The sequence below is a fragment of the Neomonachus schauinslandi genome, chromosome 9, assembly GCF_002201575.2.
Source record: "Neomonachus schauinslandi chromosome 9, ASM220157v2, whole genome shotgun sequence".
Lineage (NCBI taxonomy): Eukaryota > Metazoa > Chordata > Mammalia > Carnivora > Phocidae > Neomonachus > Neomonachus schauinslandi.
The window spans coordinates 86,664,980-86,737,068 of NC_058411.1; the positions used below are offsets into that span (position 1 = coordinate 86,664,980).

Below are 72,089 nucleotides of genomic sequence, written 5' to 3' on the forward strand. Positions count from 1 at the left end.
TTTGTTTTTTTTTTCCTGGAAGTGTTCACAATGTCAGGAATGGAACACGGAAATCATCTTGAGGCTATCTGAGATCAGAACCAGACGACTGACAATGCCCTCCCAGGTTGTTCACGGTAGGCAGCTCTGGATCCCATGCACCTCTAGCTCATGGTCCTGCAGGCCACCACATCCGTTGTTATTTCAGTTACTATTACAGTGATACATTTATGTATAGAGTTTATGGAATAAATAAATCTTTTCAATGAAGGAATGAGTACACATTCCTCCATAATATGCAACCAGCATGGTACCCTTCGTAAAATACTTCTATCTTGGTATTTTTTACCTTCTCATGCAGAAATCATTTATATCTTTATATGATTCTCAATCCACCTCTAATAGCTCTTTTCTCTATTGTCTAATATGAGGTTTTTAATCTGCCATGACTTGGGAAGTCAAACCTCACTGTACTTGTTAAAAGTGTGCAAAAAGTAAGTGTCAGTGAGTTCTGGATAGCAAACTAACTTACTGTCTTATGAATAATGTACTTTCATACATTTGGTACCATTTTTGCTAATTCATTTGTTCTCAAAAACATGTCAGATAACTGAAATTGCCAAATAAGTGTAGTGTTGTCATATTAAAATATTGCAACATTCCTGCACATAAGCAGACTAATTCAACCTGACTAGTTTCATTTTAAATAGAACTAAAGTCCAAAAATATTAAAAGATTCAAAGACTATGTATAACATCCCTCTTTTTTTTAAAGATTTTATTGTTAAGTAATCTCTACACACACCTGGGCCTTGAACTTACAACCCTGAGAGCAAGAGTTTCATGCTTCACCGACTGAGCCAGCCAGGCACCCCTGTACAATATTTATCTTTAAAAAAATGAACATCATAGCCACAAAAAAAAATGAACATCATAGCCACAAAAAAATAAAATCTGTCAACCAGAAATTAAATCCTAACCCCTCTAGTAGTAGAGTGAAAAGAACATGGGTTTAGGAATCAGACAAGTTAGGTTTTTTTTTTTTTTCCTGTTTTTTTTTTTTTATTCTTATGTTAATCCCCATACATTACATCATTAGTTTTAGATGTAGTGTTCCATGATTCATTGTTTGTGCATAACACCCAGTGCTCCATGCAGAATGTGCCCTCCTCAATACCCACCAGGCTAACCCATCCTCCCACCCCCCTCCCCTCTAGAACCCTCAGTTTGTTTTTCAGAGTCCATCATCTGTCACGGTTCGTCTACCCCTCCGATTTCCCCCGCTTCATTCTTCCCCTCCTGCTACCTTCTTCTTCTTCTTCTTTTTTTTTTTTCTTAACATATATTGCATTATTTGTTTCAGAGGTACAGATCTGAGATTCAACAGTCTTGCACAATTCACAGCGCTTACCAGAGCACATACCCTCCCCAGTGTCTATCACCCAGTCACCCCATCCCTCCCACCCCACCCCCCACTCCAGCAACCCTCAGTTTGTTTCCTGAGATTAAGAATTCCTCATATCAGTGAGATCATATGATACATGTCTTTCTCTGTTTGACTTATTTCGCTCAACATAATACCCTCCAGTTCCATCCACGTCATTGTAAATGGCAAGATCTCATTCCTGATGGCTGCATAATATTCCATTGTATATATATACCACATCTTCTTTACCCATTCATCTGTCGATGGACATCTTGGCTCTTTCCACAGTTTGGCTATTGTGGACATTGCTGCTAGAAACATCGGGGTGCACGTACCCTTTCGGATCCCTACTTTTGTATCTTTGGGGTAAATACCCAGTAGTGCAATTGCTGGATCATATGGTAGCTCTGTTTTCAACTTTTTGAGGAACCTCCATACTGTTTTCCAGAGTGGCTGCACCAGCTTGCATTACCTTGATCCCAAAACCAGACAAGGACCCCATCAAAAAGGAGAATTACAGACCAATATCCCTGATGAACATGGATGCAAAAATTCTCACCAAAATACTAGCCAATAGGATTCAACAGTACATTAAAAGGATTATTCACCACGACCAAGTGGGATTTATCCCTGGGCTGCAAGGTTGGTTCAACATCCACAAATCAATCAATGTGATACAATACATTAACAAAAGAAAGAACAAGAATCATATGATCCTCTCAACAGATGAAGAAAAAGCTTTTGACAAAGTACAGCATCCTTTCTTGATCAAAACTCTTCAGAGTATAGGCATAGAGGGTACATACCTCAATATCATAAAAGCCATCTATGAAAAACCTACAGTGAATATCATTCTCAATGGGGAAAAACTGAGAGCTTTCCCCCTAAGGTCAGGAACGCGGCAGGGATGTCCACTATCACCACTGCTATTCAACATAGTATTGGAAGTCCTAGCCACAGCAATCAGACAACAAAAAGAAATAAAAGGCATCCAAATTGGCAAAGAAGAAGTCAAACTCACTCTTTGCAGATGACAGGCAAGTTAGGTTTAATCCGACATAGGTTACAAAGGGGATTATCCTGGGCAGTTACTGAAGGGCTCTGGGTTTCTAAGATCTCACCTGTGAGGTGGGGATGAGAACACCCATCTCCCAGGGCTGGTGGGGTGGATACATTAATTACCTCTTTTACTAACACATAAAAGGTTATCTAGAATATATTAGTTTTCCTCGTTTTCTATGACTATCCCTCAAAGATATTTTGGTTACTTTGAAATTGCTTACAGAAAGCAATTTAAAATATTTTTGAGGGTCATAAAGAAGTTTATGAAAATGAACATACTACCAACAGAGGAAAAGCCATTTAACAGGGTTGAAAGTGAGACGCCTAGACAATGTGAATGCAAATCAAGCCATCAAAAAATCTAAACAAGCTCATAAACTGATGTTAGCTTAGCTATCAAGAGAGCAGTGCACTATTGTGGGGTAAACTTGGATGTGGAGTCAGAAACTTGGATTTGAACCCCAGTCAGACAACAACCCTTTACCAGTTTTGTGACTTTGGACAAGTCACTTGACTTTTTGTGTCTTAGTTTCCTCATCTATGCAATAGAGATATTAGTATCTTGTATCTACTTCGCCAGCATATTGTAAGGGTGGTGAGATAAGTCACAGATTTCATAGACTAAAAAGTGCTAGGAAGATGTGGCAGGTCATTATTATTATTATTATTTTTAAGATTTTATTTATTTATTTGGCAGAGCGAGAGCAGGAACACAAGCAGGGGGAGTGGGAGAGGGAGAAGCAGGCTTCCTGCCGAGCAAGGAGCCCAATGTGGGACTCGATCCCAGGATCCTGGACTCATGACCTGAGCCGAAGGCAGACGCTTAATGACTGAGCCACCCAGGCGCCCTGTGGCAGGTCATTATTAACACAATTACAATCTACCTCAATCGGCCAGTATATTTTCCGCATGCCTAGTCTTTTTTCTTCATTAATTTCATATTATCTTCTACATCGTTGAACTTGTGGACCATATTTAGAGTCTCTGTTTCAATGTTTTATTCAATAATTCCATTGCTGTTACCATTTGGGAGGCTTTTATATTGATTATTTTTTCCTGCTTTTGATCCACATATTCTGCTTTTTTTGCTTGCCTTGTAATTTTTCACTGGATATTCCACATTTTTGCATGTTAGGTGCTAGACTTTGTTGTCGTCCTTTAAATAGTATTGGTGCTCTGGCATACTGCTTGGAATCATTGGTTCATTCCTAGATTTGCCTTTAAGCTCTGTTAGGGTTGTTCAAGTATAATTTTTCTTTCCAGGTTAAGTCCCACTAGTAAAGTGGTGCCTTTAGGAACATTCTTTCCAATGCCCCTGTACCGAGGAGTCTTTTCCTGCTGGCTGGTCATCTGAGAACTTGGCGTATCATTTAGCTAAACAATTGGTGGTTCCTTCCATGGACTTGGGTAATTTCCTCTTGTGAATGTGCACATCTGTACTCGAAGACTCAAAGGGTCATCCCTATAGATCTTCGGGAGCTTACTGCTGTTTGTGTAACTATCTCTTCTCCAGCACCCTTGCCCCTCAATATGGGTATCCTTGGCCTCTCCATACTTGACTCTTCAAGTCAGATACACTGCTAGGCTCTGTTGAGGCCACTTCTTCCCTGCACTGTGGTTTAGAAACTGTCATAGGTAGAAAATTGGCAGTTGTTGGGGTCCTCTCATTGGCTTCCTCTCTCTCAAGGACTACAGTCCTGTGCTGCTTTTGTGCAATGTCTGAAAACCATTGCTTCCTCTATTTTGTCTAACTTTCTGATGGCTTAAATTAAGAAGGTCAATCAATTCCCTGTTACACCATCATATTTAGGAGAAGTTTACGACTCTGCCTTTACTCTTGAATGACTGATTAGCACTTCTGCACATATTTTATGCACTTGTTGCAGTTGAGACATTTGCAGTCAGTGTATTTATCTGCTTCCATGATGTCATCAGTGCTAGAGAGATCTTACCCTTCTCTAATGTCAATAGTTTCATAACATGATCATTATGAATGAGGGGGCTTTGTCTTATTCGTCTTGCCTAGCATTATAGGAATACGGTTTTAATGCTTGTGTCTTCATTTCTCCTTCTGGACTTGCTCTTCATTTGAGGGTTAAGGCACATGCAGCTTGGTGCTCTATGTCCAGATTATAAGGAGCTAGGATTTCCTTCTCATTTGCCAGTATCTTTTTCAGCAGATAAATGCCATATTTTCCTCTTAGTCCATCCCAAAATTTTACTGCAGCTAGAGATTTATACCAGGTGCAAGGTTGGGGGTCTGGAAGGGCTAGAGATGGAGGCCCACTCTGCACCACTACTGCATTCACAGACTTGTAGAGTCAGTATTTATGTGCCCTGGAGAATTAGGTTGGATGATAGCACCTGGAAAACACTTTTGTCTTTCATTTTAGTTTCATTTCCTGGTGTCATGGCAGATGAGTGCATGTTCCCTTTGCTGTTGGCAGGTATCATTAACCACAGTCACCTGTGTTTTCCTTGCAGTTTACTTCTTCTGTTCTTCTTAAAGTAAATGTCACTCATGGTTTCTTGTAGCTCCCATTGGCCTAAAGTGTATAAAATGCAAGCATGAGTTCTGAATTGTTGACTGATCTGAGGTTATTGCAAGCTGAAGATCAAGGGGACCATGACATAGAACTGGGGGCAAAACTTGGGAATAACATTGGACAAGTCCATTAACCTGTTTTGGCCTGAGCTTCTTTATTGGTAAAATGCACATGTTAACCTACATCACCTCTTCATCTGTGACAGTCTAAGATTCTAGCTCTTCTTGATGTTTCTATTAATGGTTAGTTTGTACATTGTTTTCTGAGTTGTTTATAGATTTTCCTTATGTTTATACTTAATTATTGACCTGGGCCACTAATTACCATTTTATGTATCCGTCTATATATTGGATTTAAAAATGTGGATGGGTCATTATAAGCCTATGTAATCCAATTTCACATGGTGTTGCATTAGGAAAACACAGACTGGCTTCCAAAATGAATTTAAAAGTAAACCAAATATTTTCTTGAAGTCCTCAAGACTAAGAGATTCTCCAAACAAATAGTTCACAGAAATATTTCTTAAAATCCCTTGTCTTTTCTTCAGTTCTTTATCTTCATAAAACTCTCTGGAGACTCTCCCTCCCCCAAATGCAGAATACCCTACAATCCCTCCCCTCCTCTTCTTCCTTTCATTTCCTCTTCTTTCCTGTTTTACATAGATTTTTCCTGACTTTCTCAGCCTCCTGGAAAGTATAGTTTATCTTCTGTCCTCAGTATTTTCTTACCCTTTCCTCATACTCTGTCCCTTTTCAGTTCTTAGGCAAAGAGTATAAAAGGCAGGAGGCAGACAGTGAATGTTCATCTTATTGCCACGTTCATCTCTGATGATTTTTTGCAAATAACAATGAAAGGGCAGGAATGATAATTCAAGGAAGTCATAGTAAGAAGTGTGAAAAGAGTGCCTCAGCTCCTCACCTGTAGTCTGAGAGAGACACAGAAGAAATAAAAGAATATACCTCTCAGTAGCAAACCCTTCTCTTCTCCCATATTCAGTTCATCAAAATGCAGGGGGTCACACATCTTTGGAGTATCAAGCTGGGCATACTGCCCATTATTTCTCCTAAAAACTAGAAAACTCTGGGACCTTCATGGGTTAATTCCAAAATAATGGAATATTTAAGTGCCTACTTTAGGCAATAATTGCCTTTAAGAGCCCATTCTAAGACAAGTTATTTATGAACTAGAGAACTCTAGAAAGGTAATATAATCATTCCTTATATTTATTTAAATTCCAGCTTCTTGAAAGCATCTTGAGTTGGTCAGCTTCTGATCAAGTTTATCCTTAGACAGCCTGGGTGTCCACTAATGGGTATATATTATTGAATTATCTGGGCTGTTATTCCAATTGTTTAGCCCTTAAACAGAAGGCATCCTGTATCATTTAGGAACCATTTGGCTACTAACATTAAATAATGAAGGCTGTCTGTACATGCAAAATATCTCTAGGGAGATAGCTGATTGCATTGTTTTGGTGGCTTATTACATCAGAGCTGACAACTCTGTGATTAATCTGGCCATTATAGTGTTAATTTTATGTCTGCATTCAAGCAGAAAGGGAATGGAAAAAAAAAAAGATTATGTCAGGAATTTTGTCCCCTTTAGGGACAACTTTCCCTGAACACTACCCCACCTCCACTTCAGCAGACGTATCACTGAATAGAATTGGATCCCATGGACATCCATAACTGTAATGGAGGCTAGAAAGGAGGAGAAGAGGATTCATCCATAAGCCACTGCCTGAGACTGTGATATTGCTTTTCTGAACTGATTGGATATTTCTCCCAATGAAAATGGGGGAATGGCTCTAGAGGAGACAATCCCTACTGGATCTGCTATACCTCTCAAGGAAGTAGAGAATCATCTTTGAAAGAAAATTATTTAAAAAAAGGGGGGGCTATTACGTTTTTGTAGAGATTTACTAGTAAGTATTGATCAAATAGTCTCTTCAATGTATAGAAGCAGGAAGAGAAAGAGGAAAAGGATAAGAAAGCAAGAGTATCTATGGAGAAGTAATGGAACTGAGATTCTGGTGGGTTCACAGTTCAAATTTATACTTCTCTGTAGAATTCATCATCTATTCTACTTTATATTTCACTTCTGTGGAATTATTCATCCATTCCACCTTGCTGATTCTAAGTATTAAATTTTAATATGAGTCCCTTAGCACTGGCATCACTGAGAGGATTATAGAGTGACTACTGGTATATCCCTTTTTTTCAGTTTTGTAAAAATAAATAAAGGACTGAATGTATAATTCTCTGAGAACTCAGCAAGTACAGTGGTGATGTAGATCAAAATAACATGGCCACCACCTGGATGTGGGAAAGTTTTTCTCTCTTGGGGGAAGTAGAATTTCTGGAATGTTGAAAAACTAGAGGTAGAGATATATTCAGAAATATTTGGACACTGAATATACTTTCACTCCTCAGCTGTAGATATGGCCTCACTGTCTTTGAGCGTGTCTGAAGAATGGCAAGAGCCCAGTGTTTAAGAACATTCAAGTTGCAGTGAATAAATTTAGTGTAATTCCTTCTAGGTGGAGGCGTAAACCTCAAGTATAAAAGACATTGGTGTAGCAAGAACAGTCTCACAACTGGTAAGACCCCACTTTCTGGGGGTAATGCCACTGCAGCGTTGCTTCCCCAGTGGGGACTCTGGAGTGGGAGAAAGCTCTGCTAAAATGTGTTGTTTTTGTTCCAGCCCCATGTGTCACCTCACTTCCATTAAAATATTTCACCTGTGAGGAACTGAATGGTAAAGTAAATCTAACCATAGAAGAAATCTTGTGTGTAGTTCTTTCCCGCTTGCTAGCTCCAGGAATGCAGCTTCCACAAGTGAGACCAATGATATTGTAGACAGCATGGTCCTGTCTTTTCTTCTCAGTGCTAGGTTTTCTGGTCACACTATTACACAGTTGTTTGGGGGAAAGGACCACACTAATAAGGAATAAGGCATACTACTGGAAGGATTCCAGGAAACATCTCATTGACTAAGATAATGGATTATGCCAGTCTCAGCAAGTATGTGAAATGAGTCCAGAGGAAAGAGAAAGAGTGACTTCTGGGATCCTAGGCTACAGTGTGGGTGGGTGATATATGGTGACAATGGTTACTGAATCCCAGCCAAGCAATCCTGTCCTTCCCATGGGTTTCGTACTGCTAATAAAGGAGCAGCCTGTCTCTACATGAAGGGGTTTAGCACCTATTTAGCTGTGAATTTGGAGCAGAAATAACTAGGAAGAATCTAAGAAATGTGGGCTTTAACCAAGGGATGCCAAAAGCCTGTAAGAATAACATAAGATCAGGAGCCTAACCAAGCAGAAAGCAACAATCTTTATTATAAAGCAAAGAGCAACTGAAAATTGAAAGGCATGAGCTATATCAACCAGTTATAGATACAGCAGGAAAGGAAGCCACACAGAAGGATGCCATGTGGAAAATGTTCTGTGAGCTTCTTAAGGAAACACAGAACAGAGAGCATGGTGCAGAACTAACATCCGACAGGCTAATTCTTGCTGTCAGGTTACGATGCCTTGATTTGCAGTGATTTTCAAAGACATGAGAGTCACTGGAGTTCATCCCCACCCCCGCACTTCAAATACATCTATCCTAGTAACTTCACTGACAGCAAATACGGCAGCAATTCCTGCCATGCTCCGAATCCGCTGCACTGGGAGAAGGCTCTGCCACCCAGCCACTGAGCATCTGAAGCTTTGCCATTGAATATGGTGGTTTATCAGACGTCCTTTGCTTCCTCCTTCTTCTGCAACAGCATATGCTTAACCACAAGCAAGCACAGTGTATCTGGGGAAGGACAGGGGCCCTACGGAAAGGTTTAATTACCTCATAATTTTGCACGTGGCCAGTGTTATAGTCCTGGAGTAAGAGGTTATTTGGCTACAGTGAAACATTTTATCTTAGTGACAAGAATAAAACAAAAACTCTATACACATCAGACAAATAGCAGTGTTTTCTTAAAGAAATGGTATCTTTGGGATGCCGGGGTAGCTCAGTTGGTTACGTGTCTGCCTTCAGCTCAGGTCATGATCTCAGGGTCCTGGGATCCAGTCCCGCATTGGGCTCCCTGCTCAGGGGTAGCCTGCTTCTCTCTCTCCCTCTGCCGCTCCCACCCCAGCTTGTTCTCTCTCTCTGACAAATAAATAAATAAAATCTTTAAAAAAAAAAAAGAAAAGGTATCTTTAATGGACTGAAGGTTTATGTTTCCTCTCACCTCCAAATTTATATGTTGAAACCCAATACTCCCCAATGTGATGGTATTAGAAGGTGGGGCCTTTGGGAGGTGATTAGGCTTAGATGAGGTCATGATGGGTAATGTCCTCATGATTAGTGTCCCTACAAGGGTCACCAGAGAATTTGCTCTCTCTTTGTGCTCTCCATATTGTGAGGTTACAGGAGAAGCTGGAAGTCTGCAACCCACAAGAGGGTTCTCACCAAAACCTGACTATGTTAGCAGTCTGATCTCTGGCTTCCTAACACCGGAACTGTGAGAAATAAATTTCTGTTATTTATAAGCCACCCAGTCTGTTGTATTTTTATTATAGTGATCTGAACTGACTAAGATAGTATCTGAAAACAAATAGTCCCAAACATAATCATCTGTTTACGTGTCATTTTGGGCCTTCAAATTGGAAGATGATAAGTCCCATGAAGCCAAAACCAAAAGGCATTCATAGGTAGGCAGTTGGACTGTTTTTACTCACACTTCTGACATCTTTTCCAACACTACTTCTCCAATTCTCTGACACCAGCTAGGTGTTCTACAGTTCAACTCAGTTCTGTCACTAACCACCCAGAGTTAGCTCAGACCCTACCAGTTAAGGGCTCAGGTCCACAAGACTGCCTCCTCTCAGATACCAGTCACAAACAGGGTGCCCAGGCTACCCACACTTCTATCTGGTCTATTGCAAATTCAGGGGTTTCTCCAACCATCCCCCCCAAGCTGCCTCAGGTTCAATAATTTCCTAGAATGACTCACAGAACTCAGGAAAACACGTTACTTACATTCATTGGTTTATTATAAAAGATACAACTCAGGAATAGCCAAATGGAAGAGATACACAGGGCAAGGCATGGGGGAGGGGGCTCAGAGTTCCCATGCTCTCTCTAGGCACATCACCTGCCCAGCACATCAGTGTGTTCACCAACCCAGAAGCTCTCTCCACCTCATTGTTTAGAGGTTTTTATGGAGCTTTCACTATATAAGCAAGATTGATGAAATTATTGGCCACTGGTGATTAACTCAATATGCACTGTGTGACCTGGCTGTGGTCTGACCAAGTCTCAGTAACATGGTGTACCATGTGCCGCATTGCAGGTGGACTGAAGTCTAGGTCTCTTTAGGTGCTGCTCTGTGAAGAAGTGGCTGCTGACTTGATAAAAATTCTCTTTCCAATTGAAATGTTATTAAAAACCCAAATACATAAAACCAATCAAATGTTTTTAAACTTTTTATTTTAAATAATTTTAGATTCACAGGAATTTTCAAAAAATAGTGCAGAGCGGTCGCATGTAACTTTCACCCAACTTCCTTCAAAGGTAGCATCTTACATAACTCTAATATAACCTCAAATATCAAAACCAGGAAATTGGCATCAGTACAATCTGTGGGACTTATTCATTTTTAAGGTTTAGTGAAACCTTGTAAATATTGGCTTGAGTAACAGAAAAAATCTCAAACACTACTGAAAAAAATAAGGTGTGTATCGTGTTCTGGTTTCTTAATTTTATTTATTTATTTTTAAAGATTTTATTTATTTGACAGAGACATAGCGAGAGCAGGAACACAAGCAGGGGGAGTGGGAGAGGGAGAAGCAGGCTTCCCGCGGAGCAGGGAGCCCGATGCGGGGCTCGATCCCAGGACCCTGGGATCATGACCTGAGCTGAAGGCAGACGCTTAACGACTGAGCCACCCAGAAGCCCCTGGTTTCTTAATTTTAAAATGTTTTGATGCCTATCCTGATGCTTCCCTACTATTCCTTAGTTAATAATCAACTAAGGGGAAAATGCTCATGGAACAAGGTTCTTTATTTGTAATAATAGATATAAGTTGTTTCAAAGAATATTATCAGTAAATTTGTGTTTGTAGGCTGACATCTTGTACAATCTGTTTAGATAACAAGCTTTTTTTTTTTTAATTTATGATCTGACAGCTTTCCTAGAATTAGAAAATATCCCAGTCCTCTCCTTCTAGTGTTTTACACAAGTGCATGCATCATTCGTACTACCTTCAACCAGCCAGTGACTTTTACAGAATCCTAGAGGGGAGCTCTAGGGGCTCTGCTGTGTGTGGCACACTATATATACAGGTGCTCAGCCATGGACCAGAACTGTCATGACAAATACTTTCCTCCACATTGTTCAGTTTCCTCTCTTTATAAATACCTGGAGGGGTACTTTTATCTCAGGCTTTTACAAAACATTTAAAAAAGTTGTTAACATGAATTAATCCTTCACATTATGGTGTATATTTAGTGTGCATAATTTTTACATAAAGTCAACTTAAGCATAAATATATTCAGCAAGTTACAGGGACCACGCAGATAGCTAGCTCTATTGTGAAAGTTGGAGCCTTAAAAATGTCATAATAAACACTTCTTAGGTATTTGCTATGTGTCATACATGATCACATTTAGTCTTCCCGGCCTCTCCATGGGTAGGTAATAGAACTTCTTTTATAAATGAGGAAATAGAGGTTTTAAGAGATTAAGTTGTCCTACATCACAGAGTTAATAAATGGAAGATCCAAGATTTGAACTTAAGTTGAATTAAAAAAAAAAAACAATGCATTTAACTGATATATAATCAATTCCCACAGGATATTAGGGAATCCCTTATTCTGGAGGGGCTAGACAGTCTTCCTGAGGCCCAGATTCCTGTTTATCAGGGGACATCTGAGTGCACATACTGATCTGAGTGCACATACTGATCTGAGTGCATGTACTCTCCTGAGTGTGTCTCAAATTCTGAAAGTCTCAAAGTCTCTTCTTGCAAAAGCTATTCAAAAGCCAGACTTTAATTTCAGAGTCTTCTCCCCCAACTATCACTAACTCACCCATATTTCTTACTCTGTTCCTAAATGCTACTTCACATAACAAAGGAAAACAAGGATTTTAGAAAATATGATTTCTTTCATGTTTTTTTTCAAACTGGACTGCCCACTGCAAATATTATTGAGGTATCATAGAAATATATTTGATTTTTGTCGCCAAGTTACTGTCACAGAGCTCCTAAAAATCTTGGGACTTCCTGAGTGATAAGGGAGATAGGAGCATTTTTGGTCTGATGAGGTGATTCTTGGCAGGTATAGATAGCTTCAGGATGGGGGCCGGCCACCAGCAAGACTAAGCCTTGATTAGAAGTTTGGAACGTTCAGCCCTATGTCCCAATATCTGGGGAGGAGAGAGGACTGGGAAAGTTAATCACCAGTGGCCAATGATTTCATCAATCTTGCTTATATAGTGAAAGCTCCATAAAAACCTCTAAACAATGAGGTGGAGAGAGCTTCTGGGTTGGTGAACACATTGATGTTCTGGGCAGGTGATGTGCCTAGAGAGAGCATGGGAACTCAGCCCCCTCCCCCATGCCTTGCCCTGTGTATCTCTTCCATTTGGCTATTCCTGAGTTGTATCTTTTATAATAAACCAATGAATGTAAGTAACGTGTTTTCCTGAGTTCTGTGAGTCATTCTAGGAAATTATTGAACCTGAGGCAGCTTGGGGGGACGGTTGGAGAAACCCCTGAATTTGCAATAGACCAGATAGAAGTGTGGGTAGCCTGGGCACCCTATTTGTGACTGGTATCTGAGAGGAGGCCGTCTTGTGGACCTGAGCCCTTAACTGGTAGGGTCTGAGCTAACTCTGGGTAGTTAGTGACAGAACTGAGTTGAACTGTAGAACACCTAGCTGGTGTCAGAGAATTGGAGAAGTAGTGTTGGAAAAGATGTCAAAAGTGTGAGTAAACTGCTTATTTATGAATGCCTTTTGGTTTTGGCTTCATGGGACTTATCATCTTCCTATTTGAAGTACTAGAGACATTAGGTAGGCTTAAATGAAGACATGCCTCTTGTACTAAAAGGTGCTCCTCTTTCTGGTATTTCCATTGTTCTAGCTATAGAAGCTTGGGGTAAGAGGTGGATGTTTTACCCTTTCATACTCATTCTCTGTTACAAAGGGTTGACCCAGATTTTGTGAAGCCTAAATATCATACAGTTTTGTGACTCCTCTTTAGGAAATGCAATACATAAACATGTTACAGTTGAACAACATGAACACGTTGGCAAGCCTCCTCCCAGGTCTTAGAAAGAGGCCCATGGGAAGGTGCAGCTGGGAAGCTTAAACTTCAATAGCTTCATGGTGTAGACAACATCAACTTCTCTTGGGTAATGCTGATCTTCTGAAGCGACAGAGCAAAGAGAACATGGAAGAGGCATAACATCGATTTCAGAACTTGAGAATTCCCTGGAGTACTGGGAGGGAGAGGTCAAAGGAAAAGGCATAGAAAGCCCCTGAGGAAGGCAATACCGAGGCTCTAGCAATGTCCCCGGCACTCAGTGGGCTATGTGATAAATGTTATTGACTGAATAAATGAACACAGGCAATTTCCTTGATGGGTCTTAGAGTAGATTCATTTGATTGAATAATTAATTAATTAATTCTGCATTGGTGAATCACACAGTTTTTATATTAAATCCTTTTTTTAAAACTCCATGTTTTTCTATTTTAAACATGAGGCTTAGACTTTGACTCTGATCATTCTCTATATCCAAGATGTCAGATTGGTAGTCCTTGCACTTCAGAATAATCAAGTCTATGATAGAGATGTACAAATCCACACCCACATATGATCGGACAAGTCTGATATACAGCAGGACGTGGTGAGCTATGAAATGCCTCTGTCCCATCAAAAAATGCACTCCCAGAAAAAGTGGATTATGTCCAAGGTTTAAGATACTGTTGTGTCCAATTTACTCACAGTATGTTTTCAAGGCAAAAATCCAAGGTTGTGTAAGTGTAAAGAAGAAGAGGGATAAAAACAACAGTTGAGACTCAACAAGCTCCAGATAATTTTAATCAAAATTATTTCCAGTCAATGTCACTTTTGAGCAGCCTTTTCTGCGATGAGGCATCAGGCCAATGCAGGTTCCTGACATTTCTCTTCATCAATCCAGGAAATATGTAGTAGGCCATTTGCACCATCTGCTGCCCAGGTGCCAGTCATTGAAAGGCAGATAGGAACCCGGGAAAGCATGTTGGAATGTCATTTGGAAAAAACCTGAAACCTGCTTTGGGGAAAAAAAAAACCCAAAAAACTGGGAGCATATTGAGTATGAGAAAGACAGAGACTCCATAAAAAGAGTACTAAGAAAGCAAAGATACATGTTAAAGCTCTGAAAAATCAGGAGAAATTCTTCTATTGCCTCTCAGCCAATTTGATATGATTTTTGCTTTTGGAAACTATATGAAATAAAATATTTCCCAGGCATTTTGTAGTGGTTGATATTACACTCTTTATGTGTATAAATATCTCCTTATGATAATATTTGTGTACCCCTCTTTTTTTAGAGTAGGAACATAAGGGAGGAACTCCCTGCTACAGGATATCCCTTATCCTGACCTCATCTCAGGCTGTAACAAATCTTCACTGCAGTTACCTTCCTGAAATAATTATGATCTTTATTTAGAGACTAATTGAAGTGAGATTTTTACACAGTTGGTGTTAGAAATGCTGGCAGCCCGGGGCGCCTGGGTGGCTCAGTCGTTAAGCGTCTGCCTTCGGCTCAGGTCATGATCCCAGGGTCCTGGGATCGAGCCCCACATCGGGCTCCCTGCTCGGCAGGAAGCCTGCTTCTCCCTCTCCCACTCCCCCTGCTTGTGTTCCCTCTCTCGCTGTGTCTCTCTGTCAAATAAATAAATAAAATCTTTAAAAAAAAAAAAAAAAAAAAGAAATGCTGGCAGCCTTGGTCTCCAGCTATGTGGCCATCTCATCTGCCACAAAATGAGACTGTCTTACTTCTTAGGAATACAACACAGTTCTCTGAGAAGTTTTCAGACATGGTGGACCTCTGATGGAATTGCACCAGATTACACAGAAGAGTCACAGTTTTGTTTGTTTTTGTGTATTGTTCAAGTATCCATGTAACTGATGCAGTCATAGGAGCCAGTAATACTCATACTATCTTCAGCATTGGAACAAGACTAAAGTGTGTGGTTGGTAAAATTTCGCTTAGTATCATCTCACCATTTTAGGGCTACTTCTGCTTTTAATGCATCCCTCCCTCACCCCTACTTACCTTTACTCTCCCACAGAAGCTGTTTGTTGTTTTTTTCCAAAGAAACCTTACTTGGGGCTTAAGAGAGTTAATAGGGATCTAGGCTATGTTTCTCAAACTTGATTAATATATATCATCTTTTTTTTAAAGATTTTATTTATTTATTTCAGAGAGCGAGCCAAGCATGGGGTGCAGCAGAGGGAGAGGGAGCAGCAGGCTCCCCGCTGAGCAGGGAGCCCAACGTGGGGCTCAATCCCAGGACCCTGAAATCATGACCTGAGCCAAAGGCAGACACTTAACCAACTGAGCCTCCCAGGTGCCCCATCATCTTTTAAAGAATAAAAAATTAGTCCTGGATCTTGAATATGAGCTGAAATGATTTTCATTATAACATTACTTAAGTATTTCTAAACATAAAGCTAGGTATAAGTTCCATCTGCTTATAGCTGTTATACATGAATACAACCAAGACAAATTTACACATTAAATACAAAGGCAACTACAAAACCAATAAAAGTCAAATAAACAACATTAATTTAATGTGACAATTAAAGCTGTTTTGCTAAAATCATATTGATTCTCATATTGTGAATATCTTTCTCAGTACTATGGTTCAAGTGTTTTTGAGTCTGGCATGCTTGTAACTATTATAAGCTCTGTGGTAACTATACAGGTGTACAGTGGTGGATGTAGGACAATGGTCATTTTGATATCAGGACATCAGGGACGTCAGATAGGCTTGTCAGCATATTAGATGGATTCAAAGGATTCTCATATATTTAAAGCCCTTCTTTTTAATTTTTAAAAATAACCCTAGAATTATATACATATATAATATATTCAAAGCAACAACTCCAATGGTGGTTAATTAAAACAGGTTTTCCACAATACACTATTATTATTACTGTTTTTTATTTATTTATTTATTTTTTATTTTTTTATTTTTTTAAAGATTTTATTTATTTTTTAGAGAGCGAGCGAGAGAGAAACAGCATGAGAGGGGAGAGGGTCAGAGGGAGAAGCAGGCTCCCCGCTGAGCCGGGAGCCCGATGTGGGACTCGATCCCAGGACCCTGGGATCATGACCTGAGCCGAAGGCAGACGCTTAACCATCTGAGCCACCCAGGCGCCCTATTACTGTTTTTTAAAAAATATTTTATTTATTTATTTGACAGAGAGAGAGACAGCGAGAGAGGGAACACAAGCAGGGGGAGTGGGAGAGGGAGAAGCAGGCTTCTCGCTTAGCAGGGAGCCCGATGCAGGGCTCAATCCCAGGACCCCGGGATCCTGACCCAAGCCGAAGGCAGACGCTTAACAACTGAGCCACCCAGGTGCCCCTATTATTATTACTATTAAAGAAAAATTGTTTCTAAGAATTTATTTCCCCTAGTTCATGTTTTCTACCTAAAAAAAGTTCTACATATATTTAATTATTAAAACAGAATGTAACAAAGGCCCAAGCTAAGACTTGTTATAAGCATCTGCATTTTTTTGCAACTCTATAGTAAATCTTGCTCACTGCATAACTTATTCCAACTTTTTTTCTTCAAACTTTCAGCAATATTTCTTTTTCTTTTTCTTTTTTTAAAAAGACTTTATTTATTTATTTGACAGAGAGAGACACAGCGAGAGAGGGAACACAAGCAGGGGGAGTGGGAGAGGGAGAAGCAGGCTTCCCGTGGAGCAGGGAGCCTGATGTGGGGCTTGATCCCAGGACCCTGGGATGATGACCTGAGCCGAAGGCAGACGCTTAACGACTGAGCCACCCAGGTGCCCCTTTTCAGCAATATTTCTGAGTCTTCTGAACATCTTTGTTAATAGAAGAACACATTTTAGTTTATTTCCATATTGTTTTTCATAAAGTATTATTTCAACCATTTTTACTATATCAGGAAGAACATGTGTTTGCCCAGTGGTACACAGCTTTTTGGTTTTTGCTTTTTTTGTGTTAAGTAGGAAACCTTAGAATCAACTTCCAAATAGTTATCATGAAATTAAAAAAAAATTAACTTTGAAACAATTATAGACTCCATAATTAATATAATATAAATTATAGACTCCTAAATTATAGAAATTTTCAAAAATAGTCAAGAAAGTCCCATGTAGCCTTCACTCAGCTTCCCTCAAAGTTAACATCTTATATAATTCTACTATAACAACAAATATCAAAACTGGGACATTGGCATCGGTACAATTTGCAGGTCTTACTCATTATGAAAGTTAAGTGAGATTTTGCAAATACCAGCCAGCATATAAAATGACCTGAAGTATTACTGAACAAATAATTAAGGTGTGTGTCATGATCTGGCTGCTTAGTTTGTGAATGCTTTGCTGCCTATCATGATGCCTTCATAGTATCCAATACCTAATCAACTGAGGGAAAAATCTGTGTTTGCCGCAAGGTTCTTTATTTATTGTAATAGATATAAATCATGTTTCAAATAGTTTTATTGATAATTTTTGTTTCTAGGCTGACATTTTGTGTAATCTGATTAGATCATTTTTTAAAAGTTTGATATGTGGATGACAGTTTTCCTAGAATTAGAAAATGTGTGGGGTGCCTGGGTGACTCAGAGGGTTAAGCATCCAACTCTTGATTTCAGCTGGGGTCATGATCTCAGGGTCCTGGGATCAGCCCTGCATAGGTCTCTGCACTCAGTGGGGAGTCTGCTTGAGAATCACTCCGTCTCCCTCTGTCCCTTCCCCGGTTCCATTCTCTTTCTGTCTAAAATAAATAAATAAATCTTCAAAAAAAAGAAAGAAAGAAAATGTGTCAGTTCCTCCTTTTATTGTTTTAAATTAGTGCATGCAATAATGTATTATCTTTAAACTTTTGTTTGGATTATTTAATTAAAACTAGATATTTGTGCGGTAAATCTACTTAGGCAGGCAAATATATGTTACATAAATTGCGTAATAAAAAAATGATTAAGAGTCCTATTTTTCTTCCCCCATATATCTTCACCTCATATATTTCAGGTGACACCTAACCTATGACCTTCTTGTAATAGACTTAAAAAAAAAATTGGACTTGAAGTTAAACACTCAATGGATCATCCTGTGTCCCTCCTGGAGGTTATGAATTACAGTTCTAAGCACTGATACACAAGACACAAAGTCATCTGTTTACTCCTTTCTCTCTAGCCTCATTACCTTGTATTTACAGGCTCACAATACCAAACCACTATTAACTCATCACATACATCTTGTTATTTCACAGCTCCTCTCCTTTGTAAATACTTTTCCAACCATTTGGAGCTCTCTTCCTTCCTTTACTGACCTGAAGAATTCCTATTCTTTCTCGGAAAGCCCAGCTCAAATGTCCCTTCTTCCAAAAAGCTTTTCCTTTTCCTTTCTCTGTATTACATGTTTGTTCCATGTGAACCCACTGGTGTACTGATCTCACCAGGCTGCAGTTTGTTTCATTACATCTCTACTCAGTAGATAGTAGGAGCTGTCTTAGTTTTCTCCCTCAGTGTTTAATATTTTGGATCAAATTGATTATAGATTTGATATTTTCCCCAAAACAATGAATTGTCATTATAGACTCCTGAACCACATGGAACCCACTAGAAAAAGTAAAATGAAGGTGTGGATCAGAGTATTTGCCATTGCAGTTTTTAACCATGAGGATTTTCAAAACTGATGCAACTAGAGAAATTTTAACCTGTAAAAGAAATAACAAATTTCTCTAGGATGAGTTCAGTTAAATTACTATTATGAGAGGACTGTGAGAACAATAAACATCATTTCCTCATAACACTCAGGCTTATTGTCTCCATTGTGAACTAAATGGCCTATTATTTTCTTACTCATAAGGGTATAATGAATATCTCCTAGGCATTTTGTGACCCTGACTCATTCCCTAGAGATCCTACGCTGCATTGCAGGCTCCAGGACTGTAGAGCACATTATATGGTGTAGGGAGGAGGAGGGAGGTGTCTCAAATTATACTTTAAAAACCAGGCTTTATGCTCCCATGTCCTCTGTGAAATGAAACACAGGGTATACATTTCTCATTTCTTTCCCCTCAGGAGGATGCCAAACTCTTGTTCAGGAAAAGGGGAGAAGTTGCTTTGGGCTTTCCTCTTCTCCTCTGAGATTTGTTTCATAAAGGAACTATTACTGGCTGCAGCTAAAATTTCCCCATTGCATATGCCTGAGTGTGCAAGACCTTTTTGTTGTAATCTTCTGCAAATGCCAAATTACCTGCCAAGTTTTATGGTTAATTGTTATATTTCCACGCTCTTAATTTATAAAGTGTTTGTCTTTGGTGCTCAAAGGAGAGACAGTATTTCAGACAAGACAGTGGCCAAAAGAGTACAGTCAGAGGCAGTAAAGAGTTAATATAAGAGAGGAAGTCATAACTTAGCCCACTACACACTTGGGGAATTATGATAGATGAAGCTTTGATTTGTTTAACCTCAGATAATCCATCACAGACTTGAAGAAAAAAACAGAAGGAGGTAAAACAAGGAAGACAGTTTTTTCCCCTGCTTAAATGCTGGTTGTTGAACATGTGCCAGGTTATCAGTGGGAATAAACTGAATTAAGGTGACAAAAGAAGTATCCAGTACCAAAGAGTCTATAAGAAAGATTGTTTTTCTTATGCTATTTACCTACTATATACACTATTACTTACTACAAACACAATAAGTTCTGTCTTTACCACACATCGTACCAGTAGCAGCCAGGATCCTGGAAGGGAAAAATAGCTTACTATTTGTTATCAGAATTTAGGACATGGTAAATAGAAACTAAAAAAAAAAAAAAAAAAGTGCAAATAAATAATAGTGGAGAGCCCTTACTAATTTTAGCCTGATAGTGAAGAGATTTATTATCAGAACATTCTACACAAGCAAAAGCTGAAGAAGTTCATCACCACTCAATTGGTCTTACAAGAAATGTTAAAGGAACATGTTTAAGCTGAAAAGAAAGGGTGCTAATTAGTGACAAGAACACATATGAAAGAATAAATCTCACTGGAAAGGTAAATTCATAGTAAAGGTAGTATATTATAAAGCTAGTGTAAAGGTTAAAAGTCAAAAGTAGTAAAAATAACTGATTACAACAATTAATTAAAGGATCCACAAGATGAAAAGATATAAAATGTGACATCAAAAACATAAAATATGGTGGGGGAGTAGTAATAATATTGAGCTTTTCAATGGTATCAAATTTAGGTTGTTGTCAAGTTAAAATAGACTGCTATAGATATATGTAAGCCTCATACTAACCACAAAGCAAAAAGCTGTAGTAAATACACAAAAGATAAAGGGATATAAGCATACCACTAAAGAAAGTTATCAAACCACAAAAGAAGAGCACAAGAGAAGAAGAAAGGAACAGAGAGGCACTATACAAAAACCAGAAAACAAGGAACAAAACAGCGATAAGTACATACCTATCAATAATCACTTTAAGTGCAAATGGACTAAATTCTCCAATCAAAAGACAGAGTGGCTGAATGGATTAAAACAAAACAAACAAACAAAAAACAAAAAGCCCCCAAGACCCATGTATATGATGTGTATAAGAGACTTATTTTAGATGTAAGGACATACACAGACTGAAAGTAAAGAGATGAAAAAAGATATTTCATGCAAATGCAAACCAAAACAAAGCTGGAGTAGCTATAATTATGTCAGACAAAACAAACTTTAAAACAAAGACTATAATGAGAGACAAAGAAAGGTGTTACATAATGATAAAGGAATCAATCCAATTTGAAGATACAACATTTGTAAATATTTATGCACCAAACATAGGAGCACCTAAATATATAAAGAAATTATTAACAGACCTAAAGGGAGATACACATAGTAATACAATAATAGTAAGGGACTTTAATACCCTACCTATATTAATGGATAAATCATCCAGACAGAAAATCAATATGAAACACTGACCTTAAACAACACATTAAACCAGATGGACTTAACAGATATTTATAAAACATTCCATCCAGAAGCAGCACAATATACATTTTTCTCAAGTGCACATGGAACATTGTTCAAGATAGATTATATGTTAGGCCACAAAACAAGTCTTAAAAAATTTAAGAGGACTGAAATCATGTCAAGCATATATGTCATAATGATAAACACCTACTTCAACAAACAAGAAAAGTCTCAAATAAGCAACCTAACTTTACACCTCAAGGAACCAGAAAAACCAGAAAGCCCAAAGTTAGTAGCAAAAAGGAAATAACAAAGATCAGATCAGAAATAAATGAAACTGAGGTTAAAAAGTCAGTAAAAAAGATCAACAAAACCAAGAGCTGGTTCTTTGAAAGGTAAACAAAATTGACAAACCTTTAGCTAGACTCATTAAGGAAAAAAAAAAAAGAAAGGACTCAAATAAAGTTAGAAATGAAAGAGGAGATGTTACAACTGACACCACAGAATACAAAGCATCATAAGAGACTATTATGAATAATTATATGCTAAGAAAGTGAACAACACAGAAGAAATGGATAAATTCCTTTTAAATAAAAAAACCCTCCAAGACTGTATCATGATGAAACAGAAGATTTGAAAAAATTATTACTAGTGAGGAGATTTAATTAGTAATCAAAAACCTCCCAACAAACACAAGTTCAGGACCAGACAGCTTCACTGGTGAATTCTACCAAGCTTTCAAAAAAGATTAATATTAATCCTTCTCAAACTGTTAAAAAAAAAAAAAATAGAAGAGGGAACCCTTTCAAACACATTTTATGAAGGAAGCATTACCCTGATAATGAAATCAGACAAGGACACCACAAAGAAAGAAAATTACAGGCTACTATCCCTGATGAACACAGTTGTAAAAATCCTCAACAAAATGTTAGCAAACTGAATTCAACAATACATTAAAAGGATCATACACCATGATCAAATGGGATTTATTCCAGGGATGCAAGTATAGCTCAACATTTACAAATGAGTCAATGTAATAAACCACATTAACAAAACGAAAGATAAGAATCATATGACCATCTCAATACATATAGAAAAAGCATTTGGCAAAATGTAATATCCGTTTCTGATAAAAAAAAAAAAACCTCTCAATAAAGTATAGATGGAATGTACATCCACAAAATAAAGGCCATGTAAGTCAGGCCTATGGATAACACTATACTCAAATGGTGAAAAGCTGAAAATTTTCCTGTAAGATCAGGAACAAGACATGGATGCCCACTCTTGTAGTACTGGAAGTAACCAGACAAGAAAAAGAAATAAAAGCATCCAAATTGAAAAGGAAAAAGTAAAACCGTCCTTATTTGTAGATGACATGATACCTAAAGACTCCGTCAAAAAAACTGTTAGAACTAATAAATGAATTCAGTAAGGTTGCAACATATAAAATCAATACACAGAAATCAGTTGCATTTCTACACACTAATATCAAAGAGAAATTAAGACAACAATCACACTTACAAATGCACCAAAAAGAATAAAATATCTTGGAATAAATTTAACCAAGGAAGTGAAAGACCCGTGCACTGAAAACTGTAAGACATTAATGAAAGAAATTGAAGAAGACGAAAATAAATGGACAGATAATCCTTGCTAATGGATTGGAAGAATTAATATTATTAAAATGTCCATACTACCCAAAGCAATCTACAGATTCAATGCAGTCCCTATCAAAACTTGTGTGGCATTTTTTACAGAAATAGAACAAACAATACTAATATTAGCATGGAACCATAAAAGACCCCCAATAGCCAAAGCATTCTTGAGAAAGAAGAACAAAGCTAGAGGCATCATGCTCCCCAATTTCAAACTATACTACAAAGCTTTAGTTATTAAAATAGTATTGTGTATTGTGATACATAGATCAGTGGAACCAAATAGAGAACCCAAAAATAAACCCATGCATATATGGTCAATTAATTTGTGACAAAGAAGCCAAGAATATACAATGGGGAAAGGACAGTCTATTCAACAAATGTATTGGGAAAACTGGACAGCCAAATGCAAAACAATGAAACTGGACCACTATCTTACATCATACACAAAAATTAACTCCAAATGTATTAAAAACTTGAACAAAACCTAAAACCATAAAACACCTGGAAGAGGACATAAGTGGTAAGTTCTTTTACATAGGTCTTGGCAATGATTTTTTTAATATAACACTAAATGCAAAAGCAACAAAACCAAAAATAAACAAGTAGGACTAAATCAAATCAAACTTTTTGTATAACAAAGGAAACTCAACAAAATAAAAGGCAACATGTTGAATGGGAAAAATATTTGCAAATTATATATCCGATAAGGGGCTAATAACCAAAATGTATAAAGAACTCTTCAAACTCAATAGCAAACAAACAAAACAAATAATTCATTTAAAAATTGGCAGAAGTTCTGAGTAGACATCTTTCTAAGGAAGATATATAGACAGCCAACAGGTACATGAAAATATGCTCTACATCATTAATTATCAGGGAAATGCAAATTGAAACCACAATGATATATCATCTTATTCCTGTTAGAATGGCTATATCAAAAAAGACTAAATAACAAGTATTGGCAAGGATGTGGAGGAAAGGGAACCCTTGTGTACTACTGGCGGGATTGTAAATTGGTGCAGCCACTATGGAAAACAGTAAGGAGGTTCCTCAAAAATTAAAAATACAACTACAATATGATTCAGTAATTCCATTTCTCGGTATTTATCCAGGAAAATAAATACACTAACTTGAAAAGATATATGCACCCCCATGTTCACTGTGGCAGTATTTATATAGTAGCCAGGATAGGGAAACAACCTAAGTATCCATAAGTGGATAAATTAATAAAGAAATTGTGGAATATATACACAATGGAATATTATTCAGCCATAAAAAGCATGAAATCTTGCCATTTGTGACAACATGGATGGACCTTTGAGGGCATCAGACAGACATAGACAAATACTGTGTGATTGTTCTTACATATGGAATCTCTCTCTCTCTATATATATATAACCATATAAATATTTATAACTGAATTACATAATTTATAACTAAATATATATACATATATAAAATACTATATGTATAAAACAGTATATATAAAAAACACTATATACATATATAAAACACTACATGCACCGTCTATGAGTGTGTGTGTGTGTGTGTGTGTGTGTGTATACACAGAGTTGTGCTTGCCCGAGTGGCAGTTGCCAGAGGCAGATGGCAGAGGGTAGGAGAAAAGGGTGAACTGCTTTTGTTTAGTTTAAGTTAAAAAAAAGAGAGAGAGAGAACTTGAAGCAGAACAGCTGTATAAAGAGGGGCACTTAACAGACCTTGTGACCTCTGGAGGAGGGATGCAATCAGCCCAAGGGAGCCTCTGAGAGGGAGTCAGGAGATTACTCTGATGTCACTATTTTTCCTTTGATAAACTCATTTTCCCACTGTTTAAACCCAATTGTAAGTCAGAGGGCAGTGGAGCCGTTGATATACTTCGGACAGGTCCGACTCCGTGGGCGTAAAGCAGGGTGGACCCACTTGGAATGGAAGATAGCAAACAAACATCCGTGGGTTGGCACAGAACCCATGGATGTTGGTTTTATGTGTTTCTTTCTCTCTCTGTGTGTGTGTGTGTGCAACATACAAAACGCCAGACCTTGGAGAACTGCTTTTGTCTTGTCGATTCAGTCCAAAGAGTCATGTAGCAATAAGCTGTAGATTGTAGACTGCCCCAGCAAGGCCCTAACCAAAAACTGGTACTAGGCTGCTCTGGATCCAAGATCTCAAGTCATCATTTTTGCTATTTTGCGATTTGTGATTCAGCAGGGGAAGTGGCTATCACTGGGTGAGGTGAACACTAGATATGAATGTTTCCTTCTCAAGGAGACACCGATAATAAGTAGCTGATGGGAAGAACTGGTGTACTTTCCAAGTGGGCGCTTCTGTGTCTTTTGTCTATTTCACAGAGGCCTCTGCCCAGTGATTTGCTGGAACCAGCTTGTATAGACAAGAGCCAATTGCAGACATCACTTCCCAGTTTCAGTTCAGTGACACCATGTTGGTAGCTTGAAATTGGCCAGGTATGAGAATTTATATGGTAGAAATCAGCAAACTCTATAAATCATTTGCTCCACCCAGAGAGTTTGTTTTTACACATTGAACAGTACACCACTGCCTCTGCATATAGAAATTCCCTAAGTAAGTTAACCAAACAGAGTTCTAGGAGACAGACTCTCCTACGTCTCAAATGTGAGGATTTACCCTCCTTGGGTAATTTCAAATTTCCAGTTTCCTTAAAATTTACCAATTTTTGAATTTTCCTCTCCCTAACCATGGAATTACTAGTCCCCCAGGGTATCAGGAAACGTATAGCTTTCATATTAGTGTGTAAACTTTGAGTCTATATATGCTCTTTTTTGTCTCATTTTGGCTTACTCTTCACAACTGTTTACCTATTTTATTGCTTCTATAGCAACCCAGCTGAGTTACTCCAAGTCAGACAGGATGGGGATTTTTATCAATTTTATTAAGTTTTTAATTTTAATTCCAGTATTGTTAACATTTGGTGTTATATTAGTTTCACGTGTACAGTATACTGATTGAACAATTGTATACATTACTCAGTGCTCATCATAAGTGTACTCTTAATCTCCTTCACCTATTTTACCTATCCCCCATCCACCTCTGCTCTGGCAACCACCGGCTTGTTCTCTTTATTTAGAAGTCTGTTCTTGGTTTGTCTCTCTCATTTTTTTCTTTGTTCATTTGTTTTGTTTCTTAAATCATATGAGTGAAATCATATATTTGTCTTTCTCTGTTTTATTTCACTTAACATTATATGCTCTAGCTCTATCCATGTTGCTGCAAATGGCAAGATTTCATTCCTTTTTATGACTGAATAATATTCCATTCCATATATATTCCATATATATATACCACATCTTCTTTATGCATTCATCTATTGATGGACACTTGGGCTACTTCCCTAATTTGGCTATTGTAAATAATGCTGCAATAAACATAGGGATGCATATATCCTTTCAAATTACTGCTTTTGTATTCTTTAGGTAAATACCCAGTTGTGTGATTACTGGATCGTAGGGTAGCTCTATTTTTAATTTTTTGAGGAACCTCCATACTGTTTTCCACAGTGGCTGCACCAGTTTGCATTCCCACCAACAGTGCATGAGGGTTAGGGTGGGTTTTTTGTTTGCTATCACTATATTTTCCTACAAACTTTCAGTATTTTGGACTGAAAAATGATGGACTGTGATGTATAGGACACTGTGCTGGGTGCCAAAGGGCACTGATAGAGAACTGGGGAGTGGCAGACACCCTGAGGTGTATAGGAAGACATTTGTACTTATAACCTTCCTTCTTTTGGATAATTTTTACTTTTAGGTAGGGGATGTGTCTCTCTAGTGCCACGAATGTTCAGGGCATATTGTTGTCTGATGTGAAATCAGGGATGGAAAGGCATTAGAACTTAGACTTGCCTCAGAGAGCATATTAACACTGATCAGAGGCACACTTTATTTGCTCTGTTTGCCCTTCCAGATCCCTTCCCCTCTCTTTTCTATATTGCAACGCGCCCTGGGAGGCAGACCTTTGTGGATTGTATACCAAGGCTCCTAAACCCTGACTGGGTTTACTCAATGGGGGCCACCAACAGGAGATCAGAGGAAGAAGAAGAGATAAATCAGTTCACCAAAGACTGCTTCCCTGCCAATAGCTATGGCTTTCTCCAGTTCCCATAAAACCCTCCCTCCCCTACCACTCTGTCTCTTCATGTTAGAAGTGGTAACAGCTCCATTCTGTTAGAAGTGTAACAGACCCTGGGTACATCACCAACCCCTGTTCATTCCCTTAATGAAATCCCCTTGTGAAAAAAAATAATAATCCTTATTTAACACTCTTCAATGACCTCATTTCATTAGACCATCTATCTCTTGTCAGGATCCTGACAAATACATTACTATAATGATGTTTTAAATATGGATTTTGAATGAAGAGAAAATGGGGAGATATTTCTTTTCATTGCTGGTGGAACTTTCCTGCATACCCAGCCCCAAACCAAAATTCAGCACTTTGTTGATTCCCAGACTTCTGGGAATCAACAAAGATTGATTCTCAATCTTCCAAGGAGTAATATCATTCCCTTTGGCCTCACCAAATTATTCTAATTTCTGATTTTCCATTTTTTTTTATTGCAAAAGACACTTGGCTCATGACTTCCTTTCCCTTTTTATTGCATCCCACCTCGTGCCCATTCTCTTTTTTGTAGCCCTTAAATACAATTGATCCTCAGACCCCATTAAGTACAGCAGTTTCTTCTAGGCCAGGAGTATTTCTGCAATTGCAAATAATCATCTGAGTGTACTAGATTTATTAAAGTGTTTGGAAATATCACTATGGCTGTAAATGTCTCTCGTATTTCCAGAATATAGAAATGCTACCAGCAAATCTGGCAGGGAACAGTCTATTACCAATCCAAACACTAGCACTTTCACATCTGTTATGCTTAAAAATTTTAAACTAATGTATTCATTCCAGAAACGGCAGAACAAAAAGATATCCAGCTAGGAGATCTATTTTCATATCAATATTTAAAATGCTTTCAATATTTACCATTTCACACACACTAAATCTCCCGTGACTTTTTGCTTTCAGGAAATCCATCAATTACAAACCAAAGCGAACATCTAAAAGGACCTGTAAAATGCAATATATATTGGCAGGCAGGGAGTTCAAAGCTCACTAGAGAATGCAATTAGCAACATTCCTCCAAATTAATGAAAATGAATAAATCCTGTCACCATCTTGAAAATCCATACTTATTATTACTCCAAAGAGATAGTCAATTAGAATCTAATTTCAAAATCTTGCCTCCAGGAAAAAGTATTCTATAAAGTGATAAACATGAATAGGAAATTCACACTAAGAAAAACAAAACGTAAAAAACAAACATTGAGAATATTAACTTTACTAATAAAACTATAGAAAATAAAAGTGGGTGTTTTTCTTTAAATTGCAAAAATATTTTAAAAAATAATACTTATGACTGCTGTGGGAAAATAATACTGTATTACAGTTAAAAGCGTGATCCTTGAAATCACATTGCCTGGATTTGAGTCCCTACTTCAGTTTTAATTGAGTATCTTCGGACATTTAACTTAATCCATTTGTGCCTCAGTTTTTTAATCTGCAAAATGGGGATAATTATAATATGCCTTATAGAGATATTGAGAAGATTCAAAAATATAGCATCTGTAAAGTAGAACAGGACCTGCCACATGGTAAGGGGCTTAGTAATTATCAGCAATTATTATTACAGCTATGATGAATGATGATGACCCCTGGTAAGGGCAGTGAATTGGGTGTTGAACACTTCCCTACACAGTAATGAGAGTATAAATTGGCATAAACTTTCTAGAGGTAGTTTACCTGTATAGCATAAAGAGCTATAAAAAGTTAATTTTCTTTAATACAGTAAAATAACTTCTAAGCATTTAATCCTAAGGAAATTGTCACAGAGGCAAAGATTTCTTTCCAAGGATGTTCATTTTAGCACTATTTATAGATAATCATTAGAAATGATGTCTGAAAATGGCAATATAATAATCATTCAGTGGAATATTATGTAATAAATAATAAATAATACTTTTGAATGTTACATAATATTTGTAAAAGCAGAATATAAGAAGCTCAGGTGGTTGGACTCTGTTTACTTTACACTGTAACTTTTTAAAATTATACATGCACAAAATTATATAGATAATAAAAATTTCATTTCTATATGAAAATTTAAAAATTCATCAAACTTATTGACTTCAAATGGTATTATTACAGGTGATTTTGTTGACTATATATTTCTGTTTTCTAAGGTTTTTATTGGTGAGAATTAGTTTCAAAAAAAAAAAAAGCTGCTAAAGTCTCCTTAAGTGCTTTGTATGTGATTAACAGATGTTCAAGCTAGAACAGTCTTTGGTAGTCTCCTACTCATCTTTCTTTTCCTGACAGTTGCATGCTCAATTAGATGCATTTACAACTTCATGCACAATTGATAACCTTTTGTCGTAAGTGTGACTTAAATTATCTGGTCAGCAACCTTGACACCAATATAGTAGCCAAACATAAACATAACTCATCTCCATGTTTAAGCTACTTAATAACTAACATTTACCTATAATTTGTTGAGGATATACTATATGCCAGAAATTGTTAATTATTTTGCATGCATTATTTACTTTAATCTTTACAATTATCTTGGGAGTTAAGAACCATATTCTTCTCATATGGAAGAAGAGGGATTCAAGTTTGAAGAATAGAATTTGATGCCAAATCTGTCTGACTCAGTGACTACACTTTAGCTCCTATATATGCTGCCTCTCAATAAATGCCTTATGTTTATCTGGTTTCTTTGCTGTCATTATTGGGAAGAAAAACAAAATCTATTTTAAAGTATAATCTAAGATTTATTGATGTCTGGAAAATTAGAATAAAATAACTTGGAATTTAACAACTCTGGCTAATATATAAAGTGGACACCACTAAAATGAAGATTAGTTGTAGACATTTTACTTAAGACAATAAATTTACAAAAAAAATTTAAGAAGATTAATCAAATATAGGAAATGTTTGACAAATCACAGTATTATTTTTTACAAGAAAAAATCTTTAAAAAGAATCTGTTTCATATGGAGAGAGTAATTTCTTAACAATGGAAATGTTTCTTGTTTTGTTTTGTCTTCAAGGTGATGGTTTTGGTGGATGGAGGGATTTTTTCTCCTCATTTTATGATAATGATTCTCTATGATACTTTCTAGTTATTTTCAGGCCATTTCTAATGTGGGCCCTGGTTACCTAACTAGACAATTAAGGCAGGAGAAATGATATATTTTTCATATATAAATACTGAACTAAAGTAGAAATTTTCTGTTCTTGGCTCTACCACTAATTTGCTATAATTGCCCACCCAGAAAGCATAAAGATTAGATACCACTTCCTCATTTGTGTAATAAAAGGGTACTTTATAATCTCAAACATGCCTTTTAACTATCTCATTCTATGATTCCGGTAGGCCTACCTAGAACATTGTTGGGTATACAGTATAAATATTTATAGAATGAGTACATCTCTTTCAGTTACTTCCTAATCCTATCTATTCTTCAAGCCTAGCTGAAACCTCACTTCCTTCATGAAGACTCCCTTAGTACTCAAACTTCCTGAACTCAAAAATAGTACAGTAATTACATGTCATCTTTAAACACTGCTTAATAATTTCATATAAGAAAGTCCTTGTTTTAGAATAAGTTGTAAATCAACTTGACAGAGACAGGTTTTTGACCTATAATTTTGTACACTCCTTGGGTTCAATCACAGTACTGGCCTCACAATGGATGCTTAGCAAATTCCTGTTAAATGCAGAGTAAGTTTGAATCAGCAACTAAATTCCTAATTTTCAATGTCAGGACATTTCTTTTATCAGAGTGAGGTTCTGCAGACTGCAGTCCAGGTCTTCTCTAGGCCTGATGCTGTTTGATCATCATCATCGTCATCACAACTATCATCATCATCCTTATAATCAAGAAGCATTTATTCAATCCTTCTGGAATGAATGGCAGCTGCTCAAGATCTATCTTCAGGTAAGAGGAGAAACAGCTGGTTATCATTCCCTATATAGTACCTTTCATATTTCCAGAGCCTATGATCATTAGCTTCAAAAGAGCCTCAAATATTGATAAAGTTTGTTGCTACAAAAAAAGGAGTAAGAGGAATGGCAGAGAACATATTATGGAAGGGGAGGGATTGTGTGTATTATCAGCTTGTTACACATCTCCTCACTCAGTATAATGCAGCAGACAAGTGCAGGAGAAGATGAGCTGTCAGTCTCTTGGTGTACCTCATTTGTCATGGGTCCTCTTATGTCTGCAAAGGCAGGGACACCGCTGTTATCAGGAAGAGTTTGTCATGGGACCAGTATTATGTATGCACACTGAGTGCACTTTTGTTCTTGTCACTAAATGTAGTTGAGAATGGTCATGTTGCAATTTCGCCAATGCTTTTGGCAGTTGAAATTAAAATCAAATCCCCAAATATAGATTTAAAGAAGATAGGTGGTTTTTCTCATTCTCTAAAGATGTAGGGGATAAATTTAAAACATTCTTTTGGTAAGTCATTGTTTACAATTAAAAACCCATCTAATATCCTTAGTATAGCCCTAGAACAGGACTAAGTTTTGATTAATTAGATAAAGAATTAGAGACCACCCTAAAAAATACGCATGTGATTTCCATTTTGAACTCCCATGGTTTTAGGATTCATCATTTTGTGTCATTACTCACACATCTATTCATAAAGAGGTAGTTGTTTCTGGAAAATGGCACTGGAAAAGTGAAGGTCGGTTTGAATGAAAATCCAAATTTGGTTACCATCCTCCTTTGAATAGAAGTGAAACAACATATCTGAGCTTTCAAAATTGCCTGACTTTATTCTAGTGTTTTGGGCCAAAGTCTGAGTTACGTATTTCTTGACTGAATTTTACTTTTTGTTCTTTCTAGGTCTCCTTTTCATTTGATTCAAAAGCATATATATAGATCTCTCGATCTTTGCAATCTTTCTTGATTTTCACTTTTTAGCCCAAGGAATTCAATTATAATTCATCTGGCAGATGGAAAGCTGAGGCCCATAAGGGTAGTAACAAATACTAAAAATAATGAGAAGGATGTAAAAATATCCTGATTTCGGATCAGGGGGATTTAATAGTACTCAGAGGTGTTTTAATTAATTAATTAATTAATTAATTAATTTCTTAGTTGTCATTCCTCTTCTTTTTCTAATTCCCTTTGCTCAGGCACTGAAAAATATTCTTTGGCCAGAATGCTGAAGCTAAAGCAAATAGCCTTCCTCTAGTAACTGCTCACCACTCCCATAGTCAGAATTGGTGTCACTAAACAGTGGTTGTGAGGGCCAGGTTTCCTGGGAAAATTCTAATTTGAGAGAGGTTCTACTGTCTCTCATAAACATATAAACGCAATTTATAGCATATAGCATGCTACCTGATTCAGGGATTGGAAGACTAAGGTTACTCTTCATGGTGAATATTAGTCAATTGATTAGTCAATATGTATATTTGTGTGTGTATATGTATGTATATATACACACACTATGTATATATGTATGTTTAAAAAATATATATATTTTATACATATTTAAAATATTATACATATTTTAAAAATATATTTATATATATTTAAAATACGTATATATATACACAATATGTATATATGTATGTCTAAAATAAACTGTGTGCAAATATACAAACATACAGATGATTCTCATTCTCATTAGTTCCATTCTATTGAGTTGTTGCAGACACTGAATTAGCAAATGCTGAATCATCGCTCCCGGGGGAAAAACAGAGTTAGGTTCCTGCAAGCCTCCTGTCACAACAGTCTTGTCAACTGATCAATACAAAGCCCCGTTTTATGTATTTCTGTTTAAAGATACCTTATTTAATATATGTTGCCAAATCATTAACATTAAACTCAAGACCAACAACACTATAACTCATGTTTGAATGAATCTTACCTAACACGTATTTCTCTGTAAGGCACATCACAGCCTTCTTGCACTTAGTAACACTAGACAGCACTTCAGCAATACACTCGAGGGTCATCTTAAGCAGCAAAATCAACAAAAAGCACAAAAATTCAAAAAAATGTGACACTTAATGGACCATGAAAAAGACACTTGTTTACAATATGAGAAGTGAAACAAAAAGAATGTAGTTTGTTTGACTTCAGCTGGAAATATGCATTAGGTGATTCAAATTTTTCTTCCTTCTGTGTGTTGTCTGCAAATGATCATGAAAACCCTGCAAATATTTTCTTTTTATGGAACACTTCATGAATTTGTGTGTCATCCTGTGCAGGGGCATCCTAATCTCCGTATCATTCCAAAATTAGTATATGTTTGCCGAAGCAAGGATGAAACCCCACAAGTACTGGCTTTATGGTTACAAATACATTCTAGCAAGTGGGCAAATTTACAATACAGAATCCACACATAATGAGAATCGATTGTGTGTGTGTATACTTGTCTTATCTAATTGTAGAGGAGAAATTTGCAAAAACTTAACATCTAAAAAAACTAAGTTGGCAATATTAGCAATTTCTTGGGAAATCCTAAAATGAGTGGAGATTCAGCCTGACCTTTTACCTTCTATGTCTCTATTTACCATTGCTGAATAAAGGCACTGATCCTTAGAAGCACAAAACTGAGACTTTCAGTTCACAAAAAATTAATTTATAATCTTCCCATGAGATTTTGTTTACTCATTAATGTTACATTCTAGCCTTGTGATTCCCAAAAAGAGAGAGATTTGATGGTCTCCACATACCCCACCTTTCTTGCTTCTGTGTCTTCTTGACATAGTACACTGTCTACCATATTACGTGTTGGAGAAGCACCACTGTTACATGTTCAAATTGCTTATACTTACGAATTTTCATTTAAAAAGGGGAACAACATCCAAGTTAAAAGTCAGTCAAGTGTCACTGTCACCAATAGATGGTGTCAGTGTTAACTTATATAGCAGTTATGTCTAACCAAGAAATTGAATTTGAGGAGAAATTTTCAGAACTTAATATGTATATCAATAGAATAGCTTCTATAGTTGTATATGTGCCCATCTCCTCCATTTGGCTGTTATTTTAAGAGCAGCAGTGGTGTTTTACTAATTTTTGTAGACTTTATGTATATCACAGCGTCTGATACTGAGTAGATGGATCTCAACAAAATATAATTTGTATGGAAATAAGGAATCATCATTGATTTCAAGAACCTTGCATTTCACTAATTTTTATTTTGTTTTTCAATTGAGAAAATTTTCTACCTTCTTTGGATAATTTTAGCTTCACCAATTTGAAAGGCTAGAAAGTTGATTCTGCTTTTTCCAACTTGTTTCTTTAAATTTTCTTCTTATTAAAACAGAATACTATGTTTATTGTAAGAAAATTAGAAGATAAACAAACATGAATAAAATGAAACTCACCAATCATTCTACTTCTTGGTTATAATAACTCTTAATACTTCAGCATATATATTTTTTCATTGATCGTATCTAGAGTAAAATCTGCTCCTTCCCCATCCTCTACACTGAGAACTAGAGAGTCTCTGTTACTTTAGGGAATGTGGTATATTCCTCTGGGTTGTAACATGGTTTAAAGCATTTCCTGCTAAGATTTCTATTGAAATATGTTCTAAACAGTGTTCTTTGTTAATAGGCACAAGATCTACATAAGAAGGCAAAAATAAATATGCAGGTCATTGGAGACAGCCAAAGCCTACAAAAGCAATTGTATTAACGTTTCAAGTAAAACTTGCAGAAGGCTTGGTCAGAGGAATTTCCTGTCCTTGGAAAGGAAGGGAAGATTTCTCAACTTTACATCTGAGATATTATTGAACTAACTCCTGATATCTGGTATCATACTCTCAAGGCCAGGCTTAATACAGGTGCTATGTTTAATTATCCATCAAATATTGTGATTTGTGTTCTCAATGCCACACCTATTGATTTCTTTCAAATGAAACCTAAAAGGGAACGCAGATCACACTTGGAAAGGACAATTTTACTGGCAATAAAAATGATTTGACCAATTATATAATTAAAATAATGTCAATAACAACAGCTAGCAGAACTGAAACCGTGAAATTCAGGCAGGAAATAAGTGATCTTAATCAAGGCAGGTATTTGGTCCTCCTTGAAATCTACAGATATGTGAGTAGAAATGACAATTCTGCCTGACACAACTATAGTCAGTACAAACTTCTAGTAGAGCCTCCATGATAGTTTTTAAATATCTTTGGGGAGGTATTGATATTCAATAAACCGAACATGTTTAAAGTGTATAATTTGATAACTTTTTACATATGCCTACACCTGTGAAACCATCACCATAGCCAAGATAACAAACATATCTCCAATCACTTCCTAATGCCGCCTGTGGTGCCTGCCTCCCCTGGCTTCATGCCCACACTCATCCTGAGGCAAATACTAATTTGCTTTCTTTCACTACAGAGTTTGAATTTCCTAGAATTCATACAAATGGGACCATACAGTACGCACTTTTTTCCTCTGGCTTCTTCATTCAGAATATTTAGAAATATATCCATGTGTTTGCATGTAGCATTAGCTTATTCCTTTATATTGAAAGATATTATTCCACTTTAGGAATACACCACAATCTGCTTATCCATTCACATGATGATGGCCATCTGGGTTCTTTTAATTTTTGGCTATTACAAATAAAGCTGCTATGAAAATTTGAGTTCCAGTCATTTGTAGACATAGGCTTTCATTTCTCTTGGATAAATACCTAGGAGTGGAATGATTAGGTCATATAGTAGATGTATATTTAGCTTTTTAAAGGCTGCTGAACTGTTTTTAAAGTGACTGTACCATTTTGTATTCCCATCAGTGTATAAGAGATACAGTTGTATGAGACATCTTCTCCAGTACTTAATATGATGGGTCTTTTTAATTTTAGACAGTCTAATAATATGTGTTGGTATCAAATTGTGGTCTTAATTTGTATTCCCCTCAGGACTAATTATGGTGACCATCCTTTCATGTACTTATTTGCAATCTATATATCTCCTTTTCCAAAGCATCTTTTAAATTTTTGTCCAGTTTATTGTACTATTGCAATATATTTTTGTGTAATCTTATTATTGAGTTTTGAGAGTTATTTAACTTGTGGATATATATTTTATATATGTCCTTCATCAGATGAGTGATAGGAAAATATTTTCTCCTAGTCTGTGATTTGTGTTTTCATTCTCTTCCTTTCAAAGACTGTAAGTTCTTAATTTTGATGAAGTCAAATTTATTAAATTTGTTATAGGCTGGGACACCAAGGTGGCTCAGTCAGTGAAGCATTTGCCTTCGGCTCAGGTCATGATTCCAGGGTCCTGGGATCAAGTCCCACATCAGGCTTCTTTCTCAGCGGGGAGCCTGCTTCTCCCTCTGCCTGCTGCTCCCCCTGCCTGTGCTCTCTCTCTCCCTCTCTGACAAATAAATAAATAAAATCTTAAAAAAAAATGAATTTGTTATAGGCTGCTTTTGGTATTGTATGTAAGAAATCTTTGCCTAATACAAGGTCACAAAGATCTTCTCCTATGTTTTACTTCTACATGTTTTATAGTTTTGCTTTTATATTTAGGTCTACGATCCATGTTTAGCTAATTTTTGTATATGGTGCAAAATACGGATTCAAGTTAAATATCCTGTATTTGGACATTTAATTCTTCCATGGTAATTTATTGAAATGACTATTCTTTCTCCATTGAATTGACTTTGAGTCTTTGTGGAAATTTACTTCAATATATACATACGATTTCCGAATTTTCTATTCTATGACATTGCTCTATTTGTCTATCTTTATGCAGTATCATACCGTCTTGATACTGTAATGTATCAAGTAATAGTAATAGTAGTGGAAGTACTCCAAATTTGTTCTTTATTTTTAAAGTTGTCAGTTTCTATAAAGTACCTGGTAGGATTTTGATTTCATTGCATCAACTCTATGTATCAATGTGGAAGAAGTGACACATTACCAATACTCAGACTTCCAACAATTAATATGGTATGTTTCCCAATCTGTTTAGATCTTTAATTCCTCTCATAAATGTTTTGTAGTTTACAGTGAACAGGTCTTGCATATATTCTATCAGATTTATTCCTAATTTTTCGTATTTTTGTTATTACTTTAAGTGTTTGTTTTTATTTCAATTTGCAATTTTATACTCGTGTTTAGAAATACAATTGATTTTTTTTTATATTTATGTTGTATCCTAAAATTTTCCCAAACTCGTTGGTTCTGGCAGCTTTCTTGTAGATTCCATGAGAATTTGATCGTAGACAATTATGCCAGATGTGAACAGAGAAAGTTTTGTTTGTTTTCCTATCTGGGTGATTTAGTTCCTATTTCTTGTTTTGTTGTGCTGGCTAGAACCTTCACTATCTTGAATGGAAATAGTAATAGCAGAAATTCTTGCTAGGTTCCTTATTTTAGAAGAGAAGCATTGAAATTTTTACCACTAAGTGCTTTTTAAAGTAAAAACTAAAAAGTGACTACTAAAACATTTGAAATTACATATGTGGCTTGAAATACACACACATTCACATATATACACATATTTTATGTGGGGTGAGGTGGGGGTCCAAATTCATTCTTTCACATCATGATATGCAATTGACTCTGAGTAATTCTTTATATATGTTTCTGTAATCAGTGCTAATATTTTATTGAAGATTTTTGAATCTAAGGATATTGTTCTGTAGTTTTTTCCCCCTCTTTAATTGCCTTTATTTGGTTGATATCATGATAATTATGGTCTCATATAATGAGTTTGGAAGTAATCCCTTCTTTTTTATATTTTGCAAGAGTTTTTGAAGGATTTGTATTAATTTTCCTTTAAGTGTTTGCTAGAATTCATTCATGAAGAGCTTCTGGGCTTGGGCACTTTTGTGAGACATTTTCTAAATTACTAATTCAAATTTTTACTTACTATACATATTCTGATTTTCTTTTCCTCCTAAGCCTATTTCAGTAGTTTGTGTCTTTCTAGAATTTAAAAAAATTTCACCTAAATAATCTAATTTGTTGTCATATAATATAAATATTTTCTTATAATACTTTTTATTTCTGTAAGGTTGGGAATAATGTCCTCTCTTTCATTCCTCATGTTAGTAATCTGTGTCTTCTTTTTCCTGGTCAGTCTAGCTAAAGATGTTCCAATTTTGCTGATCTTTTTAAAGAACTCACTTTTGGATTCACTGATTTTCTCTACCTTTTTTCCTATATTTCATTTATTTACTGGTTCCTTTGATGTCTAAAAGGCTTTCTGTTTTCTTATTGCAAATAGTGCTTCTCCCATTTTCTGGAAAATATTTATTTTTATCTTCATCTGGACCCTAGGATCTATGCTAGGCTATGTGGATATAATGGTAAGCAAAACCAGATGCAGTTCCCAATCTATGGATCTTGTATTCTAGAGAGAGGATAATTAATCACATTATCAGACCAAAAGATGCTTAGTTAAAACTGATAATAGTCTCATTTAAAAAAGAAACATAATTCTAAGAGAAGATATAAAAAAAAACTACCTGACTTAGAGAGAGAACAGAGATTATATCCTGGTGGAAGTATAGAGAGGAAGAAGTTAATCAAAATTACACCTGAGCAGGTGACGTAAGAACGTTATGGACAAAAGATGCAGTGTCTGCAAAAGCTTTGCCTATGTACAACACTGGAAGGAGGAAAATGTGGCTAGGATATAGGAAAGAGAGGGAAAGAAACAATCTAGTGCTTCCCACAACATACTGTGTCTACCACACTGTTGGCTGTTTAATAGCCTGGATATCAGGGTGAGGATTCATGAGAGAGAGAAAAAAGTGTCAAGAATGTCTCCTTACCTTTGGCTTGTAAAATTGGATGAATGGTGGTACAATTCCTTGGAATAGGTGCTCCTAAAATGTTTGCTTGAGGTCATAAATTCAGCCCTGATATGTTGAATTTAAGCTGCCTTCAAACAGAAATATAGATTAGGCAACTGTATATAATAATCATAATAATAGTAATAATAATAGTGTTATGTAGCCCTATTGTACACTGGGCATTATTTTAAGAGCTTCATATAACAATTCACTTAATTATTCCAACAAACCTAGAAAGTTTATTATTAGTTTCTTTTTACAGATGAAGCATAAAAATGTGTGTGTGTGTGTGTGTGTGTGTGTGTGTGTTTATATGGAGCTCAGCAGCAAGACTGGGGAATTGAGAGACCAGAGGACCAGAGAATTGAGTAGGACTGGTAAACAGTTTTGATGGCTCCTTTGAGGCTAGTGAACTCAAATTTATAATAATACCAATAGGAGTACTGTGGGATACTTGGCCACTTGGGTGATGACAGAGAGAAAGCAGAAAGTGGGCTGCATGACGGATGAGGTTTTGCTTATGAGGTGTGAAAAGATAGAAGAGCAAAGGAGTTTATGGTATGGCCAAGAATATTACTGAAATAATTCATGATAAGGAATTGGAAAAAAAGAGTAGATTGGAGATTAGCATAAATTAAGGAGTCAGTGGATTCCCTTTTAGCTGATCTGGAGCCCCCACAGAATCCTTGAAAATCCAGGAATATGATTCCTTATACAATGCAAGCTTATGATGTGCCTTGACTTAACCTCATAAAAATACTATCAATATGCTTGAACTCCAGAAAATTGTGCTTGTTCTCGGTCACTAAATCACAACAAAGCTGTTTCTCTTAAGGTGCCAAGGACAATCTCAGTGATATCCGATCCCCGGAGGTCTGTGCTTTGTAAGCCCAATAAAGCTAAATCCAATAAATCTATTCACAATTAAGATACTTTTTCATATTCATTAGACTTTCACTTTAATTAAAGGTTTATTTCTCTGTGTGTATTTTTAGAAAATGTGGAAGTTGAAGCTATAAATCTAAACCTTAAATAACAAACCTTTCCTTAGGCTTATATATTGGCAAAAATTATTACTGAAGTAACTTCAATATTAATAATAACTATTAACAAATAGCCCTGGGCAACATAATCTCAGAGGACACCTCTATACTTTCAGCATCAGTGGCCCATCATTACCGAGATATCTAGAAAAATGTTTGGGGACAGGTGGGGAAAGAGATAAACTGAGACCCTCAGTAGAATGGCACTGAAAGGAAAAATGTGCAGTTTTGTGATGTTCTACTCTTCGGATTTTCTTAGGCTAACCAAATCAATGTGAGGAAGAACATTCTCGCCTTACATTACTATGTAATCAAAGTTATTTACTTGCACATTTTGGGGATTGTAAATGATTCTGACCTTTGCTAAACTATTATGCACAGAAAGGAAAACTGTCCCTTTAAAACTTGCCTCTTGATGTTAATAAATTAGGGACCTCTCACAGTTCCTTGCCAGACTCCATTTGTCGTAATGTTGAATTGAACTTTCCAGGTGAAATGAACAGCTGCCAAGCTAGCCTTTCAAGAAGCTGCCTTTGGGAACATAATACTTTATTATCCGTGTTGTGCCATTCTATGCTGAGTAGTAGTTAAAATAATGAGAGGTCTGACTAAGTGATCTATTTCAAGGTCTATTTTCTCCTTAGCTAGAGAAGTACCGTCAGACCGTTCATCCATCTGTTCTTCCTCAGGGCACAAGAAGCAAGTCAGTTGGCTGGAACTAAAGTCTTTCACCTGTTTTTTAAAAAACTAAACTTATAAACTGAATACAGTCTCTAATATGTTTATCTAAAACTAAGGTTTTGGCTTCCCTGGAATCACATCTTCTTTAACTAGTTAAGAATCTTTCACACTTGTTTTGAGTTTAAAAGTTTGCCAGTTTTCTGTGCCCACTAATCAAGGGTAGTTAGTTCTTTTTTTTTTTTTTTTTTTTTATTAACCCCTTCAAACTTCAGCTCCTGGTTTATGACAGAACAAAATTTACCATTAGTCTAGTTCTATTTCTTGCTGGCAGATCATAATTTCCTCTTAAAAGGTTTTTGGGGAAAGATGCAATAATCTTCAAAAGTTGGCTTGGACATCAAATGGCTTTTATTAAGCAACAGTTTGAGTTGAGTACAAAAGAATTGAAAACATATGTCAAATAATAGAGGAAAAATGTCTTTGGAAAACCACATATTGGGTCTTTCCAACAGCAAAACAACTTAAAATTTGTTTTGGTGCTTGGCAAAAATAAACATGTATGAGTCTGTTGGGAAGAAATGGAAGAAATCCAGCTTTCTGGGAAGAAGACATTGAATTATCTCTTGTCAAGAAGTAGTATAACCTGTTCATATCTTTCTTATCTCCAGGAATAGTGACAGAGAAGATTATGGTAACTAACATCCTACCTATAGAAGAATTGTCCTAATTAACTGCAGGGCAATTTGGTTTTTTTTGTTTGTTTGTTTGTTTTTTTTTTAAAGATTTTATTTGACACAGAGAGAGAGACAGCGAGAGAGGGAACACAAGCAGGGGGAGTGGGAGAGGGAGAAGTAGGCTTCCTGCGGAGCAGGGAGCCCAATGTGGGGCTCGATCCCAGGACCCTGGGATCATGACCTGAGCCGAAGGTAGTCGCTTAACCGACTGAGCCACCCAGGCGCCCCGGCAATTTGTTTTTAAAAATAAATTTCCTGGAATGTAATGCAAGACTGGAGGGAATACAATAATACTAGAATTCTAGACACCATAACAGGCACTGAAGGGGCTAATTTTTTCAGGAGCCTCATTCAAAATTCCCAAATACTACTTAATGCATTCTATATTCATCCCAGTAGCTGGAAATGGTATTTACCCCTACTCATCCTGTTCTCTTTCATAGCTTATGGATTATAAACTGGAAGAGCCCTTAGAGGTCTTCTACCGTGATTGTAATTTGATCTCAGAGTATAGGTCAGTTTCTCAAAAGGTCCTTTCTTGACTCTCTTCATCAAAATTAGATCTTCCTGCACTAATTTTTTACTTATGAAACCTGTGTATTTTCCATTCTAATCTTTATTACGATTCGTTAAAAAAAATTTATGCTCATCTGATGTCTACTATCCCATTATGCCATTAGCTGTGGCTATACTGTATCCCTCCTATTCCCAAAATAATATGTTCACAGCCTCACCTCTGATTTCAGCCACTCATCTCACAATGATGATAAACTTCTTGCCTCCAGGGGTCTTTCATTTTACAGGAGTAAACTTCTCTCCCTCTGCTGTAGTCCTTGTGGGACCCATTCACCAAGCAGACATTTCATCCAGTGGGGTCCAGAGCTGATGGTGAAATGCTTTAGTTTATCCTCAGGTGGACGATGCTGAACTACTGGATTCATTCCTATATAGAATTCTAGACTTACTATTGGTTCTACTAAATACTATATAATTGTGAATGTAGCCCATTTGACTGGTGTCTTGACCAAAGTGTTCAGATGCACACTGGGAGGATCTGATTTTTCTTCTTAGGTTTGTACAAAGTTGGTTGTATTGTTGAATTTTGAGTCCTCAGACAGTGTGTCAAAATGGTTTACCTTGCACTGCACCAAGGGTTCTTTTGTCCTTTACCAACTGATCAGCTGATCTTTACACCTCATTATCGCCTTTTACTGGACTGTCTCCAGATTCATGCTTGGAATTCTTTTCTGACAACATCGGAGCTAGTTCTTGGTTCTTGTTCCCAAAGTGGGGTCATGGAGACCCAGGAATAGCCCCCGTGTTCTGGAGTTTCATTCATTCACTACCTCTTTCCCACTGAGTTCTGACAAGAACATCAGAGTCTTCAGCACTCATTTGTTTCATAGTCCTTTTCTAAAGGATCTTTAGTTTTTCTCAAAATTTCACAGCAAGCTAGAATCTAGGTTTATACATAGTTCTCAAACTGTTGTGTCTCCAGAGCTTGGGAATTCAAACCAGCTGACTTTTGAGATTTCTATTCCAGGAACTAAATTGCTTAGAGATTTTCAAAACCAATTCTATCTTTTGAATTATGACCCAAAGCAGAAGAGTAATCAAAGTGCCTGGCATTAGAACCAAAGGGTCACTAGTTGCAGCCAAGCAGCTCAGAGTTCTGAGGAAAACCAATGACCCTCTAGTGGTCCCTGGAGCAGAGCTCAGCAGAGAGGACCTAATGGAAAGCCATTTAAATTTGAAGTTCAAATTCAGTCTCCATGTCAAATTCAGAAGGAAAAACCATTCACCAAGTCACATACATCATAATAAGCCTTGAAGATTACAAGTATTTTTTCAAAAAGTTAAATACTTTTTCCTTGTCAGGCTGTATTAGTATACTGTCTAGTCTCTATTTATAGTACAAAAGGGTGAGAAATTCCATTTAAAATGTAATGAAGTGAATATAATCCCTATTTTATTGATGCGAAAACTAAGGCTCTGAAAGATTAAATATCTGGCTCAAATCAGAAAGTTAAAAGGTAGTAGAGGTGGCATTCAACCCAAAAACTATTTAGTTTTGAAGGCCTCAGTTTGCTACAATACCATGCAGTACCCCTAGCCAAAAAAGGCAAAAACAAAACAAAACAAAAAAAAGGTTTTGTTCAAATGAATAAATTTTATTTTTACCTTGAAAAGTAAAAATTTACTCATGAGGAATATCACATATCTTCCAGGCTACCAATTTAATGTCATATTAGAAAGCAAAAAATGTTTCCCTATTGGGATGGTATACATTTCTCTTTATATCACATACCCCAAAAGTTTAGCACAGACATCTAAAAGTGGAATGAGGAACAAAGTATTCTTTACTATCATTTTGATTTCTTTAGTTGTGGTTATTCTCATCAACTTGGTGGAGAAGTTTTACTTTCAATTCCTAAACCCCAAAATAGTAATATGGGATCATGGTGAGGTGAGTAAATATGGTCCTGGAATGTATATAAGTCCCATTCTTTGACTTCCTCATATAAGGGAAGCAATTTCTACTACTAGTGAAAGGATGGCATGAAGATGGTAACCACAATGAGTTCTTATTTCTATTTCCCATTCCCTTTAAAATTTTATTTAGAAAGATATATTCCTTCCCTGCCCCTCAATGAAAACGGGCATGCTCATGATTTCTCTGTTCCCATTCAGATTAAAAACAAAGAAACGTAGTCAGTTTTAGTCATAAAAAGTCATAAATCAGAAATTCAATATCCACTCAATAACCAAAATTAATATCTAGTCCCACATAAGCATTACAATTCTGAACTTAGTGGCAGATCTCTAACTTAATCTACTTCAGGTTGGGGTAGAGGGTGGAGAAATGGGTGAAGGTGGTCAAAAGGTACAGACTCCTAGTTATAAGATAAATTAATTCTGGGGCTGAAATGCATAGTGTAGACACCATAGTTACCATACCAAGTATATATTGTATATTTCAAAATTGCTAAGGGAATAGATATTAAAAGTTATCACCAGAAAACAAAATTTGTAACTATGTAAGGTGATGGATGGTTAACTAAACAGTGTGATAATCATTTTGAAATATATAAATATATAAGGTCATTATGTTGTAAACCTTAAACTAATACAATATGTTAGTATATTATATAGTATATGAGTAATTAGTATACTTATAAGAGTAAATATATCTCAATAAAGCTAGGAAAAAAGATGATATGGTTCACTTAAAATTAAAAAGAATCACTGTAGTGTATCTGAAGTGTGTGTTGTGGAAATAAAGACAACACACACACACACACACACACCTCTCATTTAACTTACTTCAGGCAGAAAGCCTGCTTGGGGAGGGTTGTGAGGTTCTTCTATTCTCTGCTTTCTTCATGCTCACATTCTCCATTTTCCTGCCTGGGCAAGGGTTGTGGTAGGTCAGTCTATAGGCCAGTTCTTAGGTGTTCAACGTGTTAGCAATCTGGGCCTGGCAGATGGCTTAAGTTAGTGAGTGGGCCTATCTAATGATGAAAGCTAGATCTTTCTCTTGTGGATGCTTTTGTTGGCCCTTCAAAGCTTGCCTGCTTACCATTCTTTCCTACAGTTGCCATGATCAACTAGCATTGTCAGTCTCCCAGATGGTCTCCTGTAACCTCTAACTCAGCCCTTGAGCATCTAGCACCACACTCCCAGGCTTTTCCCTGAGGTCCCTGTGCCCCTCCAGAAGACCATACTGGTTAGGACCAAGAAGACTCTGTACTTACTCTCTCAACCAAAGGCCCAGACCTGCTCAGTGAAGAACAGTCCCACAACACTTGGAGTTTCAGGACCATCTCTGTACAGTAGCACTAAAGAGAGTCTATCCTCAAGGATGTTAGTCTGCCTTCTAAATTTCTAGGGGCCTAATTAGATCCCAGTTGTAGTTCACTTTAGCTTCTTCAGGCTACTAGTAGTCAGCTACTACTCTTTGTTTTTGGACTGTGGGGAATATATCTCAAAACATTCTGAGTGATTTCCTTATCAAGGATATTATCTAAAACTTATAAATAAGGCAAAGAAGATTACCATGTGTCTTTTCAAATTAGTATCAGAGTACTGTCTGACTAACCTGTCCAGAGGTCATCTGTCACTCTAAGAAAAGATAACATTTTTGATTTACTGTTTACCAATAATTAAGTTTCAGACTCTGGAAAGTTAGATATTAACTAAATTAAAGCAAAATTTTTTTGATCAATAGAGATGCAAATGATTTTCTTGTAGAGAAAATGACTGATTTCTATGGTTATGATTTTTTTGTCCTATATATATATGTTTTGTCACCAGACTGATTACTCATTAATGAGTTAAATGAATTATTGACCCAGACTCACTGTTTATTTGTATGAGAGTTAACTTTTTGAAAATTGTATTTTGATATTCTTGAAGCTCCCTTCCTAAGCTTGAAATTAGAAGGTGTTGCCTTGCTTCTCATCCCTTGGAAGGAGGATGGTGAGATCTCAGCAAAGCAATAGCTCTTTGTAAAGAACTGTGTTCACCAATCTCTTTTGCAAAAGCCTCTCTTCACACTCTGGCCCCTTATTATATTCATGAAGTGGATGAAAGATTTGGGATTCTGGGAACAGATTTGGGATCATTCCGTTTGAAAACAGGCATATGGAAGGTTTGTCTCTCACTTATGTTTGACGCCATGATAAACTATCATATTGAAAATTCAGTCAACCTGAGACACAAAGTTGCCCTCTAACATCTTATTTTACTGTCAAAATAAAAGAATAAACTGACTGAATGGATAAAGGCAAATGTGATTAATTTTGACTTTTGACTCATTTGTAGGAAATCAAGTTCTCACATTTGGAACACCTTTTTATTTACTAAATCCTTTTTGTTCTCAATGTGGATTCAGCTGGCAATATTCTTTGAACCTCACATTTTCAAAATATTTATGTCTAGAAACTTCTGAAAGAGGTCAGTATCAATTGGTCTGGCTTCCATCATCTGTGAAGCTGAGAATTCTTTGCTATTTATGTAGAGCAGATATAAGGCAGGTGCTGAGCAGGGGCATAGAGGACAGACGGTGACCTCATCTCAAATATTGTCTTCTTATATATGTAACACGATCATTCTGTTTAAAGTGACTTTGAAGACCAATAGACTTCTTATGTAAAACCTATATTCAAAAATACTTTCCAAAATCATTTATAAATGATCAACTAGGGAATCATTTATCTGAATATGGTTATTACCCCTCACCTTGTTTTAATATCAATTATGGAGATGTGCTTCTGTAACATAAAAGGTTGTGTGATATGTGTCTGTATATGACCTGAAAACTTGAGGACAAAATAAATGCAAGACATTTCATTTAACATAGCCTCTGAACACAGTGGAAGTATTTGCAATTACTGACTAAATAGGATTGACAAGATCTTCCAGGTTGGGATTTTCTTTGCTCATTGCATTTCATTTTCATATGATTAAAACTTTGGAAAATGATGATGTCAGCATCGGCAAGCTCAAAGAGGTTGCAATCTTTAGTTAGAGGCATAAGATGATGTCACCTTAACAACTAGGAGATTTCCACAAAGTTTTAGATTTTTTAAAAAGCAAAAATATTTGGGGCGCCTGGGTGGCTCAGTTGGTTAAGCGACTGCCTTCGGCTCAGGTCATGATCCTGGAGTCCCGGGATAGAGTCCCACATCGGGCTCCCTGCTCAGCAGGGAGTCTGCTTCTCCCTCTGACCCTCCTCCCTCTCATTCTCTCTCTCTCAAATAAATAAATAAAATCTTTAAAAAAAAAAAAAAGCAAAAATATTTGTTCATTGCAAACATTAGGATCTGGAGTTGACTGATTATCATTATAGTGCTGTATTTTCTGGGAAAATACTAAATACAAAATGGTCCCCCATTTTCCATCTTATATTGAGACCCTGCAATCTTTGAAATGCTTGAAATGCAAGTTGTAAAATGCAAGTTTAAAAGAGAATTCATTGTGCCAGAATTGACAGAGGGCAGCAGAAAACTTACAAGCTGTACTCTAGTTGATTCAAAAAGTAATTAATTGCAGCTGCTGTTTTGCAGCAAGCTGGGGAAATGTCACCAAATACAGAAAACTCCAAAAAGAATGACAAGGCCTTCCTGTAATTTTCCCAGCCTAAACAGAAACGAGACGAATGCATTGTGACTGCTGTAGGTAATGAGACTTTGTAAGATTATTATAAATAGGGTGCATAATTAGCATTCTACAGTTCAGTAAGCATTTTGTGTTGTTTTTGTGAATCTGGAGTAGGCCCCAGTGGCCTGACAAAATATTCACTCTCTCTAAACCAGGCAAACATCTTGGCTTCTGACACTGCTTCCAAATACAGTGACTGTCAATTACTTGTGAAGATAAATCTAGAAAAGAATCAAAACATTAACTACAAGAAGAATTAACAATGAGTTGGTGGCTACCGTGTGTCAGCAATGTGCTATTCACTCTACAAACTACACATTCCATGTATTATCTCATCTAATCTGCATAAGGCAACTATTGCTATTCTCTTTCATAGATGAGAAACTTAGGTCTGAAGAGGTAAACTTAACCAATATTCATAGATGACGAACTATTTGAACCCAGGTCTATATAATCTGAAATCCTTAATTCTCTGAATTACACCATCTTACATTCCACAGATTCTGCAATATATGGAAATTTATATTACGGATTTTTTTCCTTGGAGCAGCTCTTTGGAGTGATGTTTCCTAGGCTTTTTAGTGAAAAATATTCCAGAAGAGCACGTGCATTCACTATGGAGAGGCTGGTAAAGGCAGGCATTACAAAGGAAAAACAAAAACATGTTGAAATTGTTAATGGAGGAGTGTCAGGCACCATCCATCATTCTGTACTTGTATTTGTAAAAGTGAACTCATAAATACCCAAAAGTTTTCATTTATTTTTGGTAAGGATTAAAAACAGGAAGACTAAAAATAATATGACTATCTTTGATTTTAAAATGAAAACAAGGCATCATCAGCTTAGAAGAACCCAGCAAAAAGGAAGGAATACATATCTCTTTGTATCAAGAAAAAAAAAACACAAAAAACCTATACTTTAGCTCTCAAATGTCTCATGACCAGAGACATCTTGAAAACTATGGTATGAACTAAGGATCTGTGTAATCAGAGACTTGTGGGAAAGGAAATACAGGAAAAGAGAGTAAGCCAGGTTTCTGAGGAGCCCCTTACCATGTATTAGTTAGGATATGGTCTAAAATAATGCAACCCAAAGACCCAAGGCACAAGGGCTTAAGAATTACAGCTTACTTTTCTTTCACATAATAGTTAAAAATAAGAAGTCTATAACCACTAGGGAAGCTCTGCCATCCTCAAGATATACCTTCATCTTGGGATGGTTGGCATCTGCATCTGCCATCAGATATGTATGTGCCAGTCAATGGCAAAGAGGAGAGGGCCAAGGAGAGAGCAGACTTGCCCATTTATAAGTAAGATCCACTAGTGACACACATACCCACTGCTGCTTAGAACTCAGTCATCTGGCCACAAGGGCTCCTGAAAAATGGAATCTTTTGTTAATTGGCCATGTGCTCAGCTAAGACTCTGGAAGGAGATTATGAATATTGGTGGACAACTACCAATATCTGCCATACCCAGCCAGGGAAGGAAGAAATGTAGGTGGCTGAGCCCCAGGAAACATCATGGTCCAAAGGTTGAGTTGAGGATTTCCTTCTGTATCCTCAAATTCTCTCCCCTTTTTCTGGATACCTCCTTGCCCGAACTGTCTCTGGTGGATTGTAAAGTAGAGGAAAGAAATATAGTTGTTAAGCATGCAAGGTGGGGTTTTGGTGCCGAAATCCTATCATTCATCATTCCACCTTTCTCGGGTTGATAATATTAAAAAAAACAAAAACAAAACAAAAAACAATAGCTAAATGAAAAATAAAGGGCCAACATTATTTATTGTCAGACAAACATATTATACAAACAAAGGTAGGGCTTTTCTAGATTTCATTTTTTTTTTTCTTCAGGAAACATTAGCCTGAAAGCCAAAGTATACTGTCTTACACCTTTGCATTTTTGGGGTCTATGGAGTCAAATCTGAATCTCTTTAGCCTATAAGTCATATGGACAAGAATGAAAAGTATGTTTCACACATACCCCCTCCTCTCCCAATCTGAGATGGAACTGAAAATGGAAAGAGGCTGGTGGACCATGTCCAATGTGTGGCTACCTCATGACTTCCAGACACAGAAGAGAGAACGCTGCATTTGGATGAAAGAACTGGAAGCAGGAGACTGCTAATGGTTGGGGGCCTTTTACGTTATGTTTACTACTTAGCTCTGACCAATCACTTCAGCGTCTCCTCCTTTTGGGGAGGTAGTTAGCAATGGGCAGAGACAGAAAGGAGTGGCAAAGGCAGAATTTTCCTCCTCTTCAGGTTGAAGTATGAAAAAAAGAGAAAATAACACACTAGCTACTGCATAAGAAAGTACAACAAAACAAGCCATACATCCACTGGTTAATTGGTCCCCTTCTATTAAAGTGGAAATTCAAAGAGAACTGTTTAAAACCAAAAGACTTCAGGATGACATAAAAGAAGACCAGCTATGGTTCTATATGTAGGAAGAATCTAAAGGAAACAATACACAAAGATGCAAATACACATCCATACATCTTCTGTTCTTGGACATAGGAGAAAACATGTTATATAAAACCTGGATATTAAGAACTTTTGGTCTGGGTGAGCTGCTTTTTCAATAGGATGAAGAACTCCCTGCTGTCAGTTATCAGAGTGGCCATGCTCCTGCATTTAAGAGAGGCTGTCACTCCAGCTTAGCATACATGACTTGACCTGCTGGTGTGTACTGCACCCTAAAGATTGTTTCTAGAGACCCTCACAGAAGCCTGAGTCTTTTCTTTATTTACATCTCAGTACTCAGATGGCTGCTTGCTGAAACTGAAGGGAAGCTAAACTAGGGCTTTTAACTAGGAAGGGGCTTGTGGTTCTTGATTAGTCTATGAATCCAAACCCTACATTTAGTGTGTGTGATTATAAGCCTCATTTTCCCATTGTTAAAATGGAAATACGAACAAATATTGAAATCATTGGGTTATTATGAAGATGAACTAGCATTATGAACACCAGGCATTTAACACCATACCTAATGTGATGCAAGAATGCAATACATTATTAAAATTGTTGTTATGGATTTGATTTGCTATACAATATGGTAAGTTCTGGGGATAGAAAAACAATTAGCGTATGTTTTTGCTTCAACAGGTATACAACCTAATAGAAAGAGATAGATAGGGCATTCTAAACAGACAGGGGAGTGGGGGGCTCGTCTGATTAAGGTACCCTGAACCAAGAAGCAGCAGAGTTTCAGAAGCCAGTAGCTTGGGTTTTGCCCATCAGCGGAAGTTGAGGGGGGTGCCCAGCACACAGGGTAGGGGGGATCCTTGTTTTTGTCTTCTCCACGCGTTCCTGTTTTGACAGTGCACAGGTCTCGGCCTGTCAGAAACAGAAAGGTCATTGATTGTATTCACAGTGTCAGGCATCTGATGATGCTGATGAAGATTATGGAAGAGATTCAGCCCCTGCAGCTAAGAAAATTCGGTCATCTCCCTGAGAAGCTAAAAATAAGAGGCGATCTGAAAAGAATTCACAGGAAGATAGTGAGGACTCCGAAGAAAGCGATGTGAAGACCAAGAAAGATGACTGTCACTCAGCAGAGGACAGTGAAGATGAAAAAGAAAATCATAAAAATGGGTGCTGGCAACAGCAAGCAGCTTCTGAAGCAGTTTCCACTCAGAGAGAGATGCTCATGGAAGATGTGGGCAGTGAGGAACAAGAAGAGGATGAGGCACCCTTCGGCAGTGATGAAGATTTCCTAACGGAGGATGATGATGATAGTGACTATGGCTGTGCAAAGGAAGAAAAACAAAAAGATGGTTAAGAAGTCCAACCCTGAGAGAAAAGAAAAGAAAATGTCCAAACCCAGGCTAAAGGCTACAGTGACGCCAAACCCCGTGAAAGGCAAAGGGAAGGTGGGTCGCCCCAAGGCTTCAAAGGCATCAAAGGAAAAGACTCCTTCTCCCAAAGAAGGGGAGGAACCAGATAGCCCTCCAGGAAAGAAGCCTTCTGCAAGCCCTGCACGTGAGAAATCTGAGGATGAAATCCATACCCTAAAACAAGGTCAGGTAACACCATTCCCTGCCCTGCACCCAAGGTATGTTTTTTTTTTTTTTTCTTAATTTTCAGTTGTTATCTCAAAGAGACCAGGAGCCAGTGATCCTTTTATCCTGCTACAGTCTTTCAAGAACATAAAAAAAAAAAAAAAAAGGCAAGGGGCACGGAAACTTAAATCACTCTTGATTTCCTATTTTATTCTCTCATGGTTCATGTTTTTAAGTACACATGTATCTATTTTTTCTTGGATAAAATTTTACCAAGGCTATAAAAAAAAAAAGAAAAAGAGAAAAAGAACCCTAGAATTTAAGTGGCAAGATTTATACACCAGAGTAGATTTCTTCTTAACTGACAATGTTTAGGTTTTAAGCAAATAAAGTATCAATGTGAAACTCAAAAAAGAGAGTGAGAGAGAGAGATGAAAGAAATTTGCACAATAGGGTAATACTTGTTCTGTAATAGATGTAATCAAAGAGTATGTTTTACAAAGGGGACACATGGTTTGCCTAACTTAATTCAAAAGGAAAAAAGAAAATTTTGAAAATCTCTTTTACTCTCTAAATCCCCATGCATTAAGGAGAGTCCCATCTGCAATTTCACCCATTTCAGGAAATTGAGTACCGCCAATTTAGGTTGTCTTCCTTGATCCCCACAGCTGCAAACTACATCTCTTACTTCACATCTTTATGTTCAACATCTATCTCCATTCCACTTAGCTTGTGAAGTGTGAATGGCATTTTCATGTGTAGTGTTTATAAACACCTAGAAATAATGTACATCAAGCAGCTAGTACGTGTTCAATACATTTCCTGATTCACTAAAAAGGACTTAGTCAAACTAATAGGATCTCTGAATGACAAAGAAATGTTTCCACCTGGAATGGCCTTTCATGGTTAGAAATGTTTGTGTCCCAAAAAATGCCCCTCCTGCTTTTCAGTTAAAAGGATGGAGGGTCCACCTGGGGATTGAGAAAGCAGAGTGAGAGCTGGGTTAGGGGCCTTAGAAAGAGAGTGTAGGAATCAGGGAACTTTCTGGTTCACCAGTTTAAAAAGACAATTACTGAAAAGAATTTGGTTGTCATGCCAAGGATCCTTCCCTTTTTAATAAATATCTGATGAAATCTCTTGACTTTTAACTTGCTGATACGATTAATGGGAGAAAAAATTTGTGGAGATAGGGCACAGAATAACTTGACAATTGCACTGAATTTATACCTGCATACAATGAACAGAATGACTTATATCACAGGAATCAGTGTGGCTAGGTATATGACCTGGTATATAAGAATTTGCCAAATGCTTGAAAGCAAGAATGAGAAATTGATAGCTTCCTGGTAGTTCCCAGGAAATGAATACTTGCAATAGCTTTGGACTTCCATGCTATGTTGTCTACACTTTGCATATGTTCAAGTATTTTACCAGCTATGGATGCTTCTCTAATTTCTGATCACTCCTGGGACTGGCTTCCCAAGCCAGATCACTTTTATTGCTCTAAGAAACACGTGCTGAGGTTCACAGGCATTCCTATTTCCTCTGACATTTATGGTTCCTCCAGTGTCCCTTTCCCACGTCTCCTGAAATAGGACGTGTTCAGTGATATGAAATGTGTTGTCTGACAATGTGATCAATAGAGCAGAAACCGGCCTCAAGATACCCTGGGACCTATGTCTCATATTCATAAAAGGAGTTATTACTTTGGGTGCTGCTAGGCTGTTGAGTCTCTCCATTTTTATTAATTGCATTTCTCAGCTGCACTGGATAGAAAAGAGTTGCTGCTTTATGAGTTTTCTCATTTCTCCAGTCCTGCAATGTTTTGGACTCTGAATGGGGCAAAAAAAGTAATTCACAAAAGTAACAGTTGTTGTTTGTCTCATACAATTAAATTCCTAGAATTGACTCCAGAGGTGATGTTTTGAGGGGAAGCAGTGTATATTGGTCATAAATGTCTTTGCCATTTGTTGAAATTGGAGTTCGATTTGGAGATGAAATCTGATAAGTAAACAGAGAGTGGGACTGAAGTTAGGACACACAAGTTATTGACTGAGTACTCCTGCTGACTGTCTGGGAAGCTTTAGCTAGATCATGCTTTTCTGTGCTACAGTTTCTTCATGTGCAAATGTTAATAGCTGTGCCTATTCTTCTGGAAGATGAAGAATTTTTATTTGTAATTATATGTATGTAGTAAGGTAAAATTGATACAAAAACTCTAAATTATAGCCAAGGTATGCAATCTGCACAGTCACACAGTGCCCTATGCTTGCTTTAATGGTCAACTGTCACTGCCTTGAAAGTTTTAATAATTTTGAGCAAGGGGCCCAACATTTTCCTCTTGCACTTGACTCCACAAATTATGTAGCCAGTCCTGATTATGGAATATTCAATTGTAAGTAAGAAAACTTGATAGATACAGATTTCTACACTATAAACTATAAATTATTTTTTTCAATGATGTAAATTAGTATTTCATCCAATATTTTCAAGGAGAACTTGTTTTTTAGTTCTTACTTCATAAAAGTACTCAATATTAACTGATTTATTATAATACTGACAGGAGTAATTTCTGCTTGATTTTATAGGATACAGCCATCATTATCTGATGGGAAAAATTAGTACAATCCCCTGGGAGAAATGAACTTAAAAATTTTGAAGAATTCTCTCTGGGCCAGTGTCATTTTTTTCCTGTCTTTAGTACTTTTGAAAAGACTGTAATTTTTGCATAGAAACTGTCCTCTATCATCTAAAGTCCTTGTGGCCGAATCGGGGAATCCTAGACACAAGTCAACCTAGCAACACCTAGCAGAGTGGCAGCCACTCTGTATCTGTCATTATAAGCTGTAATTAATATTTTTTTCCTGAAAATACCTTGCTGAGTATGATGAATCAATGACATTAACAGCATATATGTGGGGAGGAGGCATGCTATGACTAGCCAGTTTAGTTATTAGATACATTAGAGCTATTACATTACTTTTGTCATTATGCCTTTTTTTAGCCCTGGCATACAGAACTAATAATTTAGAAGTTGCTTTTCAGGAAATGAGAATTTTTGCCATTTATTTATTTACTTCCTTATTTTTACAGGGGGAAGGAAGAGTGTGAGGTTGTTATTTGTTCAAGTCCATATGCATATAATCCATAGATGAACCACTCACAAACCGTGCCCTCCTGCACTTCCAGTTTTGAGCTATCAGCCCTTCACTTATTTAATCGGCCAATTACAAGATTCATGATTTCAGATGGTATATAGAAGAAACCCCATCTTTCATATTATATGTGTGTTGTCATTATATTCCTTTTGTCAGATACAAAAACATACGTTTGTTTCAGGGAGCTTATAGTTTTGTTTGGAATATAAGCATTGCAAAGAGATGATGTAAAAACTGTTTTGAGTGCTATGACATTAAAAATATAGGAGGGCCACCTAATTTAGACTAGAAAGGTAAAGGAAAAAAAAAAAAAACTTAAGCTGATACCTAGATGACATTAGTATCTAGCTTGAAGCTACAGTTTGACCTTAAATTTAGCTTGGAAGCAGAAAGTATGAACAAAAAAATAGGGAGGTGGAGTGTGTATGATGAAAGGTATAGTCTGGTCAAATATCAGAAAAATGAAGTAACTGAAGTTGAGAGACGTAACTAACCTTTAAAGAAAAAATAACAAACAGTTGTTAATGGGAGATGACCTGGATTCAAGATCAGTGGAATCTGAACATGAAAAGTCAAGTTTAGAGTATCAGGTGCTTTTGGAGAATATTTTCTTCTCTTTAAGAAATGGTACATGCAAACTCTAAGGACATGGATTCTGTATTGTTTGCTGTCATATCACAAGGTTTATAGACAATCTTCTCAGTAATAAGCCCTCTATATCTTGTGTTGAGTAACGGAATGAATTGTCTAGCTAGCATGTAAGCAAAGAAGTTGAAAGTAACCAGCCATATTTGTCCAAGTGAGACCAAACTGAAGACTGTAACTAAGTGGTACACCTATAAACCGTCTTCTTGGACAGATGCCTTACACTTTAGTAAGATACTTTTTATACATAAATAAGGATTATGCTTATTCTATCTAGACAGAAAGAGAAGGGGTACATACTGGTTTATTAATGGAGGGAAAATTCTATTGGAGCTCTTACTCTACTTTTTTAGAGAAGTTTTAAGTGATGTTTCAGAGTCTAAAATATCATTTTTAAATCTTTCTGTATGTCATTGTTCTGGTATTTTATCATCTCCATTGGCAGAGTTTGTGAGGGTCTTAAGGGACCAAGGACTTCTTCCCAATGACAATCTAGAAACATTTGTCCTTTGAATAATGAAAGTAATGAAAACTAGTGGTAAATCGACATAATCCAGAATTTTCAACTAGGTCAATTGAAGGACACATAACCAAGTCTAGGAAATAATAAATTCTCTTATAATTGATTTTTTGGTAAAATTCTGAACTGTTGATGAATTTGCCATATATTTCTATTCGCTTTTCTTATATTTGAGTTTTTAAAAAACTCTAATTCTAAACCCTGAAAAAGTGCATTTATGAATGTGATTTTAACTATAGAGAAACGAACTATACCAAGGAGAAGCTATTTATTTAGTTGATGACAGAATGTTAATATAAACCAGTGACATGCATCATGTGAGAAACTATTACAATTAGATCAATTAAAGGCAATGCCTTGAAGGAATAATAGAATTCAAATGAAAATATTTTTAATAAAAACATTATAAAAGAAGCTCAATGTAATTAGTTTTTAAAATATTTTGAACATTGATTTTTTTTAAATTAAGGTATTTATATATCATGAGAAAAAAGACTAGTGGTTGATTCCTTAGGCAGAATAAAATCTATTGTTACAGAGAATAATTTTTTAAATCTAATGAAGAAATGTAAGCTCAAATCCCTTATATTAAGGTGATTAAATGAATCATGTTTCATATATTTGATCAAACAATACTGTCAGGGGAGTAAAGTTAGTAAAGCAAGAATCAATTATTTTGATTCCTGGGCATCCTGTTGTGCTTATTCATGAATTAATATTCTATGGCCTCAGATTCTTCTGCTAACTACAGTCTCATAAAAGTTTGCAGTTTGTCATAATGGGGCTGAAGACATGGCATATGGGTCATTTCCAGAACCACTCAGGAAAGTAAGTTTCTCAGATAGTGGATCTTGTGGATTTTATTTTCCTTATGTGTACACCACATTTAGCAGGAATGAAGAAAGGCAGCGAAAAACTAATAAATAAAAGGAGTGTTTACTATTCTAGTTTTCTCTTTCCAATTTTTATTATGCCCGCCTCCAAGACAAACAACCCCCTGCCGCAAAAGCAACAATAATAACAAAAAACCTGAGATACTATCAAGTGGTGAGAGATCTATTTAACCAGAGTTCCCTTAGCAGGAAAAAACAAAAATTTCAAAGTGGGTTCTGTGCTGGAATGTCTGTTGAACTTTGGTACAACAGTAAGGTCCTGTGTTTGGTCAATAGGACTTGGGTGTCTCAGTACCAGGTGGCTCCATGCTGTGTGTATGGAGTCTCCATGGTCCCTGATGACCATACTATAATAAACTCAAGAGTTCCTGTTCAGAGATTTGAGAAAAGTCTGATGTACGTCATTATTCTTAGTTTGGATATGACTAGCTCAATATTGGGGTCCTTAAAGAACATGAATTCTAAGGTCTGTTAGTTATTTAACAGTTTGTACCTCCCCTCCTAGTCCATAAAGGCTTCACAATAATGTCTGTTTGGAGTTTAAATTCTTGCTTTGTGTTTCTTTTTGTAATGACACTCCTTTTACGCTTGGCTAAATTTGACCTATTTTGCCTTTTTCTAAATTAATTTTCATATCCATCTATAGTATGCAGATCATTTTTACCCATTTAAGGATTTCTGGAAAAAAAAAAAAAAACACCTGTAATAAAGATGGCTAAAAGTTCTTTGCAACTCCTCTAAGTAAGGTATGAAGTCATCCCTCCTTGCCTTAAACTGGCACTGGCTTTATGAACATATTAACCAATGGAATACAACACAAGTTACTTTCGGCAATTCTGAGGCTATATCGTTAGTCGTGCAGCTTCTGCCTGGATGTCTTAGTACATTCCCTTTGGACCCCTGAGACTAAATAAGAAGAGGTCCCAGTTGAGCTCAGACTGCCAGTCCTCCCATCAAGGTACCAACTATGTGAGTAACCATCTTGGATTCTTAGTCTAAGATAAATGCTGGATCTCCTAGGCTAAAAGAAAAAAAGAGAATAAAAGCAACAGGGTGACCCTATAAAAGACTGGAGATTCAGTTGGAGACTCTTAAAAAAAAATAGGAGTTCAGAAAACAGTCTTACCATGACAAAACAAAATAATTCAGCAGTAGAAAGAGAGGACTACACTACGAGTAGGGAAACTATGAACTGATGAATAAGAGTATTGGTTACTGAAAAGTCAAAAGGAGAATTGAAGGTAGCCACAAATAGGAAGGAGTCCCAAGAGCAGCATATATATTCTCCCCAAATTCTTGACTGACCCCTAAACTCTAGCATTCAATAATCACAGAGAAAACTACTGACTGGATAAGTCAGTTATCCTTGAAGAGTTTTCTTAAGAAGCCTACCCAATGACTATTGCTTATATTTCATTCGTCACCTTAAGTTATAATGAGGCTAAAAATACAGTCTTTGTTCTTTTTTTTCCATTGCAGATTACTGTCAGCGAAGTAAAATAGAATTTCTGTCTATGAAGGAGAAGGGAATTCTAGTTACCTGCCTGGAATTGGGTAAGTAACTATAAAATTATTTCCCCCCAAAAGATAAATACATTCCAAAGATAGGAATGCTGAAATAGATTTATGAGTTGTGACCACAACCTAATCTTTACCCCCTCATTTTTTCTCTGTAGAAGACCCAGATGATACTGTTTTCACCAAGATGTTGAAAAATATTTGGTGAAAGGGGCAAGAACATCTTTGGCAAGAAACAAAGTGGCTGTTCTCTTTGCTAAGAGATTCTGTTAAGAGATGATGAAATTGGTATAGCTTACTGGGTTTCTACCTTGATTATAAGAATGATCTCACCATAGAGATTTTTGGCCATGACTAATTGGTTATGAGGCCTTTTAGACTGAAATACTTGGACAGGCCATTAAAAAATTTACTTAATATATATTTCTGAATAGCCCCAGAACTGCTGAATAGATACCTAACTACAGCCACAATGATAGAAAATCTCCACTTGAGTCAGTTCATAAAATCTTCTCTGAATGTATTACTTCTGTCAGTTCTACTTTTATTTGACCCTTATTCATACTGCTTCTTAAACTTTTGTATTATTAACTCATATTAGCACTTGCCTTTGTATGAATGTTTTATCTCCCAAACTAATTTGTAGTTTTCTTTAAGTAGGAGCTGTATTTTATGCTTCTTTTTTATGTTAACTTTTATGTATTCATAATTATTTTCTAGCATATGCATTAGCCCACAGAAAGAAGAGTAGGCCCTTGGGCAATATATTTAACCCTCTCAGATACCATGGTTTAGTAGGGTACTGATTCCCTAATTGGAAATGTTGTAGTTTCAGGTTAGTTGGGGTTTCCAGGCTGTCACAGTCTGCTCTGGTGGTGCTATTATTAGGAGCTCATCCACATAGCTTCTGAATCTCTTTGTTCATTTTTGGACAGTTTTTGAACATAAATTCATGCCCTCATTTGTTCCACAAGTGGGCACTTCATAAAGGCAACTCTTTGTGTCCTAAAGCCCTTCCCCGTATCTTGTCTGTTTTCATGCTCTCAGAAGGTGAGAAGAGAGCCACCTTGGGAGCTTCCATATCTGGGGCAAACACCTCTTCTGGGTGTGGGCAGAGAGACAAGCCACGTTGGATTTTCTCAAAAAAAGTGAAAGAGGTGAAAAAGGTCCTGAAAAATAGAACTCTTGAAGTTCTGTGCCTTTCTTGTGTTATCTAGATTCTGAGACCTTGCCAGAGTTGGACCCAGTGGTGTGAAAGTGCTCTTTGTTGGAAAAGTATGGGCAGAAAAATATAGTTATTACACTTATTTCCTAAAGTGCCTACCTCAACAATGTACATGTTATCCATCTGTAATTAGTTTATTAAATTGACTGGATGCAATGTCTAGACAGGATATAGCTATTAATTTTTGCTAATGCTGCCTTCAGTCAGAAATCCTTTCCCTATCCCTTGGACATTTATCTTGAGAAGATAATGGTTTCTGTTTTTCTATTTTCTTCTGGACATTCAGGTATTTTCTAAATATAATTCTATGTTTATATAATGTAAAAAACAACTGCATGCATTTTAATCTCTCCATACATCCTCCAATAACACATACTAATCAATAAAGAGAGAATACAAAACCTCCCATTACTCTTGCTTATAGTATAATAGAAGACAGCAAATACTAATTATTTCAATTTATATAAAAATGGGGAAATAAATATCTGAAACCAGTAGAGTCATCTGCAAACCCCACAAAAGAATGAAGATTCAATTAGAGACTGAAAAAAAAAAAAATAGAGTTCAGAAAGCAGCCCAACTATGACAAGACAAGATAATGCAGCAGCAGAAAGAGATTATACCCTGAGTAGGGAAACAGGGAGTTGGGAGAACAGGTTTGAGATGTGATGAATAAGACTAGTAGGTACTGATGAGTCAAAAAAGAAGAGAATTGAAAGTAAGCACAAAAAGAGGAGGGTCCTAAAATCAGCACATAAATTCTCCCTAAATCCTTGGATCATACCTGAACTCTTCATGAACCAGAAAAGACTCCAATTAGCCCAAGGTAAAAATTGCTGGAAAATGGAAATACCTGATCTGAGATTTCAGCAGCTACAAATGAAAGAAGACAGAATGTGAAGTTCAAGCTTTGTCAAGTAGAAGGGCTTGGTAAATAACTTGGATTTTCATGACTTAGAAGTCAATATTATTTCTAAAGACTAAGGGATTTGCCCTAGGTTTAAGGGCAAAATTTAAAAAATGACACATCCTAACAAAGACTGAGATGAGGATTCCAGAAAGTTGAGGTTCTCTGCTGGTTATTTATCTGATTAGTAAACAACAATAAATTACACAGACAAAACCCCCCAGCATAATCCAGAGTCCCTACCAAATAGCATCCCTGATACACAGGATAACATTTGAAAAAGTACTAAATAGGTGAAGAGACAAAAAATTTGATTGATAGTTAAGAGAAAAATCTATCAACAGAAACAGTACCACAGACAACATAGATGTTGAAATTAGCAATGGCTCTAAAATATCAGGATACATTTGACAGCGTTTACAGGAAAATATATGTACCTGGTGGAATGATGAAAACTTTAATTAAGATGCAAATGGAAATAATAGAAATAAAAAACAAAATATCTGAAATTAAAAAGAAAATCATTAGAGGAGATTAACAGAAAAGCATAGTCCCAGTAATCTCTAAACCAAAATCATTCTAATATATATGTAATTGTAGTTTCAGAAAGAAAGAAGATAGAGGAAGAGGCTGAAAAGATAATTAAAAAAAATAATGTGTAAAGGAAGAGCAAGATGGCAGAGGAATAGGAGACCTAAATTTCGTCTGGTCCCAGGAATTCAGCTAAATATTTATCAAAACATTCTGAACATCTACAAATTCCACAGGAGATCAAAGAAAAGAATAGCAGCAATTCTATGAACAGAAAAGCGACCACTTTCTGGAAGATTTCGGATCTCTTCTGATTTGTTTAGTGTATATTTTTCTGGGGTCGTTGTTACCCTTTTAGCATTTTGTTCTCTCATTCATCTATTCTTCTCTGACAGAATGACAAAACAGAAAAACTTACCTCAAAAAAAAAAAAAAAAAGAACAAGAGGCAGTACTGACTGCCAGAGACGTAATCAATATGGACATTAGTAAGATGTCGGAACTAGAGTTCAGAATGATGATTATAAAATTACTAGCTGGGCTTGAAAAAGCATAGAAGATACTAGAGAATCCCTTTCTGGAGAAACAAAAGAACTAAAATCTAACCAAGTCAAAATCAAAAAGGCTATTAATGAGGTGCAATAAAAAATGGAGGCTCTAACTGCTAGGATAAATGAGACAAAAGAGATAATAGTTAAAATTCTAAAATTATGGTTAGATAAAATCATAGAGAATAAAGAAGCTGAGAAAAAGAGAGATAAACAACTACTGGATCACGAGGGCAGAATTCAAGACATAAGTGATACCACAGACGAAACAATATTAGAATAATTGGGATCCCAGAAGAAGAAGAAAGAGAGAGAGGGGCAGAAGGTATATTAGAGCAAATTATAGCAGAGAACTTCCCTAATATGGGGAAAGAAACAGGCATCAAAATCCAGAAGGCACAGAGAACCCTCCTCAAAATCAAAAAATAGGTCAATACCCCGTCATCTAATAGTAAAACTTATGAGTCTCATAGACAAAGAGAAAATCCCAAAGCAGCTCGGGAAAAGAGGTCTGTAACCTACAATGGTAGAAACATTAGATTGGCAACAGACCTATCCACAGAGATTTGGCAGGACAGAAAGGACTGGCATGATATATTCATGGTGCAAAATGAGAAAAATATGCAGCCAAGAATACGTTATTCAGCAAGGCTGTCATTGAAAATAGAAGGAGAAACAAAAAGCTTCCATGACAAACAAAAAGTAAAAGAATTTGTGAATACCAAACCAGCCCTACAAGAAATATTGAAAGGAGTCCTCTAAGCAAAGAGAGCCTAAAAGCAACATAGACCAGAAAGGAAGACAGACAATATACACTAACAGTCACCTTACAGGCAATACAGTGGCACTAAATTCATATCCTTCAATAGTTACTCTGAATGTAAATGGGCTAAATGGCCCAATCAAAAGACACAAGATATCAGATTAGATTAAAAAACAAGACCCATCAATATGCTGTCTGCAAGAGACTCATTTTAGACCCAAAGACACCTCCAGATTGAAAGTGAGGGAGTGGAAAACCATTTACCATGCTAATGGACATCAAAAGAAAGCTGTGGTGGCAATCTTTATAACAGACAAATTATATTTAAACCAAAGACTATAATAGGAGATGAGGAAGGACACTATATCATACTTAAAGGGTCTATCCAACAAGAAGATCTAATATTTTTAAATATCTATGCCCCTAGTCAATTATAGAAGCCAATTAATAACAAAATCAAAGAAACACATTGACAATAATACAATAATAGTAGGGGACTTTAACACCCCCCCTCACTGAAATGGACAGATCGTCTAAGCAAAAGATGAACAAGGAAATAAAGGCTTTAAATGACACACTGGGCAAGATGGACTTAACAGATATATCCTAAAGCAGCAGAATACACATTCTTCTCAAGTGCACATGGAACATTCTCCAGAATAGATCATATCCTGGGTCACATACCAGGTCTCAACCAGTACCAAAAGACTGGGATCATTCCCTGCATATTTTTGGACCACAATGCTTTGAAACTAGAACAAGAGGAAAGTTGCAAAGAACTCAAATACATGGAGGCTAAAGAGCATCCTACTAAAAAATGAATGGGTCAACCAGGAAATTAAAGAAGAATTAAAAAAATTCATGGCAACAAATGAAAATGAAAACACAACTGTTCAAAATCTTTGGGAGGCAGCAAAGGCAGTCCTAAGAGGAAAGTATATAGCAATACAAGCCTTTCTCAAGAAACAAGAAAGGTCTCAAGTACAAAACCTAACCCTACACCTAAAGGAGCTGGAGAAAGAACAGCAAATAAAGCCTAAAGCCAGCAGGAGGAGAGAAATAATAAAGATCAGAGCAGAAATCAATGAAATAGAAAACAAAAGGACAGTAGAACAGATCAATGAAACTAGGAGCTGGTTCTTTGAAAGAATTAATAAGATTGATAAACCCCTGGCCAGACTTATCAAAAAGAAAAGAGAAATGACCCAAATAAATAAAATCATGAATGAAAGAGGAGGGATTACAACCAACACCAAAGAAATACAAACAATTATAAGAACATATTATGAGCAACTATATGCCAGCAAATTAGACAATCTGTAAGAAATGGACACATTCCTAGAGAAGTATAAACTACCAAAACTGAACCAGGAAGAAAGAGAAAACCTGAACAGACCTATAACCACTAAGGAAATTGAAGCAGTCATCAAAAATCTCCCGAAAAACAAAAGCCCAGGGCCAGATGGCTTCCCAGGGGAATTCTACCAAACATTTCAAGAAGAATTAATACCTATTCTTCTGAGACTGTTCCAAAAAATAGAAATGGAAGGAAAACTTCCAAACTCATTTTATGAGGCCACCATTACCTTGATCCCAAAACCAGACAAGGACCCCATCAAAAAGGAGAATTATAGACCAATATCCTTGTTGAACATGGATGCAAAAATTCTCACCAAAATACTAGCCAATAGGATTCAACAGTACATTAAAAGGATTATTCACCATGACCAAGTGGGATTTATTCCTGGGCTGCAAATTTGGTTCAGCATCCGGAAATGAATCAATGTGATACACTACATAAATAAAAGAAAGAACAAGAACCATATGATCCTCTCAATAGATGCAGAAAAAGCATTTGACAAAGTATAGCATCCTTTCTTGATCAAAACTCTTCAGAGTATAGGGATAGCGGGTACATACCTCAATATCATAAAAGCCACCTATGAAAAACCCACAGTGAATATCATTCTGAATGGGGAAAAACTGAGAGGTTTCCCCCTACCATCAGGAACATGGCAGGGATGTCCAGTCTCACCACTGCTATTCAACCCATAGTATTAGAAGTCCTAGCTACAGCAATCAGACAACAAAAAGAAATAAAAGGCATCCAAATCGGCAAAGAAGAAGTCAAACTCTCACTCTTTGCAGATGATATGATACTTTACGTGGAAAACCCAAAAGACTCCACCCCAAAACTGCTAGAACTCATACAGGAATTCAGTAATGTGGCAGGATATAAAATTAATGCACAGAAATCAGTGGCATTCCTATACACCAGCAACAAGACAGAAGAAAGAGAAATTAAGGAGTCGATTTCATTTACAATTGCACCCAAAACCATAAGATACCTAGGGATAAATCTAACCAAAGAGGCAAAGAATCTGTACTCAGAAAACTATAAAATACTCATGAAAGAAATTGAGGAAGACACAAAGAAATGGAAAAATGTTCCATGCTCATGGATTGGAAGAACAAATACTGTGAAAATGTCTATGCTACTTAGAGCAATGTACACATTTAACTCAATCCCTATCAAAATACCATCTACTTTTTCCAAAGAAATGGAACAAATAATTCTAAAATTTGTATGGAAACAGAAAAGACCCCGCATAGCCAGAGGAATGTTGAAAAAGAAAAGCAAAGCCGGCGGCATCACAATTCCGGACTTCCAGCTCTATTACAAAGCTGTCATCATCAAGACAGCATGGTACTGGCACAAAAACAGACACATAGATCAATGGAACAGAATAGAAAGACCAGAAATGGACCCTCAACTCTATGGGCAACTCATCTTCGACAAAGCAGGAAAGAATGTCCAATGGAAAAAAGACAGTCTCTTCAACAAATGGTGTTGGGAAAATTGGACAGCCACATGCAGAAGAATGAAACTGGACCAATTCCTTACACCACACACAAAAATAGACTCAAATGGTTGAAAGACCTAAATGTGAGACAGGAATCTATCAAAATCCTAAAGGAGAACACAGGCAGCAACCTCTTCAACCTCAGCCACAGCAACTTCTTCCTAGAAATATCGCCAAAGGCAAGGGAAACAAGGGCAAAAATGAACCACTGGGACTTGATCACGATAAAAAGCTTTTGAACAGCAAAGGAAACAGTCAATAAAACCAAAAGACAACCGACAGAATGGGAGAAGAGATTTGCAAATGACATATCAGATAAAGGGCTAGTATCCAAAATCTATAAAGAACTTCTGAAACTCAACACCCAAAGAACAAAGAATCCAATCAAGAAATGGGCAGAAGACATGAACAGACATTTTCCCAAAGAAGACATCCAAATGGCCAACAGACACATGAAAAAGTGCTCAAAATCACTTGGCATAAGGAAAATACAAACACATTTATGCACATTAAGTCAATTATGCTGAAAACTGAAAAAAAGGAAAATTTTAAAAAGAACTAGAGGAATATAGGTATATTAAGATAAGAGGAACAATAATAAAAATAGCAACTGACTTATCCTTAGAAATAATGGGGGTTGGAAGGTAATAGGGCCATCTCTTTAAAATTCAGAATTTAGAAAAAAAATCTGTTGACTCAGAATTCAATATCTAGCAAAAATGTCTTTCAAAAAGGAAAGCAAAGGGGTTTAGGGAGCAAGATGGCGGAGGAGTAGGAGACCTGGATTTCGTCTCCTCTCAGGAATTCAGCTGGATAGGGATCAAACCATTCTGAACACCTACAAACTCAACAGGAGATCGAAGAAAAGAAGAGCAACAACTCTCTCATCAGAAAAGCGACCACTTTCTGGAAGGTAGGACGTGCGGAGAAGTGAATCCGAGGCGATATTCGGGAGGATAGACGGCGGGGAAGGGGCCTCCATCGGCCGCTTCTGGCAAGTGATAGAACCACGGAGCACAAAATCGGAACTTTTAAAAGTCTGCTCCGCTGAGGGACATCACTCCGGTGGCTAAGCGGGGGGTGGAACCCTCCGGGACAGTGTGGTCTCAGGACCCTCGGGGTCACAGAAAGACCGGGGGTGCCTGAGTGTGGCAGAGCTCCCAGGTAACGGAGCAGGGAAGCCGGCTGCAGAGGTGGAGCCCAGGCGCAGGCTCTCAGCTCGGGGTTGCCATAAACCGTGATCCGTGGCACAGTCGGGCCACTGCTCCTCCAGCAGGGACCCAACAAGCAGCAGATCCGGGGAGACTCACCTTCCTCTCCCGGGAGGAGCTGCGCGGGAGTGCACGGCAGGGATCTGCTGGGTTTGGAGACTCCACCCGGGGTCGGGGGCCAGAGATAGAAACACGCGGTCACAGGCCGGGTGAGTACGGAGTGCGGCCGGAGACCGGGGAGACGGGAGTGCTGACGGCTTTTCTCTGGGGGCTCACTGAGGAGCGGGGCCCCGAGTTCTCGGCTCCTCCGGGGCAGAAATTGGGAGGCCGCCATTTTCACTCTCCGCCTCCAAAGCTGTACGGAAAGCTCACAGGGAACGAAAGCTCTGGAGAGCAACCCGAGCAGATTAATTAGCTGGGACCAGGCAAGGGCGGGGCAATTCCGCCTCCAGTAAAGACATTTGGAAACCACGGCAACAGGCCCCTCCCCCAGAAGATCAGCAAAAACAGCCAGCCAAGACCAAGTTTACCCATCAATGAGAATGGCAGAACTCCAGCGCTAGGGGAATACTGCACATAGAATTCATGGCTTTTTTACCATGATTGTTTAGTCTTTCAAAGTTAAGTTTTTTTTTTAACTGTCTTTTGTTTGTTTTTTTTTTTGAATTTTTCTTTTTCCCTTTTTCAACCAACATCTTATCAATCCCTTTTTCAAAAAAACATTTTTATTTTTCATTTTTAGAGTCATATTCTATTCCTTCATAGTAGTTACCTGTATTTTTGGCATATATATATATATAAGTTGTTCTCTCTTTAAAATTTTGAGATAGTTTCTTCTAACAGATCAAAATATACCCTACATCTCTAGTATATGGTTTTTTCTACTCCTCTGCCTGGTCACATCCTCTCCCTTCTTTTTCTTTTTTCTTTTTTTAAATCCTCTTCTTTCTTTTTTCAAACAACTTCTTATCAATTCCCTTTATAAAATTTTTTATAATTTCCATCTTTACAGTCATATTCCATCCCTTCATCATCGCAACCCTTATTTTTGTACATATATAAGTTTTTCTTTCTTTAAAATTTGGGAGGCACTTTCTTCTAACAGACCAAAATACACCCAAAATCTAGTGTGTGGCACAGATCTATATACCAGCCTGATCATATTTGGTCACATTCTGTTTTTTTGTTGTTGTTGTTGTTGTTTTGTTTTGTTTGTTTTTGTTTGTTTTTATCTTTATCTGTTTCTTTTTTTTCTTTTTCTTTTTTCACTCTTTCCCATTCTTTTCCCACTGCTTCAGGTCTTTTCTGATTTGTTTAGAGTATATTTTCTGGGGACGTTGTTACTCTGTTAGCAGTTTGTTCTCTCATTAATCTATTCTCCTCTGCACAAAATGACAAGACGGAAAAAATCACCTCAACAAAAAGAACAAGACGTAGTACCGACTGCCAGGGACCTACTCAATACGGACATTAGTACGATGTCAGATCTAGAGTTCAGAATCATCACTTTAAAGATACTAGCTGGGCTTGAAAAAAATATGGAAGTTATTAGAGAAACCCTTTCTGGAGAAGTAAAAGAACTAAAATCTAACCAAGTAGAAATCAAAAAGGCTATTAATGAGTGCAATCAAATATGGGGGCGCTAACTGCTAGGATAAATGAGGCAGAAGAGAGAATCAGTGATATAGAAGACCAAATGATCGAAAATAAAGAAGCTGAGAAAAAGAGAGATAAACAACTACTGGATCACAAGGGCAGAATTTGAGAGATAAGCGATACCATAAGACGAAACAACATTAGAATAATTGGGATCCCAGAAGAAGAAGAAAGAGAGAGAGAGGCAGAAAGTATATTGGAGCAAATTATAGCAGAGAACTTCCCTAATTTGGGGAAGGAAACAGGCATCAAAATCCAGGAGGCACAGAGAACCCCTCTCAAAATCAATAAAAATAGGTCAACACCCCGACATCTAATAGTAAAATTTACGAGTCTCATAGACAAAGAGAAAATCCTGAAAGCAGCTCGGGAGAAGAGATATGTAACCTACAAGGGTAGAAACATTAGATTGGCAACAGACCTATCCACAGAGACCTGGCAGGCCAGAAAGGACTGGCAGGATATATTCAGAGCACTAAATGAGAATAATATGCAGCCAAGAATCCTATATCCAGCTAGGCTGTCATTGAAAATAGAAGGAGAGATAAAAAGCTTCCAGGACAAACAAAAACTAAAGGAATTTGCAAGCACAAAACCAGCTCTACAGGACATCTTGAAAGGGGTCCTCTAAGCAAAGAGAGACCCTAAAAGCAACATAGACCAGAAAGGAACACAGACAATATACAGTAACAGTCACCTTACAGGCAATACAATGGCACTAAATTCCTATCTTTCAATAGTTACCCTGAATGTAAATGGGCTAAATGCCCCAATCAAAAGACACAGGCTATCAGACTGGATTAAAAAACAAGATCCATCGGGGCGCCTGGGTGGCTCAGTTGGTTAAGCGACTGCCTTCGGCTCAGGTCATGATCCTGGAGTCCCGGAATTGAGTCCCGCATTGGGCTCCCTGCTCAGCAGGGAGTCTGCTTCTCCCTCTGACCCTCCTCCCTCTCATGCTCTCTGTCTCTATTCTCTCTGTCTCAAATAAATAAATAAATACATAAAATCTTTAAATAAAAAACAAGACCCATCGATATGCTGTCTGCAAGAGACTCATTTTAGAACCAAAGACACCCCCAGATTGAAAGTGAGGGGGTGGAAAACCATTTACCATGCTAATGGACACCAAAAGAAAGCTGGGGTGGCAATCCTTATATCAGACAAATTAGATTTTAAACCAAAGACTGTAATAAGAGATGAGGAAGGACATTATATCCTACTTAAAGGGTCTATCCAACAAGAAGATCTAACAATTGTAAATATCTATGCCCCTAACATGGGAACAGCCAATTATATAAGGCAATTAATAACAAAAGCAAAGAAACACATCGACAACAATACAATAATAGTGGGGGACTTTAACACCCCCCTCACTGAAATGGACAGATCGTCTAAGCAAAAGATCAACAAGGAAATAAAGACTTTAAATGACACACGGGACCAAATGGACTTCACAGACATATTCAGAACATTCCATCCTAAAGCAGCAGAATACACATTCTTCTCAAGTGCACATGGAACATTCTCCAGAATAGATCATATCCTGGGTCACATACCAGGTCTCAACCAGTACCAAAAGACTGGGATCATTCCCTGCATATTTTTGGACCACAATGCTTTGAAACTAGAACAAGAGGAAAGTTGCAAAGAACTCAAATACATGGAGGCTAAAGAGCATCCTACTAAAAAATGAATGGGTCAACCAGGAAATTAAAGAAGAATTAAAAAAATTCATGGCAACAAATGAAAATGAAAACACAACTGTTCAAAATCTTTGGGAGGCAGCAAAGGCAGTCCTGAGAGGAAAGTATATAGCAATACAAGCCTTTCTCAAGAAACAAGAAAGGTCTCAAGTACAAAACCTAACCCTACACCTAAAGGAGCTGGAGAAAGAACAGCAAATAAAGCCTAAAGCCAGCAGGAGGAGAGAAATAATAAAGATCAGAGCAGAAATCAATGAAATAGAAACTAAAAGAAGAGTAGAACAGATCAACGAAACTAGGAGCTGGTTCTTTGAAAGAATTAACAAGATTGATAAACCCCTGGCCAGACTTATCAAAAAGAGAAGAGAAATGACCCAAATCAACAAAATCATGAATGAAAGAGGAGAGATCACAACCAACACCAAAGAAATACAAACAATTATAAGAACATATTATGAGCAACCCCATGCCAGCAAATTAGATAACCTGGAAGAAATGGATGCATTCCTAGAGATGTATCAACTACCAAAACTGAACCAGGAAGAAAGAGAAAACCTGAACAGACCTATAACCACTAAGGAAATTGAAGCAGTCATCAAAAATCTCCCAAAAAACAAAAGCCCAGGGCCAGATGGCTTCCCCGGGGAATTCTACCAAACATTTCAAGAAGAATTAATACCTATTCTTCTGAGACTGTTCCAAAAAATAGAAATGGAAGGAAAACTTCCAAACTCATTTTATGAGGCCACCATTACCTTGATCCCAAAACCAGACAAATACCCCATCAAAAAGGAGAATTACAGACCAATATCCCTGATGAACATGGATGCAAAAATTCTCACCAAAATACTAGCCAATAGGATCCAACAGTACATTACAAGGATTATTCACCATGACCAAGTGGGATTTATCCCTGGGCTGCAAGGTTGGTTCAACATCCGCAAATCAATCAATGTGATACAATACATTAACAAAAGAAAGAACAAGAATCATATGATCCTCTCAATAGATGCAGAAAAAGCATTTGACAAAGTACAGCATCCTTTCTTGATCAAAACTCTTCAGAGTATAGGCATAGAGGGTATATACCTCAATATCATAAAAGCCATCTATGAAAAGCCTACAGCGAATATCATTCTCAATGGGGAAAAACTGAGAGCTTTCCCCCTAAGGTCAGGAACGCGGCAGGGATGTCCACTATCACCACTGCTATTCAACATAGTATTGGAAGTCCTAGCCACAGCAATCAGACAACAAAAAGAAATCAAAGGCATCCAAATCGGCAAAGAAGAAGTCAAACTCTCACTCTTTGCAGATGATATGATATTTTATCTGGAAAACCCCAAAGACTCCACCCCAAAACTGCTAGAACTCATACAGGAATTCAGTAATGTGCAGGATATAAAATCAATGCACAGAAGTCAGTGGCATTCCTATACACCAACAAGACAGAAGAAAGAGAAATTAAGGAGTTGATTTCATTTACAATTGCACCCAAAACCATAAGATACCTAGGAATAAATCTAACCAAAGAGACAAAGGATCTGTACTCAGAAAACTATAAAATACTCATGAAAGAAATTGAGGAAGACACAAAGAAATGGAAAAACGTTCCATGCTCATGGATTGGAAGAACAAATATTGTGAAGATGTCAATGCTACCTAGAGCAATCTACACATTCAATGCAATCCCCATCAAAATACCATCCACTTTTTTCAAAGAAATGGAACAAATAATCCTAAAATTTGTATGGAACCAGAAAAGACCCCGCATAGCCAGAGGAATGTTGAAAAAGAAAAGCAAAGCCGGCGGCATCACAATTCCGGACTTCCAGCTCTATTACAAAGCTGTCATCATCAAGACAGCATGGTACTGGCACAAAAACAGACACATCGATCTGTGGAACGGAATAGAGAGCCCAGAAATGGACCCTCAACTCTATGGTCAACTCATCTTTGACAAAGCAGGAAAGAATATCCAATGGAAAAAAGACAGTCTCTTCAACAAATGGTGTTGGGAAAATTGGACAGCCACATGCAGAAGAATGAAATTGGACCATTTCCTTACAGCACACACAAAAATAGACTCCAAATGGTTAAAAGACCTCAATGTGAGACAGGAGTCCATCAAAATCCTAAAGGAGAACACAGGCAGCAACCTCTTTGACCTCAGCTGAAGCAACTTCTTTCTAGAAACATCGCCAAAGGTAAGGGAAGCAAGGGCAAAAATGAACCATTGGGACTTCATCAAGATAAAAAGCTTTTGCAAAGCAAAGGAAACAGTCAATAAAACCAAAAGACAACTGACAGAATGGGAGGAGAGATTTGCAAATGACATATCAGATAAAGGGCTAGTATCCAAAATCTATAAAGAACTCATCAAACTCAACACCCAAAGAACAAAGAATCCAATCAAGAAATGGGCAGAAGACATGAACAGACATTTTTCCAAAGAAGACATCCAAATGGCCAACAGACACATGAAAAAGTGCTCAATATCGCTCACCATCAGGGAAATCCAAATCAAAACCTTAATGAGATACCACCTCACACCAGTCAGAATGGCTAAAATTAACAAGTCA

General features: G+C 37.0%; 2 pseudogenes; one reads left to right on the plus strand and one right to left on the minus strand.

Moving 5' to 3' along the window:
- The first annotated feature begins 30,772 nt into the window (after positions 1-30,772).
- On the plus strand, positions 30,773-59,352 carry LOC110583778 (annotated as a pseudogene).
- On the minus strand, positions 33,131-33,229 carry LOC123325799 (annotated as a pseudogene).
- Positions 59,353-72,089: the final 12,737 nt, after the last annotated feature.